Source organism: Triticum aestivum, chromosome 4A, assembly GCF_018294505.1.
Source record: "Triticum aestivum cultivar Chinese Spring chromosome 4A, IWGSC CS RefSeq v2.1, whole genome shotgun sequence".
Classification (NCBI taxonomy): domain Eukaryota; kingdom Viridiplantae; phylum Streptophyta; class Magnoliopsida; order Poales; family Poaceae; genus Triticum; species Triticum aestivum.
The window spans coordinates 30,148,199-30,218,963 of NC_057803.1; the positions used below are offsets into that span (position 1 = coordinate 30,148,199).

Sequence of the window (70,765 nt, forward strand, 5' to 3'; positions counted from 1 at the left end):
GACAGTCAAAGAAAGAGTTCTTACCTGTGTCGCAAGGTGTGAAATTGAGTAAGACTCAAAGCCCGACCACAGCAGAAGATAGAAAGAGAATGAAAGTCATTCCCTATGCCTCAGCCATAGGTTCTATAAAGTATGCCATGATGTGTACCAGATCTATTGTATACCCTACACTGTGTTAAGCAAGGGAGTACAATAGTGATCTAAGAGTAGATCACTGGACATTGGTCAAAATTATCCTTAGTGGAATAAGGAAATATTTCTCGATTATGGAGGTGACAAAAGGTTCGTCATAAAAGGTTACGTCGATGCAAGTTTGACACAGATCTGGATGACTCTAAGTCTCGATCTAGATACATATTGAAAGTGGGAGCAATTAGCTAGAGTAGCTCCGTGCAGAGCATTGTAGACATAGAATTCGCAAAATACTTACGGATCTGTATGTGACAGACCCGTTGACTAAAAAATTATCTCACAAGCAAAACATGATCACACCTTAGTACTCTTTGGGTGTTAATCACATAGCAATGTGAACTAGATTACTGACTCTAGTAAACCCTTTGGGTGTTGATCACATATCGATGTGAACTATGGGTGTTAATCACATGGTGATGTGAACTATTGCTGTTAAATCACATGGCGATGTGAACTAGATTATTGACTCTAGTGCAAGTGGGAGACTGAAGGAAATATGCCCTAGAGGCAATAATAAAGTTATTAATTATTTCCTTATATCATGATAAATGTTTATTATTCATGCTAGAATTGTATTAACCGGAAACATAATACATGTGTGAATACATAGACAAACAGAGTGTCAATAGTATGCCTCTACTTGACTAGCTCGTCAATCAAAGATGGTTATGTTTCCTAACCATGGACAAAGAGTTGTTATTTGATTAACGGGATCACATCATTAGGTGAATGATCTGATTGACATGACCCATTCCATTAGCTTAGCAACCGATCGTTTAGTATGTTGCTATTACTTTCTTCATGACTTATACATGTTCCCATGACTATGAGATTATGCAACTCCCGTTTACCGGAGGAACACTTTGGGTGCTACCAAACATCACAACGTAACTGGGTGATTATAAAGGAGCATTACAGGTGTCTCCAAAGGTACATGTTGGGTTGGCGTATTTCGAGATTAGGATTTGTCACTCCGATTGTCGGAGAGGTATCTCTGGGCCCTCTCGGTAATGCACATCACATAAGCCTTGCAAGCATTGCAACTAATATGTTAGTTGTGAGATGATGTATTACGGAACGAGAAAAGAGACTTGCCGATAACGAGATTGAACTAGGTATTGGATACCGACGATCGAATCTCGGGCAAGTAACATACCGATGACAAAGGGAACAACGTATGTTGTTATGCGGTCTGACCGATAAAGATCTTCGTAGAATATGTAGGAGCCAATATGGGCATCCAGGTCCCGCTATTGGTTATTGACCAGAGACGTGTCTCGGTCATGTCTACATTGTTCTCGAACCCGTAGGGTCCGCACGCTTAAGGTTACGATGACAGTTATATTATGAGTTTATGCATTTTGATGTACCGAAGGTTGTTCGGAGTTCCGGATGTGATCACGGACATGACGAGGAGTCTCGAAATGGTCGAGACGTAAAGATTGATATATTGGAAGTCTATGTTTGGACATCGGAAGTGTTCCGAGTGAAATCGGGATTTTACCGGGTTACCGGGAGGTTACCGGAACCCCCCGGGAGCCATATGGGCCATCATGGGCCTTAGTGGAAAGGAGAAAGGGGCAGCCCAAGGGGGCTGCGCACCTCCCCCCCTTCCCCTAGTCCTATTAGGACTAGGAGAGGTGGCCGGCCACCCCTCTCCCTCTTTCCCCCTTGGGAATCCTAGTTGGAATAGGATTGGGGGGGGAGTCCTACTCCCGGTAGGAGTAGGACTCCTCCTGCGCCTCTCCCTCTTGGCCGGTGCACCCTCCCCCCTTGGCTCCTTTATATACGGAGGCAGGGGCACCTCTAAACACACAAGTTGACACAAGTTGATCCACGTGATCGATTCTTTAGCCGTGTGCGGTGCCCCCTGCCACCATATTCCTCGATAATACTGTAGCGGAGTTTAGGCGAAGCCCTGCTGCTGTAGTTCATCAAGATCGTCACCACGCCGTCGTGCTGACGAAACTCTTCCCGACACTTTGCTGGATCGGAGTCCGGGGATCGTCATCGAGCTGAACGTGTGCTCGAACTCGGAGGTGCCGTAGTTTCGGTGCTTGATCGGTTGGATCGTGAAGACGTACGACTACTTCCTCTACGTCGTGTCATCGCTTCCGCAGTCGGTCTGCGTTGGGTACGTAGACAACACTCTCCTCTCGTTGCTATGCATCACATGATCCTGTGTGCGCGTAGGAAAATTTTTGAAATTACTACGAAACCCAACACCCGCAGCAGCAGATTTGCCTTTGGCAAAGAAGGTCCCCGAGATCAACGCCAAGAGCGCTGAGGAGCAATCTGCTCCGGCAAGCCCTAGGGTTTGTTCCGTTGAAGCAGAAACTCCCGACAAGTTTTGCTCCGGCAAGCTTGCCAGGGAACGTCAAGCTCCGGCAGAGCCGCAGATTCTCGCCGTAGAAGCGGATGTTCCCGCAGCCGCAGATTTGCCTTTAGTCCTTGTTGTCGAGCCACAAGCTCCAGCATGGGCACAGCAGATTGTCCGTTTCCTTCAGACGGGAGAACTTCCCGAAGAGCAAGAAGAAGCGGAAAGAGTAGCCCGGTAGTCAAGTATGTACCAGTTTGTCGACAAGACACTGTACAGAAGAAGACTCAACGGTGTGAAATTGAAGTGTATTCACCGGGAAGACGGACAAAAGCTGTTGGCAGAGATACATGGAGGCATATGTGGTCACCACATTGGCGCAAGAGCACTTGTCGGCAAAGCATTCTGGCAAGGTTTCTTTTGGCCGACAGCCCTCCAGGATGCAACTGCACAAGTAACCAAGTGTGAAGCATGCCAGTTCCATTCCAAGCAGATACACCAACCAGCTCAAGCTCTCCAGATGATCCCTTTATCCTGGCCATTTTTGGTCTGGGGGCTCGACATCCTCGGCCCCTTTCCCCGAGCAGTCGGGGACTTTGAGTACTTATACGTCGCAATCGACAAGTTCACAAAGTGGCCGGAAGTGGAACCAGTGAGGAAGGTGACAGCACAGTCAGCAGTCAAGTTCTTCAGGTCGATTGTTTGCCGCTTCGGGATCCCTAACAGGATAATCACCGACAACGGTACGCAATTCACGAGCCGCACCTTCATGCAGTACGTCCAAGATCTTAGCGCCAAGGTCTGCTTCACTTCTGTTGCTCACCCGAGAAGCAATGGTCAAACGGCGAGGGCAAATGCTGAAGTGCTGCGCGGGCTCAATACCAGGACTTTCGACAAGCTGCACAAGTGCGGAAGAAACTGGATCGAGGAGCTGCCGGTGGTTCTTTGGTCGATCAGAACGACGCCAAATCGAGCCACTGGCCAGACAACTTTCGCTCTAGTCTATGGAGCAGAGGCAGTTCTCCCCACGGAACTCGTATACGGGTCACCTCGAGTGCTCGCTTATGATGAGCTTGAGCAAGAGCAGCTGCGACAAGATGACGCGCTGCTCCTTGAGGAAGACCGTCTTCAGGCTGCTGTGCGAGCTGCTTGCTACCAGCAAGCTTTGCGCCGCTACCATAGCCGCAAAGTTAATGCCAGAAGTTTCGAGAAAGGCGACCTTGTTCTTCGGCGTGTTCAGTCCGCCAAGAATTCGAACAAATTGACACCAAAGTGGGAAGGCCCTTATCGGGTGAAACGAGTCACTAGGCCTGGCGTTGTCCGCCTTGAGACTGAAGATGGCATTCCGGTGAGCAACTCCTGGAACATTGAGCATCTTCGTAAGTTTTACTCGTAAGGCGCGGTTGCCGGAACCTGTTCCGGCAACCACCTTTTGTACAAGTCTTGCCGCTGTTGCATGTAATCCTTTGTACAAAGCCGGGCGCAGACCCCGTGCATAAGTAAAGCTCATGTGCTCCGCACATTTTGTCAATTTTACGCTCTCTATTTTTTGGCATATATGATCTGACACTTTGTGCAGCACCTACTCCACGGTAAGCAATAACGAGCCGTAAGGCTCCGTATCTTTATTTTCTCTTCTTTCTTTTTTCTCAAGGAAAGGAAGGTTCCCTCGCCCACAAGTTTGCCGGGGAGGAAAGGAGAAGATAATGGTATGGGCCAGGCGTCGTTCAAGAAAATTCCGCCTTACCGGGAAGCAAACAACAGAAAAGCTAAGTTGCCAAAGTTTGAGCAATCAGATTTTTTTAAATTTTAAGTTATCTCCCTTGAACGACCGCACTTTGTATGGAAAACCTGTGCGCGGAGGAACCAACTCGTAGCTAGTTGCGCTCTTACTTTGTTTCGAGTCCGCTCAACAACTTAAGTGAGCTGCAACTAGTTGCGACAAGGTTTCTTGTCGGTAGCGGCACCGCCAGCAGGCTGCTGACGTCCCGCACTCAGCGCTCGTGGCTCAGGTGCCTGCACCGGCAAGTTCCCTAAAAGCGTAGGGCAAAAACATACAAAGGGAGGAATCAAGTAAAGGGAATAACATTGCAATCATTACCCAGAATAGAGTTATATTACAAAGATAGCTTGTCGCGGCTCTAACAGATTGTTTTCATAACATGACAAACAGCGACAAGAAAAGAAGAAATGGGCGGCCTAATCTACGCGATCGCCCTCGATCCTCTTGATCCCGCTCACCTTGTCCACAATGGGTGCGACAGGGGCCTTGAGCGCCTCTAGATCGGCATCCGGCGGCAGGGTCTTGAGGACGTTGGTGAAGTTGAGGCCCGGATTGCGGAAGGCCACCTTCACCAACACTTTCTGAAGAGCTCCCATGCAGATCTTGCGCGACTCGTCGGCCAGCTGCTTTGGGATCCTCTCCCGGAGTCGCTGGAGGGCCGTCGCCACGCCCTTGAAGAACAAGACAAGCTTGGCGCTGGGTTGGAGGTTCTCGTTGGAGGGATACCCGAGATCCTCCATCCCCAGCTGCGCCAACTCCTTGTCAATGTCTGCGGCAGCACTCACGAGGCTCTCCGTCCAGTGCTCCACATTTTCCCTGAAGGCATTCTGGGTGGCGGCAACACTCTCCAGCAGCGCCTTGTCGGCCTTGATCTCTTCTTTCAAGGCCGCCTCCTGCTTCTTGGCGCAGTCCAGTGTCTTGGTCAAAGTGGTCAGCTTCAACTCAAGATCCGTGTTGGAGCCTTTGGCGGCGCTGAGCTCTTTGCCCTTCTCGGCAAGATCGGCCTTCAGCTGCACCACCTTCATCTCCAGCTCCTTCTTGGCGGCCTCGGCAACTGCAGCAGCATCCTCTGCTTGCTTAAGGGCTCCGCCGAGTTTTTCCTCGCGCGCGGCAAGCTCCTCCTCGTGAGCGTCAAGATTGACCTTCCGCTGCGCCAGCTCGCCCTCCTCCACAGATAGCTTCACAGCGGCAAGTCGCTGTTGCTCTTCGACTTCAGCCTTCTCGAGGAGGAAGGCCTTCTGCGCTTCGGCGAGCTGCTCCCGCTCCTCCGCCAGGGACCGGAGGGCTTCCCGGTGGAAACCCCCGAGCTCTTCCACGCGCTTCTCGATGTCTGCTCCCGCCTTCACGACAAGCGCCTCGCGGAATTCCAGCTTGGCTTGCCGCGCGCGGTAGAGCGACAACAACTTCCGCAGCAGCCGCTCTTCCTCGGGCTCGTTGCTGCTGCTGCTCGGCGCGTCAACCAGCGTCAGCCCAGCGGAAGCAAGCACCTCCCCGTCGAAGATCTCTCCCTCAACCGGCGCCCTGGAGCTCGATGCCCAGGGAAGGTTGATGAAGACGTCGTCGTCGGACTTCAAGTAGACGCCTAGCTGGGGCTCTTCGGAGCTTGGCGCTGCGGCAGCGGCGGATGGATCGGCGGTCGGTGTAGCGCCTGGCGCTCCTGCGGCCTCAGGGCCGTCAGTGCGATCGCCAGACCCCTCGCCAGTTGCCGCGGCGGCAGCCTTAGCGGCCTCTGCGCCGGCGGGATCGTCAGCACCGGCCGTTTCTTCGGCGGCAACCTCGGTCTCCATCGGCTCCGTAGCAGATGGGTCTGACAGCCGGGAAAGGGAGAAGAGTCAAGCAAAAACCCAAGAAGATCAAAAGAAGAAGAACCCAAGGAAAGTTTTGAAGCGAAAGGATTACCTGTGTCGGGTTCTGCAGTCGTGGTCTCCACCGTCGGGGGGCCGCTGGTGCTGTCCCTTGCCGGGGAACCCTCCCTTACCGGAGACTTCTCCCTTACCGGAAAGCCCTCCTTTGCCGGAGAGCTCTCCCTTGTCGGGGGATTCTCCCTTGGCTCTTGGTGGGGCTGCTCTGCTCCTGCACAAATCAGCAGTAAGATATCAGCAAAGACAGAGTATCCATGTGCATCTCACAGCGGAAAGCAAACCATATACTTACGCTGGGGGCTGCTCTGGAGAAAAGTTGCCAGGTCCGGCAAGGTTGTCTCGGGCGCACCCCCTGCTGTCGCAGTAGGTTCGTCCTCGATGACAATCACCAGGACTTTGGCTCTCTTTGCTGCTCTCTGGGCCAGAGTCCTAAAAAGGAACAAGTTCAGAGTCAAGCAAATGAGATACAAGACAAACAGCAAGGATTGAAGAACTACAAGTACAGCAAAAGAAGCTTACTCTTCTTCTTCTTCCTCGTCGGAGCTGAACGCGGAGAAGTCGAAGTCCGGTGCGCGCCCGGCGCAAGCAGGCGGAGGAAAAGCTTCCCTTGGCCGCTTGGCGGGAGCAGTGGCGGTGGTCTGAGACGACCCCGCTCCAGCTGCTGGCGCGGCGTGAGCAGCGGCAGGAATTGAAGCGGTGGTCCGGCTAGATCCCGCTCCAGTTGCCGTCGCAGCATGAGGCGCTCCCGCGGCAACGGTGTTTGCTGCGGTGGAGCGTGTCACGCGGCGCGGCGACTATTGACCCGCTTGCCGCTCTGCTACATCACTGGCCTTGCGGAGATGCCTTCTTGGTGGGGATGAAGGTTCTGCTTGCAGCGAGCTGCCCGAAGATGAGGAGGAAGAGGAGTTGATTTCCAGCGAGCCGCTCGTGTCCTTGGCGGGCTCGCTCGGCTCAGCGTCATGCCCGGCAAGCTCCTTCTTGCCGGCGGGCTCCCCTCGCTCGGCACGGCTTGCCGCTTCTGCTGCATCTGCCTCCTCCACGGTGAATCCAAATTCGCCCGCGGCTGCGGCTGCCGCTGCCTCTTCCAGCCTAGTGGCAATGAGCGCCATCTCTGCATCGGTGGTGTCGCGGGTGAGGCTGTCCTTCTCGTCGGAGCGGATCGGCACTTCCACCAAGTCATCGAAGAACTGTTGCACGACGTCGTCCGCATGCTCCTGCCAAGTTGGCACAATTCCATGCGAGTCGCACAGCGGCATCATTGCATGGATGCGGTCGAGCGAGGAGTTGTTGCACAGCGGAACGACACCCCCCGCAACCTGAACACCTCGGGATGTTGGGGGTCATACTTGAACAGCTCCTGCAGCATCGCGTTGAGCTCCAGGACAGTGAAGTTGAAATTGAGGCCCGGCCGCAACCTCATGATATCTGCCGCATTCTTGAACTCCCAGGCAGGTCTTCCTCGTTCCTGCAAGGGGGCGATGCGGCGGCGAAGAAAGTCTGCGCCAACTGCGCCTACAGTAAGCCCGGCAAGTCTGAGGCGTAGGATCCTGGTGACGGCAATCTTCAGCCTGTCGTCTTCCGGGGCCACATCACTCCAATCGCTGCCGCGTGCTACTGGGGTTTGGCGCCGGGTGGTGAATGGCTGCGGGTTCTCCTCGTCAATCCAGCACCAATCTGCTCTCCACTCCTCCCACTTGCCGCGGAACTCTCCCTCCAGATAGGTTTCTTTCTTGCCGGCCCTCGAGATCCAGGCGATTCCACCGGATAATGGCTCCCCTCTCTCTACTCGGGGTATGAAGAAATGGCGGAAGAGGGCTACACTGGGGTGGACTCCGACAAAGTTTTCGCAGAGATGTGCGAAAACTGCCATGGTCAGAACGGCATTGGGGGTGAAGTCAAGGAGGTGGAATCCGTAGGTATTCATGATGTCGCAGAAGAATTCAGAGAAAGGCGGGCAGAGCCCGCAGTAGAAGAACAATGCCAAGAAAGGGTATCCGTTTGGGGCCTTCTTCCAAGCGGCGGCGGGGAGTACCTTCGTGCGCGGATGCGCGCGCGTCTCCGTCGACTAGAAGAGGTAGTAGTTCTCCCTCAGCTTCTTCGCGACAAGCTTGGGGGGGAAGACGGCCCGCTCCTTCCGCAGCGCCGCAAGCCGCTGCGCCTTGGTCGACTTCACGACCTTCCCCTTGTCGGCTTTTGGAGCCATGGCGGAAGTGGTGGAGGAGGTCGACGGCGTTGGTAGTGCTGGTGGCGATGGGGGGCGGAGCGCTGCTCTCTCTCTCTCAGCTTTGGGAAGGCGAGGGAGCGGCGGAGATTTCTGAGATTGGAAGCAGCAACCGGCGAATGGGCGAACTACCCCTGTTTCCCCTGCTTATAGAGAGGGAGGGGGCGGACGCTCCGCATTTCCGAATAAAGAAACCACCCACGATCTCTCCCACGACGCCGCATTCAACGTGTGCCGTTCGGGGAGGGCGCGGTGGATACGGAGAGAGATACGGCGTAACCTAGGCCGCGCGCGCGTGCCCTTTTTTGGGCCTGGCCCAACAGCGCTCGGCACCGTGTATGGCCCAGGCCCGGGGGCTCCTGTCGGTGTACTAGAGTAGGGGTACCCTAGTATCCCGAACTTGTGCACGGGCAGTCGCAGCATCCCGCGACAAGGCTTGCCGGGTGACCGCCAAGGTCCTCCGTGGTTCCTTTGAAGCCATTCAAGAACAAAGTATCCAAACCAAGACACCACAAGACCCCGGCAAGAGGAGCTTGCCGGGAAGGCCAACCAAGGCAAGGCGCTTAAGGAGACAAGACCCCGGCAAGAGGAGCTTGCCGGGAAGGCCACCCAAGGCATCTCAAGGAACTTGCCGCGACGCGCCTCGCGTCCCGGCAAGGCCCGGTGAGCGACAAGCTCCCGGACGCGACAAGACAACGACCGCGGCAAGGCGCTTGCCGCGGCAAGCCACCACTCTGTGCCTGCGCTCCAGCACATCCACCAACGTGTCGCTCTGGGACCCTTCCGGGCGTGCGTGACGGGAGGCTGTGCAGCCAGCGGTGCGCAGTGGCAAGCGGCGCTGACAAGATTGCCATCGTGGCGAGCGGTGGTGTCCCTGACGGTCCCTTTTGCACTGTTTAGGCGACACATACGGGCATTTAATGCCCTTGTCCCCTGCCGTCAGGGTTAGGTATGATACACTGTAGCAGGTAGCTGTACCTACCGCAGCACCTTTCCATTTTACACTTTGTCTCCATTGCCACCTGTCGGTGACCCCTTGAGCCTATAAAAGGAGGCCCATGTGCAACGTAGAGGGGGGGTCGGGGAAAAAAAGAGAACACTCAGGCTCGGTCTCGTTAGCCGCTGGTGTGTACTGTAGCACTCCGCGCCCCCGAGCAAGAACTCAATACAAACCACAAAGCAGGAGTAGGGTTTTACGCATCCGTGCGGCCTGAACCTGGGTAAACTGCTCGTGTGCTTCGCCTTGATCCGCTCTTCGTGCAACCTCCGCTCCCGCCGAACCGAAAGGGACTCGGTCCGCCGGTCTCATAGGTGTTCGTGGATTAGTCCCCCGACATCCCCCTGACGTTTTAGGTATTCCATCCACGGATCATATTTAAGTCAAATAAATGCTTTTCTAAACTATCCATATCTTTTAAACTGTAACTCCGATTTAAACATGTTATATATGAAATTTGATTAGAAAAATATGTAGACTATGAATATAAGATTGTTTTAACCTGTTAGGTATTTATAAATATTATTTTAGAAGATATTGAAGTCAAACAAATGGTTTTCTAAATTATACGTATCTTTTAAATCGTAACTCCGATTTTAACATGTTATATATGAAATTTGATTAGAAAAATGTGTGAAATCTGAATATGATATTAATTTTACCTGTTAAATATTGTTTAGATATTGTTTTGGAAGCAAACTTATAACTATAGCGCACGATTCATTTTTCTTTCGTACAGGCGGCGATCCGGGTTGCAAATAAACACCCACTATAGTCATGCAGGGAAAAGAAAACATCGAGAACTACACATGCATACCTCTGGATACATCGCAGGGGAAAACAACAGATTTCTTATCGCGAGTGTGAGATAAAGCGAGAGAGATGGAGGAGAGAGAGACGTCTTAGGATTAGCCACATTCAAATATGTTTTGATTTGTGTGAACACTAAGACCATCGCCGGCGGGGGTTAGAAGAAGGATAAGCGGCAACACAAATATGATGCGTCGCTAAAATAAAGAAGATGGACCTATTGCGGTCTTGAGTGATAGTTGTTTGGTTAAGAGTGTGTGTTGTGTTTTTCTTTCGTTGCAACGCACGGGCTTTTTTACTAGTATTTTAAAAATCTAGAAATAAATAAATAAAGCACCGTTCTGGCCCGCATGCCTAGCCTCCAGGCCAAGACACGGCCCCTGGCGTGCCACATGCCGGGCTCGGCCCGTTTAGCTCGTGCCTGGGCCGTGCCATGCAGGCGTGCTAACGGGCCGGCCCAGATGGCACGGCCCATTTGGCCAGCTTTGCGTGGTACAGTACTATTTATACTATCCCGAACCCCAGCCAAACGCATCGAAGATCGAACTAGGGTTTCCTTCGGTAGAAAAGAAACAGAGCGGGCGGGCGGCTGGCGGTGAGAAGCTGAAGATGGATGCGGCGGGGAAGAGACCTGACGTACGAGGCGGGCGGGCGCAGAAGAGACCTGAGGTGCAAAGTGATGCGGGGGAGAGATCTGAGGTACAAGGGAGGGTGCGGGGGAGAGACCTGATCTACTTCTTTGGGGGTGCGGAGGAGGTATTGAGCAATCTGTTTTCTGAGAAGCTGAAGATGGATGCGGCGGGGAAGAGACCTGAGGTACGAGGCGGGCGTGCGCAGAAGAGACCTGAGGTGCAAAGTGATGCGGGGGAGAGATCTGAGGTACAAGGGAGGGTGCGGGGGAGAGACCTGATCTACTTCTTTGGGGGTGCGGAGGAGGTATTGAGCAATCTGTTTTCTGAGACGGAAATGTTAACGCCCACATGTGTGGGCATTAGCCAACTCACCCACACGTCTTCATCACCGTCCAGTAACTTCTGCACGAATCTTGGCACGAATTAGCTGATTTTGTATGCCACGTAGGACAACTCGCGTGTGTGGTGTGTGAGAGAGGTCGCCCACACATCCGTTTTACCACACGGAGGGGCCGGTGTGTGGGCGTTCAGCAGTTCGCGCCACACGCCACTTTGCACGCACACACAAGGGCTAGTGTGTGGGCATTTGCCATCTCGCCCACACACCCGTCTCCTCTCCCACACCCAAGCTGCTAGTTGCCATGTGTTTTCGCAGCGCACATGGCAACTGCCCCTAGTGTGCTTTATAAGCAGGTGGCAACTCTCTTTTTTTACCCGAGTGCCATGTGTTTTTGCAGGGTACACGGCCACTGCCTAGTGTGCACGTAAGCAGATGGCAACTCTCTTTTACCGAGTTGCCATGTGTTTTTGTATGGTACATGGCAACTGCCCCAACGTGCACGTACATGGCGACTGCCCTAATGTGCACGTAAGCAGATGGCAACTCTTCCTTTTTACATGGCAACTGCCCTACCATGCTTGTGAGCACATGGCAACTCTTTCAACTGCCTAGTGTTAGTATGTGGCAACTCCTAAAGTTATGAAATCATGGCAACTACATTAGATCAGACCATACATGGCAACTGCAGTTGAGCAACCATGGCAACTGCAGTTGTCCGACATGGCAACCGTAGTTCAGCGATATGGCAATTGCAGTTAAACGAACATGGACGAGGGTTTGGACCATGGCAACTGCGGGCGCGCGGTGGGCGTCACGCGTGGCGTGCGGGACCAGGAGGGTACGGGGCCTGACATACGGGCGTGTGGGCGTTATCAACTTCGCCCACACGCACGCGTGTGAGAGGGTTCAGGAGGAAAAAAGAGAGGTGTGTAGGCATTAGTTGTTTTGCCCATACATATGTGTGTGGGCTGGTTGCTGTCCATGCCACACGAGGCGTGTGACACAACTACCCGATACACCACACGTGTGGCAGTTATCGGGACCCTTCTGAGAAGCTGCGGGCGGATCCGGAGGAGGGACCTGAGCTACAAGGGGCGGATCCGGACGAGGGACCTCATCTATCAGCGGCGGATACGGAGGAGACATTGAGCAATCTGTTTTCTGAGAAGCTGCGGGCGGATCCGGAGGAGGGACCTGAGCTACGAGGGGCGGATCCGGACGAGGGACCTCATCTATCAGCGGCGGATGCGGAGGAGGTATTGAGCAATCTGTTTTCTGAGAAGCTGCGGATTGATCTGCAAAGGAAGGACATGCCTCTGGAGATGTTGAGAAACCTGATATCTGAGATGCTAGCTGCGACACTATTGATAGATGTTGGGGAGGAGGTACTTCAGCGGTGGCCGAGTAATCCTCTGAGGAGGTATTTTTTCCTCAGTAGTCGTATGGGTGAGAAGATGACAAGGAAACAGGTTCTCATTGAGATAGAGGCTCTCAGAATAATTGCAAGGTCCAGAGGTATGCGACTGTCAATGGATCACGTTCTCAAAGAGGCAGAGGCTACTGTGGAAATGGAGGAACAGGCTCTCAAGGAGATTCAGACTACTGCCAGCGAAACAGTAGAGGAACAAGCTCTCAAGATGATTCAGGCTGTCAGGGAAAGAGTACAGGACGAGTTGAAGAAGAGCTCTCTGAAGAAAAAAGTACAGGACGAGTTGAAGAAGAGCTCTCTGAAGAAAAAGCCGAGGAGGCGAAAGGGTAAGAACAAGCTTCCGGAGGAGGCCCTCTCTGAACCAAATGCTTACGATCTTCATCGAAATTTCTGGAATTCAATGTTTGCTGGCCCACGATATGGTTGCTACGAGACCACAAGTAAGCAGTCTTATCCTTGCATGGCTAAACTTTGATCTAATTTTATCCAAGTTAAACTTTTATTTGTATTGAACTCCCCCATATGCATTTTGTTCTTTGAGTTTTGGTTATCTCCATGTATTTTTTAGGTTTCCCAGCTATTTTGCCCCCTTTATGCCTGTCCAATAAATGGTCCTGTTCCATCAGAGCCACACCAAATTTGAGGGTGTTTGGATCACTAGAGACAAGAGACTAGAGACTAGAGACTACTAGTAGTCACCTTTAGTCCGTAAACCTTCAGACACCCCTGACTAGTGGGTGACTAAAACTAGTTTAGTCCCTAGTCACTTCACCCCCAACTTTTACTGACTAGAGACTAGTAGTAGTCACCTTTAGTCAGTAAACCTCCAAACACCCCTGACTTTTACTGACTAAAGTCCCCCTCTCTCTCCTTTAATTGGTGTTGCACAAGGAACATTTAATACTGAGACATTTAATGCTGACTAGTAGTAGTCACCTTCCAAACAGGGCCTGACTAAAAACTTCTAGTCTGACTACTACTAGTATAAACAGGCCTCTGTATAATAATTGAAATAATAAATCTCTATACATATTTTAACTTGTACCAATCAGACCCTGTAGTACCAATTGAAATAAAAAATTTCTATATGTATTTTTTATTACATTATGTAAATTGTACAGTTTTGACTTGTCATGGTAGTTATAATATTATTGCTTCAAACTTCTATTGGGTATATTTTGAATTCTACATTACTTCGTCGACGGTGGCGCTATACTATGCGTGCGCACAAAATCCTTAATCTGCGCTCTGGCCATGCTGGTTGAGCCGCTTCGTCCAAACAACAGATTTTGTTTCCACCCTTTAGTAAAAGGCATGGCAGAGGATAGTAAATGAATTAAATTGGTCGCGGGCTGGACCCTCTGGTTCTCTGCTCCACTTGATTAGTATTTTTCTTTTGCCCCTAGTAATATAGCAACCATAGTAACCTTATTACAATGTTTACCTGCTCCACCCTCTGGTCCACAGTCCTGTCTACTCGGGCCTTGTAATTTAAATTGGGCAGATGGGAGATAACCATCAGTTGGATGGTAATTTTTGGATGGTAATTGTGTTACGACTTTGGAATTAACCGATTACTATTAGCTACTATGTGGTAATTGTATTAATATATGGTCTTACATGTTAAAGTGGAAATTGTAACAAACCAATTGCTATTGGATTACTACTACTTGGTACTAGTTTTACTACACATGCTTCATTTATCGTTCACATGCATGTGGCGGCCATGCTAGTAATGCATCACTTTAATATTACTATGATTAGAGAAAATATTACCATTAATCGTGCGCTAGGCTGATCTTGGGAAAAATCCTAGCAAACATCATATAAGAAAATTAAAACGGTCACCGGCTGCCACAAACCACTCTTGGACTCTCCCTCGCGTGCTCGTAATCTGGTATTCTTGTTACGCCTGGCACACACCACTCCACCATTAATATGGTACTCTTGTTACGAGGCTGCCATGCAAAAAAAAAAACACTGAAAGACGTGTACATATTGAAAATGGTAATCTTATCACCGGCTGTCACGAATCACTCCTCTGCCCTTTAATCGTTCTGCCTATTTAGTTACCAGGATGCAACACATAAAATAATCGTTCTGCCTATTAGTAAGTAAGTAAGTATGTGTGTGTGTGTGTGTGTGTGTGTGTGTGTGTGTGTGTGTGTGTGTGTGTGTGCGCGTGTGTGTGTGTGTGTGCGTGCGTGCGTGCGTGCTCGGATCTGAGTATTTGATACGGGTAAGTAATTGAGTTCATACTATCTTATAGGTTACAGTATTTAAAAAAAATCTGAACCCAATTATGCATAGCCCATGTATCAGTATCAAGCCTACACCGACCAACGTTTTTATGTAGGCCCATCAGAGTCGATATCGTACCACTCCCTATAATTTCTTTTCCAAGTTTTTTTGTTAATATGGCATAATGTGTTAATTTTAATCTTTTATTGCTAACTACTTTGTTTATCAACGATGCAGCTTCTACCCCTCCCATGCGATTCACTGATGATGTATGTGACCTCGCTGGCCCACTTGAGACTCTTCAGATTTTTTCAGTCAAAGTCGTTGGAGTAAAGAAGGGGATATCTTGGCCACTTAGTCTCTATGGCAAGATTGCGGCACGCGACACAGTTGATCGCAATCGCAATATCATCTTTGATTGTGAGAGGGATAACTGTGAAATCCTCTACGAGGATGTACGTATATATTCTCCAAAAATACCACTTTCTCCTGTCTGCAGTTAACGTTTTCAACCATAGAGTATTCTTGAAAAGCATGCCCTACAACTAACAAAGAGATATGGATTATTATATAATTTGAACTGGAGAACTCATGGCATGTATCTTGTGGTTGGTTGAAAATCTCAATTAAAAATCTTATGGCATCTAAGCAACAATCCTGTGGTTATATCACATGCTCTTTGTAAACACTTCCCATAATGATACAATTTGCCAACATGTGCTATCTCCTACCTGTATTTTGATTAAATTTCATAATGTAAGGTCAGTAACGTGCAAGCTCTTGTAAACCTCATGCTTCGTGGACAGCAAATAGAAGCACGATAGTCAATTTTTAAAGTTTCCACCTCAGTTATTGCAGTAGAATGCATGCTTCTTTTTGAAGGTTTTGAAATGTCAGCTCTTATATAGTGTTTGCTTACCTGTGGTTTCAATAGCTGTGTTGAACACTTAAATGTCTGCCCCAGTTTAGTCCATATTTTCTACTGAACTTTGGTGCTGCGTTATGCATTTTTCAGAATGTGGCAATTAGTACTCGAAGTATGTCTGGCCCAATATGCCTTCAGATAACAGGAAGATGTGGGTTCAGTAAGATGGTTGATCGACATCAGATTGGATGCTACTGATTTCCCCTTTTATATCTGAACTAATCTTGATGTTGTGTGGCTAGCATTCAGCATAATTATTTTGGATTCTCATAATGATTATTGCCCCATTATATGCAGAGTCCGTATTTACCTCTCACCGGTCCTTCCTGTGCTGTTGTGTTGTCGGTACATCATTCATATATCGAGGTTGAGTTAAAACTCAAGCTAGATTCTGGTGATGAAGAATTCAGCTACGTATCTGATGCCTACATCGAGATTGTCCCTTTTAACTCCTTCGTCATGCAACGAGATTTGGCTGGCAGGCTTAGCACGTTGCAGCTAACTGTGGCCCACATTATTCATTCCGTGGAGGCTACAATTAGTGTCAAAGTCAAACATGGGGAATGGCCATATGGCCATGGAGGCCTATTTACTGCGTCTACTGCTAGCATCAATGACATGGAAGTTGTGCTTCTTGGATTTGAGGTTGATGAGGTCCTACCTGTTAAGGATGATGGGCATGTCAAGCTTTTTCGTCGCGTCGTTAGCGTTGAAAGCAAAGGAAAGCTCGAAGTCTTGGTGGAAGCAAACCCTGCCAATGATGAAGAGGATGTAGTTAGCGACGACATCTATTTCACACCCAAGAGATCTGGTAGGAGCCACCAAATGCTCAAGGTTGGCTCTTGTGAGATGGAGGTAACGGTGGCGTGGTCTCTCCTTTTGTCTTATGGATGAAGGGGCCATGGGGTTTGTGCTTGCTTTGCTGGAAGTAGTCACAGCTGTGTGTCGCGTGTCTGTTTGCTACTTGGGTAGCTGCTGCTTGTGAAGTAGAGGCCATGATGTTTGTGCTTGCTTTGCTGGTACTAGAGTCATCGTGTGTGTCTGTCGTGTGTCCGTTTGTTATGCAGTGCTCCAGTGGTACTTGCATAGCTGCTGCTTGTGAAGTACTCCTGTGTGTGATATGTTGAACCTGTTGAAGTAGTAGCGAAATCTCTGTTTAGTTGAACCTGTTGAACTGTCTGTCCAGTTGAATTAGGTGAAGTGTATGTTATGCTTCAATGTATGACTTATGACTAATGATACTGATCTAAATATATCCTAGTAGTGTTGCATGTCCGTACGAAACAGTTGAAGTGCGTTTGTAGCACTTCGCATGGATGGGCAAAGTTAGATTTGATTTATCATCCTTGCTCTTTTATTTTAGGGCGATTTGATTATTTGCCATCATTTACTTTGGATTTTGACATTTTGCCACTCATTACATTGAAATTGATCTGATGACACTTCTTAGTTTGCATTTTGATTTTTTGCCACTTTTCAACACAAAAATAATCTTTGTAAATGAAAGACAAATGGAGTGCACAAAGCAGAGGACAAAACTACCCTTTTACCTGTTTGACTGAAACACATAACACATCCTCCTCACCAAATCGAGATGAACCCTAACTCATAACTCAGCCGCCGCCGTATCTGCTGCTCCCGGGCGGCCCCGCCGCCGTCACCCCTGCTGCTACCTGGTGGCCCTGCAGATAACCGGTGGAGGAGTGCAGGTGGGAGCTGCTTATCAGTCGAGTCCAGCCCACATGGTCCCATCGGCGGCGTCCCTGAACCACGCATAGCCGAGCGCACCGCAGCGGCTAGGGAGCTGGAACGGCGCCCGGCGCGCGAGTGCTTCAGGCTGCCAATGACCCGTTCGCCACTGACACCCCGCCTGCCCCATGTTGCTCTTGCTTGCCCGTGTACTAGTGGTATAGCAGCTGCTGCTGGTCGCCGCTGCCGCACGTAGTGCTATTAGTGTTGCTCACGCCTCGTGCCTCCGCACTAGCCGGCCACGTAGAACACAAGCTGAACGAACGGCAGCTGATGCAATGCATAATCCCAGCGCTTGGAGCAGGAGCAATCAATATAGCAGTTCTGCGCCCGCGAGACAGGAACGAACAGACATGAAGAGCTCATCTATCGACTCGGTCAATCGAGAACATGGGCAGGTTCGGGATTTCACATGGGCAAGGGCAAATCCTCAAAGTTCCAACTAAGAAGTGGCAAAATATCAATTACAAAGTAGACAGTGGCAAATTGTCAAAGTCCAAAGTAAGTGGTGGCAAGAAATCAAAATCCCCTTTATTTTACTATATACTACGTTGCTCTATAATATAAAATGTTATTACAACCAATATATGGAGGAAGTTGAATAGAATGGTTGATTTCGAGAAAGCTTGATTTGCTTATCTTGAATGGGCACGACTTCTGAGTTGTGACATTTGGGTCATCTGCTGCACGGCAGAGTGCTCGAGCCCTTTGGGCTACTGTTTCGATCGTCACCCGCTTAGAGCATCTTCAGCCGCGCCCTTAACAGGCCCTTCCCAGACGATTTTGCCACGCCGGCGTCAAAAAAACAGTCCAGTCATGCCCCTAGAAGCCCGTTTTTCGGCGGCTCGGGGCGAAACTGGTGCCGGCGGATCCAGGCCGAACCCGGCTTCCTGAGGGGCGCCTGGAGCGCCGGCACAAGCAAAAAGGGCGCGTGGGTCCGCCCTGTTGGCGAGGCGAGCGCCTCTTCCCGCCGTTTCTTCCCACGTTTTCCCCACTTCCCCCCCCCCCCCGTACTCTTTCTTCCTCCCGCCAATCTCCCTCCCGCTCGCCTTCCTCCTCCCAGCCGGCCGCCATGCCACCGAAGAAGTACGTCGCCCCCCGCGCGGCGGCAACCGCGGCCGCCTCCGTCACCCAGCCGAAGCAGAGGAAGCCGAGGGCGCCGCCGACCAAGTCACCGGGCATGTCAAACGCCGAGTGGAGGGCGGAAGTTCAGCAGCGGGAGGCTGTCACCGCCGACCGGCGGAACAGGGCCATCGCCAAGAAGGCCCGCGACAACGCGACGCGCGCGGCTGCGGCTGCCTCGGCGGACCAAATCGAGGCCGAGGCGGCTCGCGTGGGGATGATGAATCCACCCGGAAGCCACGCCCAGTACGCGCCCTGGGGTCAGCAAGGCGTGGGCTCTCCGCAACCATGGGGATCGCCCTCGCCGGACTACGCCGACGGTGACGCGCATGGTGGGTTCAACCCAAACGTCACCTTCCCCCATGGATACCCGGTCCAGCGCACGCCCTCACCCGCCTTCGCCGGCGTGCAGTACCCTCCATATAACTACTCGCCGCCCGCCTACACTTCCTCCCCGACGCCCCTGCTACGCCGTGGCCCGCTGCCCTTCTCGCACCTGGGCGACACCGACGAGACTGAGGCCGACATGGACGACATCATCGCGACAGGTTTGGCCGCGACCGCCGCATCTCCCGGGTTCGTCACCCAGGACGAGGTGGTTGATCTCAGCGGCGGCATGGACGGCGAGCTCGGCTACGTCTACGGCGAGGACGAGCAGGAGGAGCAGGAGGAGGAGGACAACGAGGAGGGGGAGGAGGAGGAGGAGCCGACGCCTGTGACGGCGAAAGGGCGCAAGAAGAAGCGGGTGGTCAGGACAGGCGAGCCGCGCATCAAGTGGGCGTCCAAGGAGGAGAAATGCCTCGCCGAAGTATGGAAAGTCGTCTGCCTCGACCCGACGACCGACACGAACCAGAGCGTCGACACGTACTGGGACCGCCTCAAGGCCGAGTTCTTGGCGTGGTACTTGGCGGAGCGTGGCCTCATCCTGAACCAGCTTCCCTCGACAAGGCCGCCAACGCCAACGCCAACGCCGACGCCGACACCGACGCCAAGCCCGCGAGACGACGCCTCCACGACGCCCAGCACCACCGAAGCCGCGCCGACACCGCCAAGCCCGCGCACGCCAACTCCGCCAACGCCTGGAGCAGAGCCCGCCGAGTGATGCGCACGCGAACTTCTGCCGCTCTATTTTTTGTACGCCGAACTGTGGGTTGTGATCGCCCGACTTGTGGCGTCTTTTGTGAGCAGGAACGACCAAGTCAAATTTTTCGCGTCTTGGGGGCGGCGCCTGGGGGCGTGACTGGGAGTTAGGTCGCCCCAGGGGCCGAACTAGCGCCGGTTCGCCCTCAGACCGCCCCTTTTTAGCACCCTGGGGGCCGAACGGCTGGAGATGCTCTTACCTCCAATCGCCATAGGACCCGAGGTTGCTCGCCATTCCGCTCCGTTCCTTTTCATGTGTCATGACCTTGGTGCAACTTCGACGCCGATCAGCTCATGTGCGGGCGCGCATCAGCCCGCACCGAGCACTGGGTGTAGCAACACGCCACCCTTCTGGTGGACTTGGACGACTAACGGATACTATATGCGGAGTATTCAATTGTCCTAAAGCCAATTAATCGGACCTTCTTGCTTCCCTTGCCTTCCAACTTGTATCAAAACGCAGCACATATCAGCTGCCAAGATCAGCTGATCTAAATTACCAACAAAAAGGAACGAAAGCAGAGATAACTTTCTCATTTTCCGATACATAACATGATACATCTTCCCACCAACTAAGACAAGACCAAGCGTCAGATTTACATGTAACAAAAAGAATGAAAAAACACAAAAATGATGTCAAAACTATGCAGCACAACATTACAGGTTTTTCGACGAGCCTGCCCAACCACTCTGTTTACAAATGGATATATATGTGTGTGAACCTGGCCAACACAAAAGCTTTGTCTCATATTCTCTGGTTCATGCGGAGACCATCGTGTTCAGCACAAATACCATTATCTGGCTGGCTCGTTTCTCGGATACTGCCCTAAGAGCTTCCATGTCCAACATCCAATACAAATGATCAGCTGCACACTTGGACTCCCACTCACGCAGAGGTTGAGCCACAGACATAAGACATAGAGTAATGCACTACTACTTCCTACTATGACCTTCCCGCTGAAATGGCGGAAGTGCGTGTATTTTCAATGAGTGCTCTAAGGGTCAGTTTTTTTGGTCTTCTAAAATAAGCTGGGTAAGGTACCTAACGGGTACCTACTGAGCTTATTCTAGAAGCCATCAAAAGAACTGACCCTAATATATACTCCCTCCGTCCCATAATATAAGAGCGTTTTTACACTAGTATAGTGTCAAAAGCGCTCTTATATTATGGGACAGAGGGAGTACTACGCAAGATCTGTGGTGCAAAGATACATGGCGTGAATCAGCTGCAAAATACATGACATGCTTGAGAGGTTTGGTCGTCCGATCCTGCCATGGAACACTATCTTAAAATTTAATCTGATGAATCTGGTGGATTCAGACTATGACAGGTAGTAAACAGTAACAATAACAAAATGTGTTCTGAGGGCAGGCACCATGCTATATCTGGGTGATATTCTGTATGTTGTTTTTCTCATGAAAATTTTACCTCTCTCCTTTATGGTTATTTGCCATGTATCTAGTGTAATGATCCTATCTATTAATGGGAGTAGCTCAAACTTGACAGTGGTGCTTGACCGTGCAGGAACACACCATGTTAACCACAAGAATGCAATTCTTCAGCGTATTGACATATCGAGCTATGACTCGACGGAAGGGGAAAAACGGGGAGGGTGGATAGCAATACCTAGAGGAACTGCATTCTGCAACCATAAATGGGTGCAGCCTGTTGAAGTACTCATTCTATTTCCTCCATTATCACTTTATTCTGGAGAGCCACTAACAAATGAATTTAGTCTCCGAGAACCATTTCCATGTTTTCCCAAGCCAGACCTTCTCATAGGCTCATTAAGATTGTCATAACAACTATCTGGTGTGGTTGGAGCTGAGTTCAATGATACAACTGAAGAAGAACCAGATGCTTGTTGAGGAACTCGAGCACTCAGGCTAGGATATCGTAATGACAGTTCTGAAGATACAGAGATTATAAGATCACTAGCTGCACGGGGTTGCCAGCTCGTGGCTTGCTTAAAGAAAAGCTTTGATTCTGCAGAGGATAAAAGGGCTGGGAGTCAGAATTATAAACAAACACTTGTCCTCAAGCGCATGTTCTTTTTTTTTTTTCCAACAGTTCACCTGTATAATTGCAGCTATATGATATAAGTACAGCATACTGATCATTAAGAGCAGCACCGGGGTCGCTAACCCCAGGCACAGAAGCATTTGTATCAACTCCAGTCATCTTTGGGAGTGACCAAGTCAGAGATACATCACTGTTGATCATCCAATCCCTGGAAAGAAACATATTTGCAGGCTTCAGAATAATTGAGTGCTCCTTATCTCGCCTGGAAAGAAACGATTAATAATACTTCAGATGTATGGATACCGCCGGTCTTTGGCAGAAACTTCAAACCAAAGGTAAGTGCATATAAACTAATAACAAGCATGATTAGTATACAGAAAACTGCAGTAGTCGTGCAAAAGATTTACATGAATTTGCTTAAAGCGTAATAGCTGATTTCACCGAAGATGGTGAGACATAACTCTAAACTTTGCAGGAGGCTACTTACTACCGTGACGGATATAAAGGTGCATTAAGATGCAGTGAAGCAAGCGATGCAGTAAGGTACTCCTAGTAGATTTCAGACCAGTGTCCGTGCATCAAGCAGATGGTTGCGAAACTAAAATTATAGCACCAAGCTTGCAACTATTTATGCATAGTCCATAAACTTCCCAAAGTCAATCATTTCAACAAAAGATTTATTAGTGTATAATGTCACCCAGCAACTAAACAGGCAGATCATTCGAAACATACCACGATGTCTCCATTCTGCAGAGCATAGCACCTTACAGTATCCCGAGCGACTCCTCTAGACGTGCCACCATAAAAAAAAACCTTTATCAGAGATGGTATCATAAGCAGTACTCCTTGAAACTGTGTTAATTCCCTGGATATCTGAACATGATTGTTCGTCTGCCATATTAGTTGTAGCTACTCTTTTCTTGGGCCAGAGAGGTTCATCTGACTCCGCAATTCAGACAAAAAAGTTGGATTATTTAAAAAGAATTGCAGCATGTTTTCTATTTGCTGTTTGCAACCTTTAATCTGAAGGAGAGATTCGGTCTCCAAAATATCTGGTGTTGAAGGAGAAACTTTGTCATCGAGTTCGGACATCTCCATGTTCTCCTCAACACCGTGAGAACTATTTTCTCTGGTTGTGCCTCTGTTTCAAAAAAATAATTCTCTGGTTGTTCCATTTGCTCATCACCATTTTCACTGACAGGACTAGATTATTTGTACGGTGCTGCAGCGAATTTCCATTCTAAGGCATCATGGCAGCAGTTCTAAATGGAGATATGACGTGCATATCTTGCTTGGAGGCTGATAGGAACGCCAGTATATGGACCTGCTCGTCTGATAATCGAAATAATTCCGATACGAAAACCAATAACAGCTTCTGAGCAAATGTATGGGTTGACTATTAACTTCCACAAAAGTGAGGTATACCTTTTTGGGAAGCCAAAAACAAAAGTGAGATTTATCAAGAAATACTCACTTGTAGCAAAGGGGAGGTTCCCTTCAAATATCTGGGACTACCTGTTACCAATGTGAGATTAGGAAATAAATTTTGGAAAAGCATGACTGAGAAAATAGAGAAGAGATGTGCTTGCTGGCAAGGGAGGCTTTTGAATATGGCTGGGAGAGTAACCCTAGTCTAGGCCTGCCTGACAAATATGCCTATGTATATGATGTCTTTTTACCCCTTGCCAGTAGGAGTTAGGAAAAAAGCTGGCTTCTTTAGAGCCAGACTAGTCTGGCAGGAGAATGAGGATAAAAGGAAATATCATTTGGTCAACTGGAAAACATGTTGTTTGCCAAAGGACCTGGGTGGTTTAGGGATATTGAATCTTGACTATATGCATAAAGCCTTGCTAGCAAAATGGCTCTGGAAGCTAGAGACAGAAGATGGGATGTGGGTCAGAATCCTTTTGAATAAGTATGCAAAAGGAAAATGTATATCTGAAATTAAAAAGAAACCTGGGGACTCTCAGTTTTGGGGGGCCCTGATGCAGATCAAAGACATTTACTATAATAATGTGAAAAAGAAATTGGGAGATGGACAAAACGCTAGATTCTGGGAAGACTGGTGGGTAGGGTCCAAACCATTAAAAGAGGCCTACCCAAGCCTATACTTCATCAGCTTAACTCGTGACATTTCGGTGGCCCAGGCCATTGATATGGGATGGGAGGGTTTTAAGTTTAGAAGAAATTTGCCTGGAGACAAAAGAGCTTTATGAGAGGGTTTGAAAAACAGATGTGGAGGGGTGAGAAGTATGTGGGCAAAGTTCATCCAATGTGGATGTTGACAGCCAACAGACAATTCTCTGTTCGATCGTTATATCAACAGTTAGTTAAAACAGATGTGGGATTCCCACACAAATTTCTTTGGAAAGTGAAAATTCCAGCGAATTAAGATGTTTTTATGGATGTTTGCCAAAAAAAAGTATACTAACCAGAGATAATCTTGCAAGAAGGGGGTGGAAAGGGGATCAAAGATGTGTATTCTGTGGTCAAAATGAAAACATGGATCATCTTTTTCTCTCTTGCTCTACTGCAAGGCTGCTTTGGAATATGATAAAATGCTCATTCAATATAAAAACAACCCCGGTTGGGGTAACAACCCCGGTTGGGGTTGATGATTGCCTGGGCGCCTGGATTAGGAAATTCAAAAGAGGAAAAAAAAACTTGTGCTAGTTGGAACGTCTGCAATTCTTTGGACTATTTGGAAATGTCGAAATGATATAATTTTTCGAGATAAATTGATCAATGACCCCATGAAGTTGGTGAAATTAACTTGCAATTGGATTGTGGATTGGGATGTTTTGCAGGAAAAAAAAAACAGGACAAAACCTTCTGATGCTGGGGGCAAGGCTAATCGAGCAAGTAGCAAGTGAGGTATACAAAGCTTCGCAGGGATGGAGAGCTGGAGTTCCCCGTCTGACGAACTGAAGACTTCGTTTCATGGAGATGGCTCGATTTTCCTTTCTTGTGTTTAATTTGCTGGAGGCTGCGCCCTCTTTATCCAAATGGGTCGCCTGTGACCCCTCCTAAAACTTAAATTTAGACGCCTGTGACCCCTCCTAAAACTTAATTAGACTTGATGCCTTCGTTAATGAAATCGGAGCCCCCCCTCCACACACACACACACACACACCCGCGCTCTTTTGCTCAAAAAAAGTATGCACCAAGATGCACCCAAGTAAATGCAGGAGGGAAAATGCATTTACCAGCAAAGAGGAAGGGGAGGTCCAAAGGTTGGAAATGCATCATGTCTGAATCCTCACTCCCATTCTCTGGAAGCCCCTCTGCAAAAGCAAATTGTAAATTACTCCCTCCATTCCAAAAACTGGAAATGCAGCGTTCGGTCATGTTCGTTTTGACTCCCTATTTATCTGTCCACTCAGTCATGTCCCTCACTTTTTTTCTTATATGTCCAGTCAAATGCATGTGATGAATAAAGGAGAGAGAAGAAAAAAAAATAGTAAAGAAAGAAAAAAGATGCTTTATGATGGGTTCAATCCTATGTGGCGGACGCATGACCACTAACTAGACATGCCCGGTCACTCCTCATACTCATCACATATACGAGATAAATAAGAGGAGTGGAGGAGTGGCGAACAGTCCCAACATTTAAGAAGACTTTGAGGGGTTTGGTTGGATCAATTTTTTGCTTCTGCATTTAAGGAGACTTTAAGGGATTTGGTTGGGTATCAGTAGTTAATTTAAGAAGTCCGGCTGTATATGTTGTTACGTAGTATCGGGGCCTGGGGGCGTGACATACAGTGTCAGAAATACAGGCACGCCGGGCATGATCAGTCGATTACTTGCATTGCTACCGGTCCGTATGGATACAGTAGTACCGACTCTCACCGTTCACATAGACATAGGATCCAAAATTAAGTGCCATGCGTGCTGGCTTGTCCAACATCGAACTAGATGCTAAGCCTAGCTCTCAATGCTAACCCATGGTCCACAACACACAAGTAGAGATGCTAAACACTCCTGCTACTGGAACTATTACTACATGCTCTGTCAGAAGCAGAGATTAATCTAGATAGCTAAGCCGAGGCGCCGGCCTATTTCTGGTGCTGCGGCTGCCTCTTCCTGCCCGGGATGCACCTTCCCCTCATCATCCCCTCCTCCCCTCCGATGCGCCCATCCGCCGTCCCCTCGCCGATCACCCCCGCGCCAAGCCTCGAGCCCCTGAATAATTCAAACACAAAACCATTCTCAGCAGCGATCATATGCATGTGTTGGACGTGATTAGGAGCACAGTGATGACAGCTACTGCAGTAGGCTAGGCTAGCAGCATGTCTGCACGTATGTGAAGGCACTTTTGCCTGGCGATCGATCCAGCGAGCAGAGTGGGCGGTGGCCCGCGCATGCACTGCACAGTGCACGGAACACTGCAGCAGCGCGACGACGCAGCTAGGCTAGCCGCCGTGCCATGTGACGCGCCTGAACGTGCAGTGCACCACACCGCCAACGAGGATCCATGGAGCAGTACATGGTCGGCACGTACGTACTTGCAATGGTAGTAGCGCGTCCTAGCTAGAACCGTGAACCAACCAATGGATCCTGCAATGTGTTGGCGCTTTGGCTGCCCGCGACGACATGCATGCATGCATGAAAGCTTTTTCCTACTGTGTCGTTTTTCCAGGACCAAGGACGTGCATGTTCATCTTTTGACCTCCGTGCCCTGCCACGGCTAAAGACCGAACCTCGTGGGCTACGTTCACATGACATGACCCTAATTGTAATGAGTGACCGATGTGACAAGCCGAGTGAGATTATGGGAACTCATATGCGCCCGACAGTGTCGTTCAAAACTACTGCAGCTCACTACGTACGTACTTCAAACTGAGAATATGTATAGCGCTACACGTGACGAACGAAGGAGGATTAATGGTTGCAAGCAAGCAAAGCTGATTACCTCTCCTCGGTGTACGAGTTGGAGCGTTTGAGCGAGGAAGCAGGCAGCGGGGTGCCCCTGCCGCCGCTGTCCACGATGATGCTGCCGCTGAAGTACTCCTTCTCCTCCGCCCCCATGCGGCCGAACCGCCGGCTCAGCTCGCCGCCCGCCGCCTCCTCCTCGTCGTCGTCCTCCGCGCCGGCGCGGGACGACAGCCGGCTCACCAGGCCGCAGCTCCGCCTCGGATCGGCCCGGCCGCCGCACTTGGCCGGACCGGCGGTGACCGCCCCGCACGCGATGAGCTGCAGGAGCATCGACCCGGTCCTGTTCGGCTCGGCCTCGTCGCAGCGGCCCGCCTGCTGCGGCGGCGGCGGCTTGTCGGAGGACGTCGAGGACGGCGGCGAGGTCTCCTCGACGGGCAGCTCCACGGGGTGGCCACGGTTGGTGCGGGCCGAGACGGGCTTGTTCGGCCCGCCCAGCCTAGCCGCGGCGGCACGCCGGTGGTACGGGTACCCGAGCTCGTCGTCCTCGGGGTCCTCGCCGGCGTCGTCCCGGTAGGCGTCCACGTATTGCTTGTGGCTGTGCGGGAGGGCCAGCGGGGGCTTGGTCGGCGACCTGTCCGTCACGCGGAGGTGCTGGAACCGCTCCCCTGCAACGGCTGGCGATCAGGGAAACGAAAATTAGTTGGACAGTGACCGCGGTGCTGTACTTCTGCTGCACATAAATTCAGGTTTTACTTCGGACACTGCATTGCATGCCATGGTAGACTTCTGGCGCCACCGTGCATGCATGCATTAACGCCATGGAGAAAAAAGGAGCAGGAATTCTAGCGTTCGAGCCGTTGGGTGATAAATTCCTCGCGACTTTCGACGCGGGTGCAGAAAGGGAACGTGCAAGGTGTAAGAAGCTGCTGTGGGTACTTCGTTTTTTACCAGCTCCTCTCTCTTGGACCATTCGTTTGAAAGCGAGTCGACAATGGGGACAGAGAGAGGCGAAAAGATGGAAAAGACGGCTTGTTTTTTGCACGAGAAGAAGGAACAAAAAAGTAATGAAGTTATCACAGTATCGCTCATGGTCATGCTAGGAAGAAGAAGAAGTTGTTTCTTTTACATGCGTCGTGGTTAAGCGATGGAGAGTGATGATTTTCATTACCGGAAGAACAGCCGGGGAAGATCTCGGAGCCCTTGAGGACGTACTCCACGCCGTCGGACGGATATATCACGTCGCTCTCCGAGAGGTCGTTCCACACGTAGCCGTTCTTGTAGTTCCTTCAATCAAAGAGTAACACAATTGCAAGACCATGAGCACATTACTACCACACGAGAAATACGTACGGAGCGTGTCCAATAAACGATCCGGCGCCTACCTCTTGCAAGACCATGAGAAGAGAGCGGGCATGCCTTTCCCCCTCAGCAGCGTCAGCTTGTCCATCACATCTTCGCGGCGACAAAAATGGAGCATCGATCATCAGCCATGGCTAGAAACAGATGACCAGGGACGCAGATGAAGGTGCAGATGGAAGAAGTGCATGCCTACCTTTGAGGCGGAGCGGCTGGTGGGGAAACTGCGCGAGCTCCATGAAGTGCGGGTGCTCGAGCTGGCCGCTGCGGCAGAGGTAGTAGATGATCTGCACCCGCCTCATGGGCCTCGCCGGCGCGGACCTCGCCGTCACCGCCGACGCGTACGCCGGCCTGCCGCGCTCCGGGCTCGCCTCCATCTGCGCCCTGCCGCCGCCGGCGTGGTGATGGAGCTTCCTCCCCTCTCCCGCCGCCTCCATTTCCTTCGCCTCACCACTCACTCGCTCTCTCCCTAGCTGCAAGCCTGCGACCGCAATGCAACTACGGCCCCGCTAGAACGGAAGTCAAGCCGTTTATATTAGAAGAAGAGCGGGTGCTCTGCTCAGCTCTGCGCTGCTGGGTGGTGGGCGTTGGGCTGGCGCCGGGCCCCGCGGGTTTTACTAGGGAAGACTGTGCGACGGTGAGGGCTTGAGGTCGTCATCATGCTACTATGATCGGTGGGGCGATGCGTGTGGAGCTGGGCTGGGCTGGAACATCCTGGTACCCCGCGCCCATGCTCCACTGCTCTCACTCCTCTTTACACACAGGTCGTCACTGCTACGTGTCGTAGTATGTCACGTCGCGCGCTTTGCGGTGCTCAAAAGAGCCCAACCGCCTGTCCATCGGTGCCACCCGCCCGTGTATCTCGCCACGCCAGCCCAACTTTCAGTTTTCACCGTGTCGCCTCGATCGCCAGGTTGAGTAGTAATTACCGTTGCTTTATTTACTCGATCGATTCGGTCGACCGACCCGTTTTCAGCAGCAGCAGCGGCGCACGCTCGATGGCATGGGGAGTGAAAATTAGCCTCGTATAGACTTTGGGCAGCGCGGCGCAGGGCGTCATCAGGCAAGCATGCACCGCCACTGTCGCGAAATAAGTGCGCCTGCCTCGGCGAGCAGTGGTGCCGCTGGCCCGCTGTGCGCGCGCGCGCCGGGTCCGGGGTCCGGACCCGGCCTGGCCGCCTCTGCCGCTCGAGCTTGTGCCGGGGCGCCGGGAAAAAAAGCTTGGGACGGGGGCCCTCTCTGGTTGGGTTTGGGTGGGTCAAGCGCTGATCGCGATCGGCTTAAATTTGACAATTGAGCGGATGATGAGAGGGGATCGCAGCTTTTGGAACTAGCCGGCGCGCGGGCGCGGGTGCCTCGTTGGATCTGGTATGATTTGAGTGGGTGGGAGGCTTTGGACGATTGCTGTTTCCACTGACGACCGGCTTTAGCTTCAGCGGATCGGATCCAATGCATGCACGAGATTTAAAGAATTGGACGGACGATGGAATGAGCCTGCAAGAATCCAAGCGCGCCATCCACGGTCTCGGGCTTGCACTGCACCTCATTGGCTTTTGTTCGTTTGCGGTCGGTATTGGCACAGTGCCGTCTGCCGTGCACCGGCGGATCGAGCGTTCGAGCGGGGTGTATCGGTGTCCATGAAAGAAAGGAAAAATGGCTCGACAAAATAGGGTAGTACGTAGAGGAGTAAAATTAGAAATGGCCGCCACCGCCATGCCTGCACTCACGGAGATATTCTCACCAATGAGACGGGCATGATGAATTGATGATCAGCAGTGTGTGGCAAATTTTCGTATTTTGACCATTTTCTAAAACCTATTCGAGATTTGACCCTAGTTTGAAAAAAAATCGAGATCTGACCCTTTTACTACTGCCAGAGTCCATGGCGGTAGGGTCTAACAGCCTACGGCAGGGACTTTGGCGGTAGGAAATATCGCTACCGCCAACCGGGCTGACGATAGCCTGCACAACTCTACCGCCAAGGCACGAGCACGCGTTGTGGTCAATACTTAGGGCCTCTTTGATTCACATGATTGCAAAAACACTGGAATAGAAAGAATACAGGAAATCTATAGGGTTGCAGTTGTAAAACAGAGGATTGAAAACAGTGAAAAGTATAGGAATATGAAACAAATGGAATGTTTGAAATGCAGGAACTGAAATCAAAGGAATGCATTATTTAGTAGAGAAACCATGCGCTGGTATGCAACTTTGTTCCTCTTGCCTCGGTCTTTGTGTAAAAAAAAGGTCTGACTCAATGTTTCACTTCATGTGAAATCACAGGAAACAAACAGTGTTTCTCTGGATTGCAATAGTATTCCTCCATACTGATTCCTGCAAATCAAACATCGCTACAGTAGCAAATCCTATGGAATGAGAATTTCTACATTTTTCCTATGAAAAATCCTTCAAATCAAAGGAGGCCGAAATGTAGTACAAAAGATTCCATAGGAAATTTTTTTATGGGATCCAATCCTATGAATCAAAGGACCAATATAGGAAAAAATCCTAAGGATTTCAATCCTCCAGAAATCCTATAAAATTCCTTTGAATCAAAGAAGCCTTTAAAAGGTTTTTGACGGTAGGGCATGCAACCCTACCGCCAGGGACCTTAACGGTAGGCTGTTAGAGCATTACTAGTAGAGCCCTCAAACCCTCAAACCCTTTAAAATAACTGCTTTTTTACAGTTTTCGTCGAAAAAAAGCCGTAGACTAGAACCCCTTAACCATCAAACCCTCAAATTTTTTTAAAGGTCCAACCCTCAAACCCTCTCTCAATCCTTAAAAGTAAGGGTTGGGGAGCAAAATCTACCCCAACCCTCATTTGGCGGTTATACTCGTGCGGGAGGGAAAAATCCTCCCAACTCCCACGCTCACGCCCGCGACCGCCGCTGCTAGTCGCCCCCGTCGCCGGCGGCCGCCCCGTCGATCTCCCGCGCGCAACGACAACGTCGTGGGGAATATTCTTGTTATAAGGGTTGGGTTTGAGGGTTCTAATTTTTGCCTCTGTTTTTCAACCCGTAAAAGTGCACACAAAAAATCATTTTTGGACCCTTAAAACGCTAGTGAGGGTTCGAGGGTTTGAGGGTTCTACTAGTAATGCTCTTATACTCTACCGTCGTGGTCCCTGATGGTAGCAAAATGATAAGATCTCAAAAAAAAATTAAAACTAGGGTCAAATCTGAAATAGGTTTCAGGAAAGGGTCAAAAAACGAAATTTAACCGCAGTGTGTGCCGTCAAGACCAAGCAGCGCATGGTTGCACTGCATGCATGGACGCTGCGAGCGGCAGGACGACAACAAAGCGGTACGTACGTACGTAACTGTGCGCGAAAGCGCGCAATTGCAACCTCATGGACATCGACCGAGCATGTTGAAGCCTACACAGTAGCCCAATTCATTTCGAATGTCTGGTAGGCGTTCTGACCATCATCTCGTGCCCACGTCTTTGGCAAGACTTATTAGGCACGCACCAAATTTATTTCGATGCCCTACAACGGCGCCGACGCACGCGTACAGGGTTGACGTCATGCATGCCAGGTGTGCGTCGAAGAAACAAACCGGGGCCTTGCGATGTGTACTACATACACATTGCCACAGCAGGCCTGTTCACGAGAGTAATTGTGGCACTGTGCGCATCGCATGATCAGTAAGTAGCTCTGACCGGCACGTCGAGATGTCTTACGTGCACCCTCTGTAAGCAACTTAACTGCATGCCTTCCCTGAGGGAAGAAAGAAAGAAAGAAAATTCGGGGAATGCTGACACCGATCCTGCTGTTCTACTACGTGTATCATCAATTGACATAACAGAGTGGAAGGCCGGGAAAGTGCAATTACGGTCGATCGATCGCTCTCGACATAAAAGTTCGATGGAGACGAGCGTCGCCGGAGCTTTCCATGGTTCACGTCATGTGGAATTTCTGGAAACGAAGACGTAAATAGTAGCCCGCCGCAGAAGCAAAATTAAGGCCGGTTGAAGGATCGATATGTCTCGATGCATAGTACATAGCGCCATAGCCAGGGGGCTCGGGGCTTGGCCAGAACATGGACGAAGGTGAGGAGAAGGAAGTGAATGCGGAGCACGTACACCAATGTCCAATAATTCTTGCTACGTGCGTGCGCGTCTACAGTGCACGAGCAAGAAACAGCTACTCGTACGTACTAGATGTAGTAGGGGGCGAGCGAACAGATTGCCCTGTGTATGCATGCAGGCGCGGCTCTTGTTTCTATTGATTGCATTGCCATTCTCTGACCCTGGTGGCGGTGGTGCCTCAGGCTCGTCATAATGGGGAGGAACTTAGGAGTAACATCACACACTCCAATACAATTTTGCTTATGTGGCACATATTTAATGAAGAAAGAGATGCTTGTGGTAACTAGCTAAGTTACCGAAACATCACACACTCCAAGAAACAATGAGTCTATAACCTAATAAATTCATTGTTGCATGACACTACATAAATGTTCCTACCCACCATAGAGGTAGTAACATAGTCTAGGGAAGTGTGTAAGTTACTAGCTTATGTTCTTGCCCATTATGACCAGCCTGATGGTGACATGGTGCCCACTTGTGTCTGTCCCTCTGAGCTCGCCAAATTAGCTAGCATCCTGTTTGTGCTTTGCACTGCCAACCCAAGTCTAGGGTGTTCTCACCCAACACAGTGAGATCAATCAATTATTCCACCTATGGATGTGGATTTTGAACTGCCAAGGCGGCATGCTATGCTACTACTCTTGATGAAGAGTTTCATGTCTGGTAAGGTCATAAGGCAGCTGCAGGAATTTAACCACGAAAATGATAAAGCAGCTCAAGGCCTTGTAGTATATCAGGCTAGACGCAGCTGCATGGCCATGGCTTGACGCCGAAGCATCTCTTGGAATGAAGCTTTCGGACTGCATGCCATGAAACGAATTAAAAAGATGACGCAGTAGAAGAAAGCCAGAAACATGAGCTGGCGGGAGAAATGGGGGCTACTTTAATCTGCGCCATGCACGCACTGAGCTCAGAACAGAAACGTCTTATCTACTGCGCCCATCTCATGCTGCTGCACTGCCGCACTTACATTTAGACTGTTGCTACGGTGCAGCGGGAAGCCTGACGCGGGCCGCAGGGCCAGAAGAAGAAACCAACCAAGCCAGAACGGACGGCAGCGGCAATAGTATCATTAGCGTACTCCGGCCAGAGGCGCGCCAAGCCGAGGCCACCGATTTTTATTAAAAACGAAACGAGTTGCAGTGTGAGTAACTGCGTGTCTGCGAGTCTGCTGCGTTTGCATTGCATGCACAGCTCTCGTGTCAGGCCAGGCAAAAGACAAGGGGAAGCCTTCACGCTCTTCACTTACTGCATCTCTTTCTCTGTCTAGAGCGGCCTAGCCTTGCGATGTGTTGGCATCGTCGGCCATGGACGATACGATCGACCGGTCGATCCATCCGCCATCTGTTCTTTGGATCCTGAGCTTCTGTGTGCATGTGGTGTGGTAAGTTTGGCAGCGCCATGCAGCAAATGTTGGGGCTCACGGGCGGTGACGGAGTGAGCAGAGGCAGCTGCAGAATGGCTGGCTATTGCTACGTGCGTGCGTAGCCGTAGCTGCTGACTTGCTGGTGGCCTGGATGAACGTGGAACAGCGTTAGGTGGTCAACCCTCGACCGGGCGGTGTGCTACACGTAGCCGAGCCTCTAGGGGGGGCACGGGCTCGTCCATGGCGAGGAAGCTGATTCAGTGCCTGCTGCGTGGGCTCCCAGTGTCCCAAGAGGGCGCTACCATGGGCTGGAGTCTGGAGGTGCTGGGCTGATAGGACTAGGAGTTTTGGGCCGAAATTACATAACTATACCTAAAAACAAGTGCCTGTTCGCTGTAGAAGCCCACCCTAGGCCCGTCTGTTTTAAAGCCGTCCCCAAGATATGAGAGCAACTAGTGAACGAGCTCCCCTGCGGGAGCCTCACAACGATCAGCGCCAGTTGATGCGCTCTCAGCCATTCGTCACGTGTCGCGCTCTGGGCGTTTTCTCCGGATTTTGTTTTCTTATTTTTCCGCACGCGTTTTCGGCTTTTTAAACGTTTTTTTGGTTTTTTTGATGTTTTGGTTTTCCATCGGTCTTCCTTAGCTTTTCAATAAAAAAAATTGAAAAAAAAATATTTTTGCGCGAAAATGTGCGTTTTCTTTTTTCCCCTTTCGCGAGAATCACAATTTTGCGTCTGCAAGAGTCACGGTTTTGCTTTCGCGAGAGTCACGACCGCCGTGCCTCTCGAAAATGAAAAAAAAACACGTTTTTTGTTTTTTTGCTTTCGCGAGAGTCACGATTTTGTTTCCGCGAGAGTCATGGTTTTGCATTCGCGAGAGTCATGGCCGCCGTGCCTCTCGAAAACGACAAAAACACGTTTTTTTTGCTTTCGCGAGAGCCACGGTTTTGCTTTCGCGAGAGGCACGGGTGGGCTTTCGCGAGAGTCACGGCCGTGCCTCTCGGAAAGGAAAAAAACATGTTTTCTGTTTTTTTTTCTTTCGCGAGAGTCACGGCTTTGCTTCCGCGAGAGGCACGGTTGTGCTTTCGCGAGAGTCACGGCCGTGCCTCTCGGGAAGGAAAAAAATGCGTTTTCTGTTTTTTCCTTTCGTGAGAGTCACGGTTTTGCTTCGGCAAGAGGCACGGTTGTGCTTTCACAAGAGTCACGACCGTGCCTCCTCGGAAACAAAAAAACCGCATTTTTTTTCTTCCGCGAGAGTCACGGTTTTGACTCCGCGAGAGGCACGGTTGTGATTTGTGAGAGGCACGGACGTGCCTCTTTCGGAAAGGGAAAAACCCACGCTCCTGGTTCAGTTTTTTCGTCTGGTTTTTTTCGTGAAAAAATGTTTGTCAAAACCTATCAACATGACATCTAGTTTTGAAGATCTCGACGCGAGGAACCCAACGGTGAAAGCGGTTCGAGATTTGGACGCACGGTTTGAGAGATAAAACATTTTGAATAAACGGATCTACGAAAAAAGGGAAAACTCCCAGGTTACAACAAGTGGCGCGCTGCATGTGCGCCACTTGTCGCAACCAGGAGAATTGGATTGATCTTTGCAACGAGTACTCCTTAATTAATGATTTCGCCAAGATATGTCTTAAGAGCATCTCCAGCAGTTGTGCCCCCAGTAGGCGTTTTTCTGGCCTCCTGGCGAGGCCCGGGCGAAATTTTTACATTGAGGATGAAGATTCTTCCAGCCGCCCCCCACCCCAGCACTTCTGTCTCTTCTTTCCCCGTGCGCCACCTCATCTCCCTCACACCACCGCACCGCCACCACCACGCCGGCCTGCTTGCCGCGGCCGTTGCCAGGTCGCCCACCGCGGTCCTCTGCTTCAGCTGTGTCGACCCCGCCGGCCTGCTCACCGCGCCCGCACGCCCCTGCAGCTCGTCCCGCCGCGTTGGCCTGCTCACCGCGGCCCCCTGTAGCTCGGGGCAGTGGCCCCGCCTCCGTCGACGCGGACATCAGCAACGTGCAGAAGCTTGCTCGCCGCGTAGTGGCAGAGCACCGCGAAGCCGGCCAGGATGCGCCACCTGTTGGGCGCGATGCCGAAGTGCGCGAGCGCGTCGCTGAAGAAGGGCTGCAGCGGCAGGCGCATGCCCGCGATGTGTTGGATTAATTATGCATCTATGAGATGCCATTAGCAGAATCTAATTGCACCTAGATCACCTCACAACATGAACAGAGAAGGGTTTAGGGTTTCTTTACATGTCACGGGAGTGGACATGATCGCCTGCTCGGTGCAGGCGTGATGCAGGGGTGATGTAGTCGAAGTAGATGTTCTCCTCGACGTCCTGATTCCTTCAGGACGCCACCGGCACTGCCCAGGGACAGCGGCGGCGGCTGGCTTAGGTCTTCCTGTCGCTGTAGCACTCCCCCTGATCGGATGGGGTGAGAGAATATCGGGAGGAGAGTAAACCTTACGTGAATTGTGATCTCGCAGGTGCCCAGCTCTCTCCCGTATCCCTTTTAATATGGCGCTGGCGACAGGGGACCCAAAACCTGAGTTGGTTTTTGGGCGCCCCCGATCAGGGCGCGTTAGTTCTGATCGAGGCTCACGTACGTTGGTACGTGGACCCCTTCACTTATCGTTATCCCTTTATCCTTTTTTCTTCTTCTGTTAGACTAATAGATCTAACTGGCCTGTTTAAGCCGTCAGATCAAAACCAACATTCTCCCCCTTGATCGTTAGGCTTAACTTCATTCGCCCATTCTACATAGGAATGATGTACCAAAGTGAGGTGTTACAACAGCTCGAAACGCCACAGAACCTCAACACTTATAGTACACCCGCCTATTTCGAAATGGAAAACATTTTGCTAATTGGGGAGTGGTTCATTTTAATGGTCCTCTTATTCCAGAATCATAAGGCTTCCAGTAGTCCCATGCCGGCAACATGCTCACGAAAAATACTGGGTGGTAAGCCTTTTGTTAGCGGATCCGCAAGCATATGCTTCGTTCTTATGTGTTTAACATCAACTGTTTGATCCTGGATTCTATCTTTCACAACACGATACTTTATGTCAATGTGTCTGGCAGCATTACTTGACCTGTTGTTACTCGTATAGAAAACTGTGGGTTCATTATCGCGGTATAATAAAATTGGTTTAGATATGCTGTCAACCACTTTAAGTCCGGGTATAAAATTCTTTAGCCATACAGCCTGCCCGGTGGCCTCATAACATGCTACAAATTCTGCTTGCATCGTAGATCCAGCAGTTAACGTTTGTTTGGAGCTTTTCCACGATATAGCTCCTCCCGCGAGTGTGAATATATAACCTGACGTGGATCTCATACTATCCACACACCCGGCAAAATCAGAGTCTGAATAACCAACAATTTCTAGGTTATCAGTTCTTTTATATGTAAGCATGAAATCCTTAGTTCCTTGCATATAACGCAAGACTTTCTTTGCGGCCTTCCAGTGGTCCGGTCCTGGATTTGATTGGTATCTGCCAAGCACCCCGGTTACAAAACATAAGTCTGGGCGTGTACACACTTGAGCATACATGATGCTTCCAACAGCTGAAGCATAAGGAACCGACTTCATCTGATCAGTTTCACATTGGTTCCTCGGACATTGAAATGTCCCAAACTTATCGCCCTTAACTATAGGAGCAGGTGAGGGTGAGCACTTATGCATATTGAATTTTTTCAGTACTCTCTCAAAGTATGCCTTTTGAGATAGTCCTAACGTTCCTCTGGACCTATCTCGATGAATCTCGATGCCGAGGACATACGAGGCTTCACCAAGATCTTTCATATCAAAACTGGATGACAGAAAATTCTTGGTCTCATGCAGCATATCCTTATCGCTACATGCCAACAATATGTCATCAACGTATAGGACTAAAAATGTGAACCTACTGCCTTTAAACTTAACGTATATGCAGTTGTCCACAACATTTTCGGTGAAACCAAAAGTTTTGATAATTTTATCAAACTTGAGGTACCACTCTCTTGAAGCTTGCTTCAAGCCATAAATTGATTTCTTTAGACGACATGCTAAATGTTCCTTTCCTTCCACAACAAAGCCTTCTGGCTGAGCCATGTAAACATCTTCTTTTAAGTCACCATTTAGAAATGCCGTTTTAACATCCATTTGGTGTAGTTCTAGGTCGTAATGAGCTACTAATGCCATTATGATTCTGAAAGAATCCTTGGTTGACACAGGAGAGAAGGTTTGCTTATAATCAATGCCTTCTCTCTGTGTATACCCTTTTGCCACTAGCCTTGCCTTGAACCGTTCGACATTCCCTTTGGAATCATACTTGGTTTTGTAGACCCACTTGCAGCCTACTTTCTTAGCTCCATCGGGAACTTCTACTAAGTCCCATACATCGTTTGAGCCCATAGATTTCAACTCGTCTTCCATGGCAACCAACCATTTGGACGAATTTTCGCTTTTAATGGCTTCCTTATATGAGGTTGGATCCTCCACCTTTCCCATATCATTCATGTCCTCCATCAAAAAAGTGATATAATCATCTGATATGGCTTTCTTCCTCTCACGCCGTGGTCTACCCATGGGCGGAGGTGGTGGTGGAACATCATCATTTTCATTATTTTCTCGGAGATCCTCATTTGTGTTTGGATTCTCATTATTAGTTTCTGGATCACCATTCGACTGAGAGACTGAACCGTGAGATTCAGGATCATCATATGTCACATTTCTTCGTATTGGAAAAACAATCTCTTGGATAGTCGGGGATGGTACACAAACCCGCTTCTCCTCAAGATTGATCTCCCTTAAATTTGTGACCTCATTATCCTCAAAAAATACCGCTTGTCTAGTCTCCACAAACTTGGTGGTGTGTCTTGGACAATAAAAACGATATCCCTTTCCCCTATGAGGGTATCCAACGAAGAAACAACTAACTGTTTTTGGATCCAGTTTCTTAAGTTGTGGATTGAAAACTTTAGCTTCAGCAGGGCAACCCCACACCCGTAAGTAATTCAAGCTCGGTTTCTTTCCCGCCCACATCTCGTAAGGTGTGTTAGGTGCTGACTTAGTTGGAGCAAGATTTAGTATGTGTGCAGCTGTCTTTAATGCCTCTATCCAAAGGCTTACTGGTAAACTCGAGTGACTAAGCATGCTTCGCACCATATCCATAAGGGTGCGGTTGCGGCGCTCGGCCACACCATTTTGTTGTGGTTCACCAGGCATTGAGTACTGAGCAATGATTCCATTTTCAGATAAGAACTTGGCAAAAGGTCCAGGAATCTGCCCATAAGGAGCATGCCTACCATAATACTCTCCCCCGCGATCAGACCGTACAACTTTGATTTTTGCGTTCAGTTGATTTTCAACCTCCGCTTTATAGACTTTGAATTTCTCCAAAGCTTCCGATCGGTCACGTATGGGATAAATATATCCATAGCGGGAAAAGTCGTCTGTGAATGTAATGAATGAATCAAAACCATCTACAGACTTAACATTAAGGGGTCCACATATGTCGGTGTGAATTAATTCTAAAACCCCTGTGGCTCTTACTGCTCCTTTCTTAATTGTTTTTGCGAATTTTCCTTTAATGCAGTCGACACATTTGTCTGCATCTGAGAAGTCTAATGGGAGGAGTATTTCATTTTTAACTAAGCGTTCCATTCTCCCCCTCGAAATGTGGCCCAAACGACAATGCCACAATTTCGAAGAATTACTAACTCCTTTCCATTTCTTCTCAACATTAATTTCATCACTCACATGCATAACTGAATCATTATTAAGAGATAACATGTATAGTTGGCCTCGTCTAACACCGATGCCTACATTCTTATTACATTTGATCAAAGCAAATTGTTTCTTGCCAAAATGGCACTCATACATATCATCATCTAAACGAGAAACTGAAATCAAATTCCTACTTAAGGTAGGCACATAAATAACATTATTCAATCTAAGAGTGTGGCCAGTGTGTAGCTCCAACGTGAGAGATCCCACAGCTTCAACATCGGCCTCAACTCCGTTCGCAACCTTAAGCTTTCTTGTTCCTCCTCTTATGGTTTGGATCGTATCGAATCCCTGCATAGAGTTAGCAACGTGAGTGGTTGCCCCTGAATCAATCCACCATGACTTTATTGAAAAATCAACATAAAGTGATTCATCTACAAAAGTAATTTCATCAATACCTCTTTTGTTCATCCATTTTAGAAAGCCTGGGCAGTCCCTTTGATAGTGTCCCTCTTCTTTGCAGAAGTTACAAGCATTTTCTCCAGCAGTGGAGCTGCTAGGAGCAGAAGAAGAACCACCGGCTTCTTTACCCTTGAATGCCTTAGGGTTGAATGGCTTAGTGCCTTCTTTCTTGACTTGCCTTTTCTGAGGCTTAGGGAAACCTTGTCCGTCATGCTTTCTCTTGTTAGAGCCAACATGAAAGACATGGTCTTTCTTCTGCCTCATGATCCTTTCTTCCTCCTGGACGATCCTTGCGGTCATCTCAGAGAGTGGCCATTTTTCCTTTAGAGAGTTATAGTTGACCTTAAATTGTTCAAACTCTTCAGGAAGAGACTCAAGAATAATTATGACAAGAAGGGCTTCACTTAAAGAACACTCCAAAGCCTTAAGCTTGGTGAAAGCATTTACCACCCTCAATATGTGCTGCCTAACATTTCCGTCAATAGTGTATTTCTGAAGAAGTTTAGCAAAAAGCTCATGAGCATACACTTTGTCGGAGCCTTTAAATTGCTCCTCCATTTCAGTGAGGAAATCTTTAGCAGTATCTTTCTTAGGGAGTGCTTCAGAAATGTCCGGCGATATTGTCGCTTTCATGATGAGAAGCGCAATATGGTTGGACTTATTCCACTTTTCCATCTTAACATCATACTCCTTCTTGAGTTCTGCATACCCTGTGACACCTGCCACAGGTGCCACAGGTTTTTCTTCCCTCAAGGCATAGTCAAATTCATTACAACCCAAACATAATTCGACTTGGGACTTCCAACGAGGGAAGTTACTCCCCGTAAGTGGTTCGATCGTGTCGGACCGGAATGGAGCGGAAGCTGAAATCATCATAAAAGTTCATAAGTAAACTTGCATGATTATAAATTTACGTTGGTAAATAAACAAACATGCCAAGTATTTAATTTCAACTCCATGTCAAAACACCGTTGGGCAGAAAAAAACATGGAATTAAATATATCATAGGGGATGACTCATAATAATAAAACAACGTTGGTCCGAATTAAAATTAGAGTCATTTCATTCTCAATTTAAACATCAACATAAAAAAATATTATCATTATTTGATGTCTAAAAAAAAAGTTCATCATCCAAAAACACATAATAAATCCTGAATAAAATATCTCGTTGGTTCAATTTTACCCAGAATAATAATGTGTTCATTATATTTTTATGCATTTTCTGTTTTGAACATTGCAAAAACATAATAACTATTAACTTTAATGCACCGGAAAAACAGAAATGGCGACACTGATTTTAGCCCAAGAACCCCACGGCTGTCCGAAATGCAGCTCAGTCCAGTAGCGCTTTTTTTGCTGGACTGAAACAACCTGGGCTGAAGCCCGCGGCCGGATATGGCCCGTTAAAGCCCCGATGGCCCGGCTGGGAGCCGCGCATCGCTTACAGCCATTCGATTGAATCGGACGGTCCGTATCGCTCCCGATCGGAACAAAACAGCCGCCCAATCCAGAACCCTAGCTCAGTTCCCCCGACCCCCCCGCATCTCAAGCTCGCGAAGAGAGCGGCGGCACTACGGCGGCTCGAGGCACGCCGGCCATGGCGGCGCGGCGGCTGCGCTCGCTAGAGGAGCGTGCAGCAGGATGAATCCCGCGCGCTCCCCCGTCGAACGTTGCCCCGGCGTCCGTGCAGATGGCACATCAAGGAGGGAGGAGGGACGCCGGCCACCGCGGCATGAGGAGCAACGACGACTTGCTCGGCGTCGGCCAAGACAAGGGCACGTCCATTCGGGCGGAGGCGGCGGCGGCTCAACTGCGTTCCGCGCGTCGTCCCGAGGACGGCGGCGTCGCGGCGTCTTCGCCCTCGCGCAACGGTGGGCGCTGCGCGGGCCCCGAAGGGAACAGGCGAGTACGCGGCACATTAGGTGAGGATTCTCCTCATTCTCCTCCAATTCGTGTGCATTAGTACTTGATTTGGGGGGAAAGTAGTCCTAATTGCAGAATTAGGGTTCTTGCAAATTGGGGATAAATTCTAGGGTTCTTAAACATGAGGGGTTGCTACTGTTGACTTGGGTGTATCCCTCTGCCCAATATTTTGCTAATGCATATGGAAACAGTACTTAAGCATGATCAATTTTAATCAACTTAACATGAAGGTGAGCATAAGATCTTAACTTAGATTAATTAAAATTGATGAACATAGGTGCAGTACTGATCCGTAGCAAATTAGTTTAAAACATGATGATCTACAGAGGGCAACAAGGCAGTAGCATGCATATTTGGGCTAACCAAGGGCTAAAACTTTCAATCTAGATCATGAACCCTAGACCTGACATTGATCTAAACATGATAGTGATCTACTGATCAACAATAAAGGGATCTATTGCAATCAAGATTGGCGACTGAGACCATTGTTGGATTAATTATGCATCTATGATATGCCATTAGCAGAATCTAATTGCACCTAGATCACCTCACAACATGAACAGAGAAGGGTTTAGGGTTTCTTTACATGTCACGGGAGTGGACATGATCGCCTGCTCGGTGCAGGCGTGATGCAGGGGTGATGTAGTCGAAGTAGATGTTCTCCTCGACATCCTGATTCCTTCAGGACGCCACCGGCACTGCCCAGGGACAGCGGCGGCGGCTGGCTTAGGTCTTCCCGTCGCTGCAGCACTCCTCCTGATCGGATGGGGTGAGAGAATATCGGGAGGAGAGTAAACCTTACGTGAATTGTGATCTCGCAGGTGCCCAGCTCTCTCCCGTATCCCTTTTAATATGGCGCTGGCGACAGGGGACCCAAAACCTGAGTTGGTTTTTGGGCGCCCCCGATCAGGGCGCGTTAGTTCTGATCGAGGCTCACGTACGTTGGTACGTGGACCCCTTCACTTATCGTTATCCCTTTATCCTTTTTTTTCTTCTTCTGTTAGACTAATAGATCTAACTGGCCTGTTTAAGCCGTCAGATCAAAACCAACACGATGAACGCCTGCGTGTGCATGCAGATCGGCACACGCACAGCCTCTTCGGTGCCCGGCCATGCGTGCTCCTCCTCCGCCCCGCGCGCAGCTTCTTCGGTGACCGGCCATGCGCGCTCCTCCTCCGCCCCGGCCACGCGCGGGCGGCGTCGGCCTCGGCCTCGACATGTTGCCACCGGAGAAGTACAGGAGCAGGCACCTACCGCGCGCGTCTGTGCCGCTGCGCCCCACCGCCGACGGGAGCGCCTCCATGACCTCCGACATGGACGAGTCCTCCTGACGTCGAGGAGGTCGAGGTCTGCAGCGGCGGCAGGTACTCAGTCGACGGCTACTCGGATCTTAGCTCGTCGAGGGACACGGCACTGCCGAGGGGGAAGCCATAGCCGGTGCGGGGGCCAGAGGCGTGCGCTGTTGCGTACGTCGAGGAGGATAAGTACTCGGACTCCGCGGGCAGCTCCAAGTTTTCGCGTGCGGTGATCAGAGGGCGGCGGTGAGGAGGCAGAGGTCGGCCGGCGCGCGGCGAGGAGGTGGCCGCGACCAGCAATGGGAGTGCCTGCGGGATCTGGCCGGAGACGCAGCGAGCTCGGTGGCTCGGTGGAGGCTGGCGGGGAGGGGGCTGGAGAGGCGGCAAGCTCGGTGGCGTGTTGGAGCGAGGAGTTCTGATTGCGGAGAGAGAGAGGAGCCAGATTCCTTTTGAATGCAGGAAAAGGGGGGAGAGAGGCTGGCTGGTGGGGTTTCACCATGCATAAAGTAGCGTCGGGCGTCCCAAGTGCCCCTTGGGGGGCTGGGTTTTTCCTGTGGTCGTCGGCGCTGTTTTTGCTAAAATCCGGCGTAAAACGAGGTCATGGGGGCGTGATGCTCTAAGGGAACTACTAGTTTGCAACATGTCTCTCCGAAGTCTGCCGGAATGTGCCGTCTGTATCACATTTCTTTTTGCAGATGTCTCCTCAATTTTAATGAAGACTAAAATCAGCAATGCAAGAACATTGAAGAAGGTGCTGGAAACTTACTGTCAGAGCTCTGGACAAATGGTTAGTAATGCCAAGTCCAGTATTTATTTTAGCCCAAACACTAATGTCTCTGTGAGAGAGGATATTTGCTAGGAATTAAATATCTTAACTGAAGCTCTCTCCGATACATATTTGGGTCTCCCAACTATGGTTGGGGTGGACAGAAGTGACTGCTTCCAACACCTAATTGACCGAGTGTGCCAACGTCTGAAAGGTTGGAAGGAGAAAGTTTTGTCTTTGCAGGGAAAGGAAATCTTACTGAAATTTGTGGCGCAAGCAATACCTTCATATGCTATGTCAGTTTTCCAATTACCCAAAGGTATTTGCAAGGCCATAACCGATGAGATATCGGGATTCTGATGGGGAGATGAGGAGGACAGAAAGAAAATGTACTAGTTCGCGTGGTGGAAGATGTGTACTCCGAAGAAGGAAGAGGTATGGCGGTTACTGGGTTTGGACTTTGTTATTGATAAACCATGCGCTTTGGATCATGGGGGAGAAGCTGTGCTAGAATATTTATGGTTGGAACCAGCTGAAGAATGTGTGACCCATGGTCTGGGAAATTCAATGGAAGCAATTGTTGTTGGTTCCTGGTACTTATGGTGGAAGAGGAGAAAGTTAGTGCATAATGAAAAGATCCAGGAACCTAAGTTCATAGCAACGGAAGTTAGAGCTTTGGTTGCTAATTATACTATGGCGAGTGATGCAAAGGCGACAATCAAGCGACATGGCTGGGAAAGACCAAGGAGCAAGTATGTGAAGCTGAACGTGGATGGGGCTTTTGAACCAGACTTACTCAAGGGCTCGTATGGCGCTGTGATCAGAGACTCGAATGGCAGATTCGTCGCGGCAAGAAACAGGGAAATTGATTGTTACGGAGATGCGCTTATGGCCGAGGCATTGGCCATACGGTTTGTTCTCAATTTGGCAACTACAGTCGGGTGTAATCGCATAGAGGTGAAATCCGACAACATCAAGGTGATAGAGACAATGAAGAATGGAGGTCGCTCTTACGGTCTATTGGCGACAGTTTCTTATATATATATATATATATATATATATATATATATATATATATATATATATATATATATATAGGAAAAATCCATCCTATCACCCGGTGGTAGTTACCCCACATGTCTCATATACTACCATATGGTACAATATATATTATTTTATTATTTTAAATATGTTCATATACTATATCTAAGCTATTTCAAAACAAGTTACATGAAAAAATTGCATATGAGCCTATAGTTTTTGTTATATTTGTGAAATACGTACATATTTATATGTAAAAAAGAGCATACTCAAAAAATGGTACATATTACCTAAAAATTTGTATATATACTATCTAATCATTGTTATATACTACATACTACACGTACATACTCTCGGTTTCAATAGATACTACATACAATATACAAAACGCAACTGGTGGTAACTACCACTGCTTGTAGGAAACATTTGTCATATATATATATATATATATATATATATATATATATATATATATATATATATATATATATATATATATATATATATATATATATATATCACCCTGCGTGTGATTTTCCGCATATCATTTTTGAGTATGCTTCTAGAGAGACTAATTGTGTTGCCCATGATTTATCCAAACTAGTGACAAGTAAGGTGAGTGCAGGGTGGATGGAAGATCCACCCGTAGAGATTGTTCATACTCTTGTAAAAGATACTATGGTTATCACCTTGCAATAAAGAGCACTTTGATGTAAAAAACAGGAGAGGAATTGAGACAATAATAAAGAAAGCAGTCCATGCTAGAGGAAAGGATTTGAGAAGCAAATTTAGACATGATAATAAGGAAGGAAATTTAGACATGATAATAGGGAATAAGGAAGCTAATTTGGAAAGGAATTGAGACAAGTATCCATGCCTGATAATTTAGTTCATTTTGATACGCAAATAAGGGAGTTAATAATTTGGAAAGGAATTTGTGACTTCATTCTGATAGAATAATAAGGAAGATGCATGCATGTTGAGCATAATATTGGGAGAGCGCCCGCCCTTAGGGACGCGCGTTGCCCACTAAACATTGTGATTTTGCGAGAGCACCTGCCCAAGGGACTGCATATTGATCATAATATTAGGAGAGCTTTAACTAGGTCAACAAAACACCCTAATCAATATTGCATTTTGATCAACTCTCTCTCTCTCTCTCTATTGTACGCCGTTTTTCTGGTATTTTTTCACAAAAAAACATTATGATGCTTACTCATTAGCAAAGCATGAACCGCAAGTTGAACAATCCATACACCCCACCCCCCAAATGCATAATTAGGTTAGACTTTTTGTATATATGGTCGGCTTGAAAGAACAATTATTCCTCATGTTAGGGACATTTGATTATTCTTTTTTTGGAAAACATAATAATTGGATTAGGACTATGGAAGTCCGATGAATTTGCATCATGTTGTATTTTTTAATACTTCTAATGTTCTTAATATTGCCATGATATTTGATAAATAGATCAAAAGTTTTTCATAAAAAAATGTCGTTAATCAGATCAATTTACTCCGAATCATACCCCATGTCCTAAGCACAATGTCCTGATCCTCAAATGATCCGTCTTTTTGTCATTGGCGACCATTATCCCGTGACATAGTTCCTCGACCCGGCAAATCGTGGTTCATAAGAACTAGTATTTTTCCTGTTGGAACGCACAGGCGTTTGTGCTAGTATAAATATAATATGTGTACCTAGATTTTCATGTAATGCATGTTTTTATATATGCACACACAAAAAAAGCATGCGTTTCAAAAATGTGAGTTGTTTGCTAGTATTATAAATCCGTGAATTTTCCTTTTTGGGCAGCTCACATAGACAAGTGTTTTTTTGAATGACACATATATGTACAACAAATCTACATAATAATGTAGCTTTTTAATATTTTTTATACTTTTCCATATGAATTTCGATCACTCAAAAAAAGGATCACTAGAACCCGGGCTCCAAAATGACTCACTGAGAGGAGAGTTCATTTATGACGGACCTTCTACATAGTAGACTCCTCTTAACCAATCTAATTTCGTCCGTATGAGCCATCCCTATATTATGGGATGTATTTATTTTGTATCCGCATTTTTTCGGCATTGGATACCAATTTCCAACTAATATTATTCCTATAGGTTTCCACAAAATTCATTTAAAAAAAATATTTCATCTTCATGAAAGTTTCAAAAGAGGGGTTTCACATTATTTTGGCAATTTTACTCAAAATTGTTGAATTGTTTCAGGAACATTTCGTAAGGCCATTTTCATTTAAAAAATAAATTATTTTAGTGGTTGATTCTTGTTCAATTTTCTAAGAATATAATTCAAAACTTTAAAAAAATATTCCATTCATATATCAATCAATTTTAAACTCCACATGTAGTTCGCAAAAAATTCAATTCTGGTAGTGTTTGTAAAATGTGTTATCAGAACACATGTGGTGCGGTGAATATGGCTCCTTTTGAATCATAGGAATTTCATATGATATTTGGATATAATTGCATTGCACTCTATTACAATGGACAGAGAATAGAAAAGAAAACTTTAGCTTTCTTGGTTGTGCCATTGCCTTTGCAACTAGTAGAATCTTTCTACCCTTCTCATCCCATCATTCGCCAGAGTGAGATGCAGAAAAAGCAAAAGTACATATTCAATGTTTTTGTTGCTGCTCAAAATAAACATACATGCATGAGAAGATTAATATAAATCTAAAATAAAAAACAAAGAGCCTACTCAAAAATATCATACATGGACAAGGACAAGTTAGGCAAATCTTCAATTTGAAATTGTCCCTGTCCACTGTCCTCGTCGACTTTTTTCATACAATGGTACAAAGTTGAGTACCCTGACCACCATGAAATTTTAATCGCACTATTCAGAACACCTTTTGGAAAAAAGTGTAATGTGCCGTGCACCAAATCGTCACAGTATCGATGAGGTGGAATGGGTTCTCTCGTTTACACATAAATGTGTAACATATTGAGTCATGTGCCACACTACAACAGAATTATAACATCTTTGGTCTTATGTTCTTACATTATATATCCAATTAGCATGAATAAGAAGACTACATAAAAAACCCACCCAAGGGGTTATTTAAGGAGATACCAAGGGGGCTTTGGCCAGACCAAAGGGGCGGGGGTCGAATCGAACCTTAGTTTGTCTGTTACGGTATATGTGGATTGCACTAGCCCTTTCCATAAGCTCGGACTTTTGGTTGCGTTGGCTAGTGCATGAAGCTTAACATGGTATCAGAACTAAGGTCTTGAGTTCAAGTCTTGGCTTTCGCAGTTTATTAAAAAATGTCGGTAGCCCCCCCCTTTGTGTCCACGCAGAGACCTCTTGAGTCATACGTGAGTTTCACGCATCATCGCGCTCTTCCGGTTACACGTGTTAAATTGTCTTCCCCGTCACACGTGAGAGGGGGTGTTATAGCATATGTGAATTGCACTAGCCCTTTCCATCAGTTCGAACTTTTGGTTGCGTTGGCTAGTGCATGAAGCTTAACAGTCTCCTCTCTTAAAACAAACTCTGAAAACTGCATGTGGTCTTTTATTCTGAAAATAGATGGGCCTGACCCCCAATTGAGGTGACACAACACTTATAGATGACCATGAATGAAATTATAAAGTGCCATCTTATATATTTCTTCCATGACTCTCACGTGTAACCATGATGGATTCAAAGTCCCAAGTTCATCAATTGAAGCTATGTCCTCACTTCTTGTGTGCTTGTTGTTATCTCTATGCTTAATCTTACTCAAGTGAGTGCCCCTCTCGTCTATGCTAGGTCCTTCATTTCTGAGTAATATAAATACATTGATTTAGGAAACATTACATTATTATGAACAATAGTGTAAGTTCCTAGAAATGAAAGTACTTGCTAATTAAGTTGTCATGTCTGAGCTCTAGCCGTTGGTCCTTGTATCTCTAGAACTTGAGCTGGTGTAGCAATGGTGGTTGTGAGTGTAACAATAGTTGAGATGTCCTCATTAGCTAAGTGGTAATCAAGCACCACACTTCTGATACGTCTCCAACGTATCTATAATTTTTGATTGCTCCATGCTATTATATTCTCTACTTTGGATGTTAATGGGCTTTATTTTACACTTTTATATAATTTTTGGGACTAACCTACTAACCGGAGGCCCAACCCAAATTGCTGTTTTTTTGCCTATTTTAGGGTTTCGAAGAAAAGGAATATCAAATGGAGTCCAAACGGAATGAAACCTTCGGGAACGTGATTTTCTCAACAAACGTGATCCAGGAGACTTGGAGTGGGCGTCAAGAAACGACCGAGGAGGGCACGAGGCAGGGGGCGCCCTACCCCCTGGGCGCGCCCTCCACCCTCGTGGGCCCCTCGATGCTCCACCGACGTACTTCTTCCTCCTATATATATCCACGTACCCCCAAAACATCCAGGAGTACCACGAAAACCTAATTCCACAGCCGCAACCTGATGTACTCGAGAGATCCCATCTTGGGGCCTTTGCCGGAGCTCCGCTGGATGGGGCATTGATCACGGAGGGCCTCTACATCAACTCCTTGGCCTCTCCGATGATGTGTGAGTAGTTTACTTCATACCTACGGGTCCATAGTTATTAACTAGATGACTTCTTCTCTCTCTTTGGATCTCAATACAAAGTTCTCCTCGCTTCTCTTGGAGATCTATTCGATGTAATCTTCTTTTGCGGTGTGTTTGTCGAGATCCAATGAATTGTGGGTTTATGGTCAAGTTTATCTATGAACAATATTTGAATCTCCTCTGAATTCTTTTATGTATGATTGGTTGATCTTTGCAAGTCTCTTCGAATTATCAGCTTGGTTTGGCCTACTAGATTGATCTTTCTTGTAATGGGAGAAGTGCTTAGCTTTGGGTTCAATCTTGCGGTGCTCGATCCCAGTGACAGAAAGGGAACCGACACATATTGTATTGTTGCCATCGAGGATAAAAAGATAGGGTTTATATCATACTGCATGAGTTAATCCCTCTACATCATGTCATCTTACTTAAAGCATTACTCTGTTCTTATGAACTTAATACTCTAGATGCATGCTGGATAGCGGTCGATGTGTGGAGTAATAGTAGTAGATGCAGAATCGTTTCGGTCTACTTCTCGCGGACGTGATGCCTATATACATGATCATACCTAGATATTCTCATAACTATGCTCAATTCTATCAATTGCTCGACAGTAATTCGTTTACCCACCATAATACTTATGCTCTTGAGAGAAGCCACTAGTGAAACCTATGGCCCCGGGGTCTATCTTCCATCATATTAATCTTCCAACACTTAGTTATTTCTATTGCCGTTTATTTTACTTTGCATCTTAATTTCTCTTTATCATAAAAATACCAAAAATATTATATTATCATATCTATCAGATCTCACTCTCGTAAGTGACCGTGAAGGGATTGACAGCCCCTTTATCGCGTTGGTTGCGAGGTTCTTATTTGTTTGTGTAGGTGCGTGAGACTCGAGCGTAATCTCCTACTAGATTGATACCTTGGTTCTCAAAAACTGAGGGAAATACTTATGCTACTTTGCTGCATCACCTTTCCTCTTCAAGGGAAAACCAACGCAGTGCTCAAGAGGTAGCAAGAAGGATTTCTGGCGCTGTTGCCGGGGAGATTCGTGCCAAGTCAAATCAAGATCTGACTCCTAACAACGAGCCATTGTTGGCACCGTTGCCGGAGTCTACACACAAGTTAAGACATACCAAGTACCCATCACAAACCCTTATCCCTCGCATTACATTATTTGCCATTTGCCTCTCGTTTTCCTCTCCCCCACTTCACCCTTGCCGTTTTATTCGCCCTCTCTTCCTCTCTCCCTCTCTTTCCGTTCTCCTCTTTTTCGCTTGCTTCTTGTTTGATCGTGTGTTGGATTGCTTGCTTGTCACAATGCCTCAAGATAATACTAGATTGTGTGACTTTACCAATACCAACAACAATGATTTTCTTAGCACTCCGGTTTCTCCTCTTACTGATACCGAATCTTGTGAAATTAATGTTGGTTTGTTGAATCTTGTCATGAAAGATCAATTCGCCGGCCTTCCTAGTGAAGATGCTGCTACCCATCTAAACAACTTTGTTGATTTGTGTGATATGCAAAAGAAGAAAGATGTGGATAATGATATTGTTAAACTTAAGCTATTTCCATTTTCGCTTAGAGATCGTGCTAAAGATTGGTTTTCGTCTTTGCCTAAAAATAGTATTGATTCATGGAATAAGTCCAAAGATGCTTTTATCTCTAAGTATTTTCCTCCCGCTAACATCATCTCTCTTAGAAACGATATTATGAATTTTAAACAACTTGATCATGAACATGTTGCACAATCTTGGAAGAGGATGAAATTAATGATACGTAATTGCCCTACACATGGTTTGAATTGATGGATGATTATACAAAAATTTTATGCCGGATTGAATTTTTGCTTCTAGAAATCTTTTAGATTCGGCCGCGGGAGGCACTTCTATGGAAATCACTTTAGGAGAAGCTACTAAACTCCTAGATAATATTATGGTTATTCTCAATGGCACACCGAAAGATCTACTAATAAAAAAGTGCATGCGATAGAAGAAATTAATGTTTTGAGTGGAAAGATGGATGAACTTATGAAATTGTTTGCTAATAAGAGTGCTCCTACTGATCCTAATGATATGCCTTTGTCTAATTTGATTGAGAATAATAATGAATCTATGGATGTGAATTTTGTTGGTAGGAACAATTTTGGTAATAACGCGTATAGAGGTAATTTTAATTCTAGGCCATTTCCTAGTAATCTTCTAATAATTATGGTAATTCCTGCAACAATTCTTATGGAAATTTTAATAAGATTCCCTCTGATTTTGAATCTATTATTAAAGAATTTATTAGTTCTCAAAAGAGTTTCAATGCTTTGATTGAAGAAAAATTGCTTAAGATTGAGGAGTTGGCTAGGAACGTTGATAGAATTTCTCTTGATGTTGATTCTTTGAAATTAGATCTATTCCACCTAAGCATGATATCAATGAGTCTCTCAAAGCCATGAGAATTTCCATTGATGAGTGCAAAGAAAGAACCGCTAGGATGCGTGCTAAGAAAGATTGCTTTGTGAAGGCGTGTTCTTCTAGTTTTCATGATAATAAGGATGAAGATCTAAAAGTGATTGATGTGTCCCCTATTAATCTTTGTTTTTCAATATGAATCTTGATAATGATGGGACTGAAGATGAGCCACCTTTACCTAGATGGCGTTCCAAAAAATTCGGAGTTTTTAGATCTTGATGCTAAAATTGATAAAAGTTGGATTTAGGAGGTCAAAACTTTAAATAGCAATGAACCCACTATCTTGGATTTCAAGGAATTTAATTATATAATTTCTCTTTGATATATTGTATTTCCTTGTTGCAATCCGTGCTAAATTTTCCTCATGCTTATAGTCAAAATAAAGCTTTTACTAAACATATCGTTGATGCTTTGATGCAATCTTATGAAGAAAAACTTGAGTTGGAAGTTTCTATCCCTAGAAAACTTTATGATGAGTGGGAACCTACAATAAAAATTAAAATTAAAGATCATGAGTGTTATCTTTGTGTGATTTGGGTGCTAGTGTTTCCACGATTCCAAAAACTTTGTGTGATTTGCTAGGTTTCCGTGATTTTGATGATTGTTCTTTAAACTTGCACCTTGCGGATTCCACTATTAAGAAACCTATGGGAAGAATTAATGATGTTCTTATTGTTGCAAATAGGAATTATGTGCCCTTAGATTTCATTTTTCTTGATATAGATTGCAATCCTTCATGTCCTATTATTCTTGGTAGACCTTTCCTTAGAACGATTGGTGCAATTATTGATATGAAGGAAGGGAATATCAAATTCCAATTTCTATTAAAGAAAGGCATGAAACACTTTCCTAAAAAGAAAATTAAATTACCATATGAATCTATTATGAGAGTCACTTATGGATTGCCTACCAAAGATGGCAATACCTAGATCTATCTTCGCTTTTATGCCTAGCTAGGGACGTTAAACGATAGCGATTGTTGGGAGGCAACCCAATTTTATTTTTATTCTTTGCTTTTTGCTCCTGTTTAGTAATAAATAATTTATATATCCTCTGTTTTGTTTGTGTTTGTTGTGTTTAATTAGTTTTTGTGCCAAGTAGAACCGTTGGGAAGACTTGGGGAAAGTCTTTTTGATCTTGCTGTAAAAAACAGAAACTTTAGCGCTCACGAGAATTGCTGCCATTTTTATTTGGAAAGTGCTATTTAGTTAATTATTTTTTAAGATGATGAATAGATAAATTCGTCATGTCCAGAAATTTATTTTAGAATTTTTGGGGTTCCAGAATTTGCGTTAGCTATAGATTACTATAGACTGTTCTGTTTCTGACAGATTCTGTTTTTCGTGTGTTGTTTGCTTATTTTGATGAATCTATGGCTAGTAAAAGAGTTTATAAACCATAGAGAAGTTGGAATACAGTAGGTTTAACACCAATATAAATAAGGAATGAGTTCATTACAGTACCATGAAGTGGTGTTTTGTTTTCTTTCGCTAACGGAGCTCACGAGATTTTCTATTTTGAGTTTTGTGTTGTGAAGTTTTCAAGTTTTGGGTAAAGATTTGATGGATTATGGAATAAAGAGTGGAAAGAGCCTAACCTTGGGGATGCCCGTGGCACCCCAAGGTAAAATTCAAGGACACCAAAAACCCTAAGCTTGGGGATGCCCCGGAAGGCATCCCCTCTTTCGTCTTCATCTATCGGTAACTTTACTTGGAGCTATATTTTTATTCACCACATGATATGTGTTTTGCTTGGAGCGTCTTGTATGATTTGAGTCTTTTCTCTTTAGTTTACCACAATCATCCTTTCTGTACACACCTTCTGAGAGAGACTCACATGATTTGAAATTTATTAGAATACTCTATGTGCTCCACTTATATCTTTTGAGCTATATAGTTTTTGCTCTAGTGCTTCACTTATATCTTTTAGAGCACGGTGGTGGTTTTATTTTATAGAAATAATTGTTCTCTCATGCTTCACTTATATTGTTTTGAGAGTCCTTTAGAACAACATGGAAATTTTCTATAATATAAAAACTTCAATAGAAGTGCATTGAATACTATGAGAAGTTTGATACTTGATAATTGTTTTGAGATATTGAGATGGTGATATGAGAGTCATGCTAGTTGAGTAGTTGTGAATTTGTTAAATACTTGTGTTGAAGTTTGTGATTCCCGTAGCATGCACATATGGTGAACCATTATGTGACGAAGTCGGAGCATGATTTATTTATTGATTGTCTTCCTTATGAGTGGCGGTCGGGGACGAGCGATGGTCTTTTCCTACCAATCTATACCCCTAGGAGCATGAGCGTAATACTTTGTTTCGATAACTAATAGATTTTTGCAATAAGTATGTGAGTTCTTTATGACTAATGTCGAGTCCATGGATTATACACACTCTCACCCTTCCACCATTTCCAGCCTCTCTAGTATCACGCAACTTCCACCGGTACCTTAAACCCACCATATACCTTCCTCAAAATAGCCACCATACCTACCTATTATGAAATTTCCATAGCCATTCCGAGATATATTTCCATGCAACTTTTCACTGTTTCGTTATTATGACACGCTTCATCATTGTCATATTGCTTGCATGATCATGTAGTTGACATCATATTTGTGGCAAAGCCACCGTTCATAATTCTTTATACATGTCACTCATGCATCATTGCACATCCCGGTACACCGCCGGAGGCATTCACATAGAGTCATATTTTGTTCTAAGTATTGAGTTGCAATTCTTGAGTTGTAAGTAAATAAAGTGTGATGATCATCATTATTAGAGCATTGTCCCAAGTGAGGAAAGGATGATGGAGACTATGATTCCCCCACAAGTCGGGATGAGACTCCGAACGGAAAAAAAGAAAAGAGGCCAAAAAAAGAGAAGGCTCAAATAAAAAAATGAGAGAAAAAGAGAGAAGGGACAATGGTACTATCCTTTTTCCACACTTGTGCTTCAAAGTAGCACCATGATCTTCATGATAGAGAGTCTCCTATGATACCACTTTCATATACTAGTGGGATTTTTTCATTATAGAACTTGGCTTGTATATTCCAATGATCGCTTCCTCAAAATGCCCTAGGTCTTCATGAGAAAGCAAGTTGGATGCACACCCACTTAGTTACTTTCGTTGAGCTTTCATATACTTATGGCTCTAGTGCATCCGTTGCATGGCAATCCCTACTTACTCACATTGATATCTATTGATGGGCATCTCCATAGCCCGTTGATACGCCTAGTTGATGTGAGACTACCTTCTCCTTTTTTGTCTTCTCCACAACCACCATTCTATTCCACATATAGTGCTATATCCATGGCTCATGCTCATATATTGCGTGAAGATTGAAAAAGTTTGAGAACATCAAAAGTATGAAACAATTGTTTGGCTTGTCATCGGGGTTGTCCATGATTTAAATATTTTGTGTGGTGAAGATAGAGCATAGCCAGACTATATGATTTTGCAGGGATAACTTTCTTTGGCCATGTTATTTTGAGAAGACATAATTGTTTAGTTAGTATGCTTTAAGTATAATTATTTCTATGTCAATATTAAACTTTTATCTTGAATCTTTCGGATCTGAACATTCATGCCACAATAAAGAAAAATTACATTGAGAAATATGTTAGAAAGCATTCCACATCAAAAATTCTTCTTTTATCATTTACCTACTCGAGGACGAGCAGGAATTAAGCTTGGGGATGCTTGATACGTCTCCAACTTATCTATAATTTCTGATTGCTCCATGCTATTATATTATCTACTTTGGATGTTAATGGGCTTTATTTTACACTTTTATATCATTTTTGGGACTAACCTACTAACCGGAGGCCCAACCCAAATTGATGTTTTTTTGCCTATTTTAGGGTTTCGAAGAAAAGGAATATCAAATGGAGTCCAAACGGAATGAAACCTTCGGGAACGTGATTTTCTCAACAAACATGATCCAGGAGACTTGGAGTGGACATCAAGAAACAATCGAGGAGGGCACGAGGCAGGGGGTGCGCCTACCCCCCTAGGCGCGCCCTCCACCCTCGTGGACCCCTCGATGATCCACCGACGTACTTCTTCCTCCTATATATATATATCCACGTACCCCCCAAACATCCAGGAGCACCACGAAAACATAATTCCACCGTTGCAACCTACTGTACCCGAGAGATCCCATCTCGGAGCCTTTTCTGGAGCTCCGCCAAAGGGGGCATTGATCACGGAGGGCCTCTACATCAACTCCTTGGCCTCTCCGATGATGTGTGAGTAGTTTACTTCAGACCTACGGGTCCATAGTTATTAGCTAGATGGCTTCTTCTCTCTCTTTGGATCTCAATACAAAGTTCTCCTCGATTCTCTTGGAGATCTATTCGATATAATCTTCTTTTGCGGTGTGTTTGTCGAGATCCGATGAATTGTGGGTTTATGATCAAGTTTATCTATGAACAATATTTGAATCTCCTATGAATTCTTTTATGTACGATTAGTTTATCTTTGCAAGTCTCTTCAAATTATCAGTTTGGTTTGGCCTACTAGATTGATCTTTCTTGCAGTGGGAGAAGTGCTTAGCTTTGGGTTCAATCTTGCGGTGCGATCCCAGTAACAGAAAGGGAACCGACACATATTGTATTGTTGCCATCGAGGATAAAAAGATGAGGTTTATATCATATTGCATGAGTTTATCCCTCTACATCATGTCATCTTACTTAAAGCATTACTCTGTTCTTATGAACTTAATACTCTAGATGTATGCTGGATAGCGGTTGATGTGTGGAGTAATAGTAGTAGATGCAGAATCGTTTTGGTCTACTTGTCGCGGACGTGATGCCTATATACATGATCATACCTAGATATTCTCATAACTATGCTCAATTCTATCAATTGCTCGACAGTAATTCGTTTACCCACCATAATACTTATGCTCTTGAGAGAAGCCACTAGTGAAACCTATGCCCCCCGGGTCTATCTTCCATCATATTAATCTTCCAACACTTAGTTATTTCTATTGCCGTTTATCTTACTTTGCATCTTTATTTCTCTTTATCATAAAAATACCAAAAATATTATCTTACCATATCTATCAGATCTCACTCTCGTAAGTGACCTTGAAGGGATTGACAACCCCTTTATCGCGTCGGTTGCGAGGTTCTTATTTGTTTGTGTAGGTGCGTGGGACTCAAGCATGATCTCGTACTGGATTGATACCTTGGTTAACAAAAACTAAGGGAAATACTTACGCTACTTTGCTGCATCACCCTTTCCTCTTAAAGGGAAAACCAACGCAGTGCTCAAGAGGTAGCAACTGCGTGAAGGTGTTTCTCCTTGATCACAACCAAACCAAATATAAATAACTGGTCACACTTTTAAAATGGGCAAGAAGAAAGTAACTATATTATGACTCGGAAAGTTCTACTCGTCAGCGGATATATGGTGTCTACTACACAACCTTCTTTTTGTAGATGTTGTTGGGCCTCCAAGTGCAGAGGTTTGTAGGACAGTAGCAAATTTCCCTCAAGTGGATGACCTAAGGTTATCAATCCGTAGGAGGCATAGGATGAAGATGGTCTCTCTCAAGCAACCCTGCAACCAAATAACAAAGATTCTCTTGTGTCCCCAACACACCCAATACAATGGTAAATTGTATAGGTGCACTAGTTCGGCGAAGAGATGGTGATACAAGTGCAATATGGATGGTAGATAGATGTTTTTGTAATCTGAAAATATAAAAACAGCAAGGTAACTAATGATAAAAGTGAGCACAAACGGTATTGCAATGCGTTGAAACAAGGCCTAGGTTTCATACTTTCACTAGTGCAAGTACTCTCAACAATAATAACATAATTGGATCATATAACTATCCCTCAACATGCAACAAAGAGTCACTCCAAAGTCACTAATAGCGGAGAACAAACGAAGAGATTATGGTAGGGTACGAAATCACCTCAAAGTTATTCTTTCCAATCAATCTGTTGGGCTATTCCTATAAGTGTCACAAACAGCCCTAGAGTTTGTACTAGAATAACACCTTAAGACACAAATCAACCAAAACCCTAATGTCACCTAGATACTCCAATGTCACCTCAAGTATCCGTGGGTATGATTATACGATATGCATCACACAATCTCAGATTCATCTATTCAACCAACACATAGGACCTCAAAGAGTGCCCCAAAGTTTCTACCGGAGAGTCAAGACGAAAACGTGTGCCAACCCCTATGCATAGGTTCATGGGCGGAACCCGCAAGTTGATCACCAAAACATACATCAAGTGGATCAATAGAATACCCCATTGTCACCACGGGTATCCCACGCAAGACATACATCAAGTGTTCTCAAATCCTTAAAGACTCAATCCGATAAGATAACTTCAAAGGGAAAACTCAATCCATTACAAGAGAGTAGAGGGGGAGAAACATCATAAGATCCAACTATAATAGCAAAGCTCGCGATACATCAAGATCGTACCACCTCAAGAACACGAGAGAGAGAGAGAGAGAGAGAGAGAGAGAGAGAGAGAGAGAGAGAGAGAGAGAGAGATCAAACACATAGCTACTGGTACATACCCTCAGCCCCGAGGGTGAACTACTCCCTCCTCGTCATGGAGAGCGTCGGGATGATGAAGATGGCCACCGGAGAGGGATTTCCCCCTCCGGCAGGGTGCCAGAATGGGTCTAGATTGGTTTTTGGTGGCTACGGAGGCTTCTGGCGGCGGAACTCCTGATCTATTGTGTTCCCTGAAGTTTTTAGGGTATATGGGTATATATGGGAGGAAGAAGTACGTCGGTGGATCTCCGGGCTGTCCACGAGGCAGGGGGCGCGCCCAGGGGGGTGGGCGCGCCCCCCACCCTCGTGGGCAGCCCGGGACTCTCCTGGTCCAACTTCGATACTCCGTGGGCTTCTTCTGGTCCAAATATAAGTTCCATGAAGTTTCAGCTCAATTGGACTCCGTTTGATTTTCCTTTTCTGGGATACTCTAAAACAAGGAAAAAACAGAAACTGACACTGGGATGTAGGTTAATAGGTTAGTCCCAAAAATAATATAAAAGTGTATAATAAATCCCATTAACATCCAAAACAGATAATATAATAGCATGGAACAATCAAAAATTATTGTACGTTGGAGACGTATCAATATACATAAATAAAAAGTCGCGCATAATTTTATAGGGTGGAATTACAAAAGATCGGAACCTTTCCTGTATGTTCTGCATACCACCGAGAGTGGGAACATCAACATGGGCAACGAGGGTACATAATAGATGGTCAAGGCATGGTCAACTTGAATTCGATCTGGAAAGAAGTCTAGAAGCTAAGAATTCTAGGGAAGGTTAAAATATTTGCATGGAAAGTGTTGCATGGGGTTTTACCATGTTATGGGGTCCTTTCAGGAAGGCACATACATACCCCTATTCAATGCCCGATCTGCTCCTTGGGACCTGTGGACATACAACACTACCTATTCAAGTGCGTCAGAGTAAAAGATGTATGGAAGGACTTGGGACTTTATGATGATTTGCAAAAAGAGGTTCTGCAAGATAGATCAGGATATGTTACACTTGAAATTTGAGCTAAAATGCAATCAGTCACTGGAGGCTTGCCATCTGCTGAACTGGCGCTAGTTGTTGCATGGTTTCTTTGGTGGCAACGACGACAGTTGGTGAGGGGAGAATCTGTGCAAACTGCAGAGCGATCTGCCCTCTCCATCAAAGTTTTGTTGACAAATTTTATATGAGCTGCTAATTCAAAGTCACCAAAAGCGTAAACTGGATCAGATGTGGAACAAGCCATCCAAAGGATTCGTGAAATAAATGTTGAAGCTTCATTCATCGCTGAAACATTGTTAGGAGCTTCTGGCACAGTGGCCTGAGATGAGAATGGCAATTTTATTGCAGCTGCCTCATGGCTCACGTTCCTAATGTAGACTCGGCGGAAATGACTGTGATCAAAAATGGATTCTATTTGGCGGCGAGCATTGGCTGTAGCAAGCTGATAATCGATTCTGATACCTCTTTTGCCGTTGATGCTATGAAAGGTGAGAGCAATTATGCAGGACCTTCTGTTCCAGTGATGACGGAGAGTAAACAGCTGATGAAGGAATTTGGCCAAGTTGATTTCTTACATTGTTTTAGAGAGGCCAATGAGGTGGCGAATACTATAGCAAAATATGCTTTTAGCTCTAGTACCTCTTATGTTTGGGATGCTATCCCTGACTTTATTTCATCTTCCCATGTAAACGATCTTTCCATTATTTGATGAATGAAGTCTTTTGATATCAAAAAAAGTTTGCAACATGTCTCGTTTCAAAAAAAAAGTTTATACATGTCTTGAGAAAAAACCATTTGCAACATGTGTTTTTTTGCGCATAATTTGCAACATGTGTTTTAGGGGCGTAATGATGACACGAACCAATCGAGATGTTCAGATTGCTTTATGATGACTTTCCATCAAAAATATAAAGGTAAATTTCTGTGTGAGACCAGTGGCACATACCGCAAATTGACTTTGGATCCATGGCTCCGGTGAGTCTATTGTTTTCTTCAAAAATGGCACATTTGAAGTGTCAAAAAACTTAGAAAATTTACATGTACATCTATACCTAATATACTATTAAAGTGATGATCCTTTCTTACTCCCGAATATTCGTCTGTCTGGCCCGTTTCTTCGTCTGTCACTGGATTTTCTTTGTGCATCGTAGATAGGCTGCTTTCTGGTCAAGTGTAACGCCCTCGATGCGGCTATATCTCCCACGTGTCGAAGCACGACTTAGAGGCATAACCGCATTGAAAGCAATGTCGCAAGTGAGGTAATCTTCGCAAACAACCCATGTAATACAATAAAGGAAAAGAGATACATAGTTGGCTTACAATCGCCACTTCACACAATACATGAATAAAGCATTACATCATCCAGTTACACACAAGGTCCGACTACGGAACCAAAATAAAAGAAGACTACCCCAAATGCTACACAGATCCCCGATCGTCCCGACTGGGCTCCACTACTGATCAACTAGAACGAAACAACACGAAGGACAAGATCTTCATCGAGCTCCTCCTTGAGCTCGGTTGCGTCATCTGCACGGACTCATCGGCACCTGCAAGCTGGTTTTGGAAGTATCTGTGAGCCACGGGGACTCGGCAATCTCGCACCCTCGCAATCAAGACTGTTTAAGCTTATGGGAAAGGTAAAGGTATGAGGTGGAGCTGCAGCAAGCGACTAGCATATATGGTGGCTAGACATACGCAAATGAGAGCGAGAAGAGAAGGCAAAGCACGATCGATAAACTATGATCAAGAAGTGATCCTAGAACAACCTACGTCAATCATAACTCCAACACCGTGTTCACTTCTCGGACTCCGCCGGAAAGAGACCATCACGGTTACACACGCAGTTGATGCATTTTAATTAAGGTCAACTTCAGGTTTTCTACAATCGGACATTAACAAATTCCCATCTGCCCATAACCGCGGGCACGACTTTCGAAAGTTCAAATCCGTGTAGGGGTGTCCCAACTTAGCCCATCACAAGCTCTCACGGTCAACGAAGGATATTCCTTCTCCCGGGAAGACCCGATCAGTCTCGGAATCCCGGTTACAAGACATTTCGACAATGCTAAAACAAGACCAGCAAGACCGCCCGATGCGCCGACATCCTGATAGGAGCTGCACATATCTCGTTCTCAGGGCAACACCGGATGAACACTACATACAGCTAAAACCAGCCCTCAAGTTTCCCCGAGGTGGCGCCGCAAGTGGCTCTATTTCGGACCAACACTTAGACAAGCACTGGCCCGGGGGGGGGGGGTTAAAATAAAGATGACCCTTGGGCTGGCCTAACCCAAGGGAAAAAGAGGCTAGGTGGCGAATGGTAAAACCAAGGTTGGGCCTTGCTGGAGGAGTTTTATTCAAAGCGAACTGTCAAGGGGTTCCCATTATAACCCAACCGCGTAAGGAACGCAAAATCCGGGAACATAACACCGATAATGACGGAAACTAGGGCGGCAAGAGTGGAACAAAACACCAGGCATAAGGCCGAGCCTTCCACCCTTTACCAAGTATATAGATGCATTAATTAAATAAGATATATTGTGATATCCCAAAAAGTAACATGTTCCAACAATAACAACATCTCCATGTTCCAACAAGGAACAAACTTCAACCTTCACCTGCAACTAACAACGCTATAAGAGGGGTTAAGCAAAGCGGTAACATAGCCAAACAACGGTTTGCTGGGACAAGGTGGGTTAGAGGCTTGGTTCAACAATATGGGAGGCATGATAAGCAAGTGGTAGGTATCGTAGCATAGGCATAGCAAAAGAGTGAGCATCTAGCACGCAAAGATAGAAGTGATTTCGAGGGTATGGTCATCTTGCCTGAAATCCCGCAAGGAAGAAGAGCGAGTCCATGAAGAAGACAAACGGACGTAGTCGAACGAATCCTCACAACTCCGGAACGAAACTGAAGCTAAACGCGAGAAGCAACCCGGAAAGAAGCAAACAACAAAGTAAACAGCCATCACATAAGCATGGCATGATGCACAACTAGGTATGATGCATGTCCGGTTTAAATGAGGCATGGCATGGCAAAATGCACAAACAATCCTACAAATTAAATGGAGCTCAATATGCAACGAGTTGCATATTGACGAAACACCACATGACTTATTTAGTTCTCTCTCGTTTAGGTACTCAACAATATTAAATGTTGTTAGCATGGCAAGAGGTGAAGCATAATGAAACTATCTATCTAGGCAAGTTTAAATGAGGCCGGAACAACAAAACGACAAGTCCGGAAAATCCCCATATGCATTTAGCAATCTAAAGCAAACAACAATTTTAAACATTTTAGTTGTTGTTATCATGATGCGGATAACATGAGCAAGTTTTATGCAATATTTATGAAAATGTTGGCATGATAAGATACGAGGCATTTGTCATCGTGGCGGAAACGAAAGGGGTGCCACGGCAACGAATCCGAAAGTGATGCCACGGCAACATATCGGTTCCGGTAGCTCATAGAGATACCGGTGCAAAAGGAAGTGGCGGGAGCGAGCAAAAGAAGGTGGGGCGCTCCCGGATACCGGGTGTCCCATGTGTCGGCGGCATGGCAACCAAGGGTCGTGCACGTAACAAACAGGCACGCTGCAAACACGGGGTTCATCTCGTATCACATAACATGCATTCGGTCCACGGACGGTCGTGTCGATGGTCATACCTTTCGAAGTGTGCCTTATCGGAACGGATCAAGTTCGTAGAGGAAAGTAGGCGTTCTCGCGACGGCGGTAGTGGAAGTAGCTGTTCACGCGATGGTAGTCGGACTTGACGATTCCGTTACACGGGTCCTCGGCAACGGTAGTGGTACCCATTTTGTAGTCGTGCACATTCCATAGATGTTTGAGGTCACGGCGAGGATCTTGACGTTCACGGAGTCTTCGAGGGTCGACGGTAGTGGTACTCGGGTCGTCGGCAACGGTAGTCGTTCTATGCATCGGGCGTCAAGGTACTTGCCGAGGGACTTGCCGTTCTTAGCAGTTCCGAAAACGGCGGTAGATGAACAAGATGCGTCGTCATGGTACTCGGCAAAAATCTCAAAGAAAATGCCTGACGGTCCCCGTACGGGTCTTGGCGACATTCTTGCCCATCCAAAACAAAACAAGACCCCTCTGGTGGGCAGCGGGCGAGCAGCGGCAGAAGATGTCGAGCCATAGCTGCTCATGCCCAACAATGAAACAACCAAATCGGCCATGACTTGGTGCTGGTGCAGAGCATCAGGAGGCAGGGCGTTGCAGGAGAACGGGGCCGGAGATGGGGGGCGGTAGCAGCGGAGCAAAGCAGAAATGACAGAGCTCAGGGTTCGTGGTGCAAGGGAGCATGAGAGGCACCATGGACGCAGAGGAGACAAGGTGCACGACGGCAAGGCGAAACAGGCCCGAGGTCGAGGTCGCCAAGGGAGGGAGGCAGCAGGGGTGCGGCGATGCTGATGGCCTCGCGGGCCATGGCGGGCGACAGGCGCAGTCTAGAAGGAGTAGGGCCGACCGAAGCTGGGAGTTGCAGCAGCGAACATGCGGTCGGGCGTGACCGAGAGAGCCGAGGGCTTCGCGTGCCAGGAGGACGTGGCAGATGGCAGCACGGCGACCGGAGGGGTCGCGGGCGAGGAGCTACTCTCCTGCGTGTGTAGTGCGTGGAGCGCACAGGGAGAGGAGATCGAGCAGGAGGTGGCGGACGACATCCATGGCCATGGCGGTTGTGGGCGATGAAGCAGCAGAAGCGCGGGCACCGGGCCATGGCGACGGGGAGACGAGGCTTGGGACGACGCAGAGGCACGGGGGTTGAGGGGATCGGGCGCAGACGTGATGATCTTCCCCTCTCTGCGTGTGGCGGCGCAGAGGAGGACGAAGAGGAGAGGGTGGAGATGGGGATCGAGAGAGATGAAAGGGAGGAGGGGATCGGGCCTAGGTGGCTCGGGCGCCTAGGGTTGGAGGAGTTAGATGGGCCGGCTGGGCCTAGCAGGCCGGCCTAGGCTGGGCTTTTCTCTCTCTCTCTTCTCTTATATCCGTTAGCAGAAAAGAAAATCGAGAGAGGGAAAAGAAGGAGAGGGTTACAGAAGGATTTTGCGCATAGGGATAATTTCCCCAGACTTGCAAAAATGAGCTTGATCCCGCAAAATAGAAGTGGGCACACGCTTGAAGTTGAATTCAAACTCATTTGAAATTAATTCAAATGATTTGAATAGGAAGTGAGGTTTGGGAAGGTCAAAAAATGTTGAGACTTTTGGAGGAGCCTCAAAAAAAGAAGAAAGAATTTTCGGCAAGGTTTGGAGATCAACTCGAAGCAGAAAGGTATGGGATTATCTGCACGTGTGTTATGGGTGATTCCAAATTATTGGAATATAATTTATATAGCTCCCTAAAATATTGGGAGAATAAGTTTTAAAGAGTAATCATCATAGTGAATATCCCTCAATTTAAATGGACCGAAGATCCAATGAATTTACTTAGTTGAGTTAAGAAAAGAAATGACATGATGGCATGATGACATGATGCAATACACGTGATGCAAAGATGAAATGTAACGGACCAAACAAACTCACATGACGAAAAACCCAGAAACCCTGAAAGGCATCTGAAGCTCCGGTCTTGGGGCGTTACATCAAGTGCGTTTGATTTTTCCTTACATCGCTCGACTGGGCCTATGGCTGGACCTTTGTGCATTCGTATGTCTAGCTGGGAGCCCACATATCGGGTAAAAGGCGGTCATGTAAATATTGTGCTACCAACCAAGCTAGTTGAATGTTTTGTCTAAAACATAATGTTGTTTAATCTATGAAATAGTCCCACCTCGCCTTCTTACATCCAATCCTCCAAACTTATATAGGTCTTTGAATTTTCTGGATATCAAGGAGTCATCTCAAAAACCAATAAGGGAAGGGCAAAAACTGAGTTTCGGCTCTCTAGATAGGATTTTGACCGACGTTTCAACGTGCATCAAAATTGGGATTTCGTGAAGAGTGGGTTAAACTGCTTATGCAATGTGTATTATAATGGAATGCCGTGTACATTTTAACTCAGAAGAAACATAAATTTTAAACCGTCAACAGGCTTGAGACAAGGCTATCCGTTCTTGCCTTATTTGTTTCTTTTTGTACTAACGGATTGATTGCTTTGCTTAATAAATTAAACTGAGGAAGAATGGAAACTTGAGGGAGTAAAGGTGTGTAGGGAAGCACCGTCCATCACTAATATATTGTTTGTAGATGATTAATTAATCCTGATGAAGGCCAATACCGAGAATGTTGAGTGTCTGAAAGAAATCCTTGCATCATATTGTGTCACTTTGGGACAGAAGGTCAGTGTGGACAAGTCAAGTGTGTTTTTAGCCCTAATACTAGAGTTGAGATGAAGGAACAAATTTGCAGTAGTTTAAATATAATGACCAAGGCACTATCTGATACTTATCTAGGCTTACCATCCACCATGGGTCTAGATAGAACAGACTGTTTCCAATTTTTGGTGGGTCGAGTTATGGAAAAAATTATGGGATTGAAGGATAGACAACTTTGAACCAGAGGAAAAGAAGTGCTACTCAAATCAATTGTTCAGGCTATATCATCTTATGCAATGTCGATTTCAAAAATTCCAAAACAGATTTTAAAGGAAGTACAGATGCAATTTCACATTATTGGTGGGGGGGGGGGGCGGTGACAATCAGATGAGAATGCACTGGTTTACGTGGTGAAAGTTGTGTGTGCCAAAGAAAGAAGGTGGAATGATATTTTGAGATATTCATCATTTTAACTTATCCCTGCTTGCGAAATAGGCTTGGAGATTAATTGATAATCCAGATTCCCTTTGTGCCCGTGTTCTCAAAGCTAAATATTATCCAGATTGTGATATTTTGAGTGCAACTCTGAAAAATAGAGCCTCATTCACATTGCAAAGTATTATGTTGGGGGTGCATACACTAAAAAGAGGTCATATATGTAGGGTTGTTGATGGTAGTCGGATCAATGTCGTTTGGGATGATGAATGGATCCCTAACTCACCTACCAGGAAAGTGATCACGACTCATGGAGGCAATTTACTAGCAAAAGCAAGCAATTTCATTAACCCCATTACGGGTCGTTGGGATGAAGAGTTGGTTTCTCAAACATTCTGGCAAGTTGATGAGGTACGGATCCTTGCGATTCAGTTGCCTGAATTTGATATGTTGGACTTCGCAACATGGAGCTTGTGCAAAAAACGGTAGATTCTTAGTGAGATCGACGTACTTTGCGGAGTGGCACAACCAATATGGACATAAAATAACAACAGAAAACACAATCGGACCCTCACGGAATTCACCAATATGGGGGACGGTCTGGAGCTTAAGTTGTCCCGCCAAGGTTAAAATTTTCCTCTAGAAAACTTTCTTAGGCTCGCTACCATGTCGGGAGACCTTGACTGATAGACATACAAAGTCAGTGAGCAATGTCCTACATAAGATATAGGAGCCGAGGATACCAATCAATTGTTATTAACTTGTGCAAAAGCTAAAGAGGTATGACGGTTACTAGGTTTGGACTTTGCTATTGATAAAACATGCGCATTGGATCATGGGGGAGAATCTATGCTAGAATATATATGGTTGGAACCATCTGAAGAATGTGTGACCCTCGGTCTAGGAAATTCAATGGAAGCAATTGTTGTTGGTTCCTGGTACTTATGGTGGAAGAGGAGAAAGTTAGTGCATAATGAAAAGATCCAGGAACCTAAGTTCTTAGCAATGGAAATTACAGCTTTGGTTGCTAATTATACTATGGCGAGTGATGCAAAGGCGACGATCAAGCGACATGGCTGGGAAAGACCAAGGAGCAACTATGTGAAGCTGAACGTGGATGGGGCTTTTGAACCAGACTTACTCAAGGGCTCGTATGGCGCTGTGATCAGAGACTCGAATGGCAGATTCGTTGCGGCAAAAAACAGGGAAATTGATTGTTACGGAGATGCACTTATGGCTGAGGCATTGGCCTTACAGTTTGTTCTCAATTTGGCAACTATAGTCGGGTGTAATCGCATAGAAGTGAAATCCGACAACATGGAGGTGATAGAGACAATGAAGAATGGAGGTTGCTCTTACGGTCTATTGGCGATAGATTCTGATGATATATATCACCCTGCGTGTGATTTTCCACATATCATTTTTTAGTATGCTTCTAGAGAGACTAATTGTGTTGCCCATGATTTATCCAAACTAGTGACAAGTAAGGTGAGTGCGGGGTGGATGGAAGATCCACCCGTAGAGATTGTTCATACTCTTGTAAAAGATACTATGGTGATCACCTTGCAATAAAGAGCACTTTGATGTAAAAAACAGGAGAGGAATTGAGACAATAATAAAGAAAGCTGTCCATGCTAGAGGAAAGGATTTGAGAAGCAAATTTAGACATGATAATAAGGAAGGAAATTTAGACATGATAATAGGGAATAAGGAAGCTAATTTGGAAAGGAATTGAGACGAGTATCCATGCCTGATAATTTAGTTCATTTTGATAGGCAAATGAGGGAGTTAATAATTTGGAAAGGAATTTGAGACTTCATTCTGATAGAATAATAAGGAAGATGCATGCATGTTGAGCATAATATTGGGAGAGCGCCCGCCCTTAGGGACGCACGTTGCCCACTAAACATTGTGATTTTGCGAGAGCGCCTGCCCTAGGGACTGGATATTGATCATAATATTAGGAGAGATTTAACTAGATCAACAAAATACCCTAATCAATATTGCATTTTGATCAACTCTCTCTCTCTATTGTAAGCCATTTTCTGGTCTTTTTTCACAAAAAAACATTATGGTGCTTACTCATTAGCAAAGCATAAACCGCAAGTTGAACAATCCGTACACCCCCACCCCCCAAATGCAAAATTCGGTTAGACTTTTTGTATATATGGTCGGCTTGAAAGAACAATTATTCCTCATGTTAGGGACATTTGATTATTCTTTTTTTGGAAAACATAATAATTAGATTAGGACTGTGGAAGTCCGATGAATTTACATCATGCTGTATTTTTCAATGTTTTTGATGTTCTTAATATTGCCATGATATTTGATAAATAGATCAAAAGTTTTTCATAGAAAAATGTTGTTAATCAGATCAATTTACTCCGAATCATACCCCATGTCCTAAGCACCATGTCATGATCCTCAAATTATCCGTCTTTTTTGTCATCGGCGACCATTATCCCGTGACATAATTCCTCGACTCGACAAATCGTGGTTCATAAGAACTGGTATTTTTCCTGTTGGAACACACAAGCGTTTGTGCTAGTATAAATATAATATGTGTACCTAGATTTTCATGTAATGCATGTTTTTATATATGCACGCACAAAAAAAGCATGTGTTTAAAAAATGTGAGTTGTTTGCTAGTATTATAAATCCGTGAATTTTCCTCTTTGGGCATCTCACATAGACAAGTGTTTTTTTGAATGACACATATATGTGCAACAAATCTACATAATAATGTAGCTTTTTAATATTTTTTTGTACTTTTCCATATGAATTTGATCATTAAAAAAAGGCTCACTAGAACCCGGGCTCCAAAATGACTCACTGAGAGGAGAGTTCATTTATGACGGACCTTCTACATAGTAGACTCCTCTTAACCAATCTAATTTCGTTAGTATGAGCCATGCCTATATTATGGGATGTATTTCTTTTCTATCCGCATTTTTTCGGCATTAGATACCAATTTCCAACTAACATTATTCCTATAGGTTTGCACAAATTTCATTTTTAAAAAATATTTCATCTTCATGAAAGTTTCAAAAGAGGGGTTTCACATTATTTTGGCATTTTTATTCAAAATTGTTGAATTGTTTCAGGAACATTTCGAGAGGCCATTTTCATTAAAAAATCAATTATTTTAGTGGTTGATTCTTGTTCATCTTTCTAAGAATATAATTCAAAACTTTTAAAAAATATTTCATTCGTATATCAATCAATTTTAAACTCCACATGTAGTTCGCAAAAAATTCAATTGTGGTAGTGTTTTTTTTACCTTGAAGACTGCAGGGTTTACACCCAACAACAATTTATTAAAACTAAAAACAGAAAGTACAGCAAAGAGTTCCTCAAGAAAAGATGTGTCATCAGAACACATGTGGTGCAGTGAATATGGCTCCTTTTGAATCATCGGAATTTCATATGATATTTGGATATAATTGCATTGCACTCTATTACAATGGACAGAGAATAGAAAAGAAACCCTTAGCTTTCTTGGTTGTGCCATTGCCTTTGCAACTAGTAGAATCTTTCTACCCTTCTCATCCCATCATTCACCAGAGTGAGATGCAGAAAAAGCAAAAGTACATATTCAATGTTTTTGTTGCTGCTCAAAATAAACATACATGCATGAGAAGATTAATATAAATCTAAAAGAAAAAAACAAAGAGCCTACTCAAAAATATCATACATGGACAAGGACAAGTTAGGCAAATCTTCAATTTGAAATTATCCCTGTCCACTGTCCTCGTCGACTTTTTTCATACAATGGTCCAAAGTAGAGTACCCTAACCACCATGAAATTTCAATCGCACTATTCAGAACACCTTTTAGAAAAAAGTGTAATGTGCCGTGCACCAAATCGTCACAGTACCGATGAGGTGGAATGGGTTCTCTCGTTTACACATAAATGTGTAACATATTGAGTCATGTGCTACACTACAACAGAAGTATATCATCTTTGGTCTTATGTTCTTACATTATATATCCAATTAGCATGAATAAGAAGACTACATAAAAAACTCACCCAAGGGGTTATTTAAGGAGAGACCAAGGGTGCTTTGGCCAGACCAAAGGGGCGGGGGTCGAATCTAACCTCAGTTTGTCTCTATTACGGTATATGTGAATTGCACTAGCCCTTTCCATAAGCTCGGACTTTTGGTTGCGTTGGCTAGTGCATGAAGCTTAACATGGTATCAGAATTAAGGTCTTGAGTTCAAGTCTTGGCTTTCGTAGTTTATTAAAAAATGCCGGTAGCCCCCCTTTGTGTCCACGCAGAGACCTCTTGAATCATACGTGAGTTTCACGCATCGTCGCGCTCTTCCGGTTACACGTGTTGACTTGTCTTCCCCGTCACACGTGAGATGGGGTGTTATATCATATGTGAATTGCACTAGCCCTTTCCATCAGTTCGAACTTTTGGTTGCGTTGGCTAGTGCATGAAGCTTAACAGTCTCTTGTCTTAAAACAAACTCTGGAAACTGCATGTGGTCTTTTATTCTGAAAATACATGGGCCTGACCCCCAATTGAGGTGACACAACACTTATAGATGACCATGAATGAAATTATAAAGTGCCATCTTGTATATTTCTTCCATGACTCTCACGTGTAATCATGATGGATTCAAAGTCCTAAGTTCATCAATTGAAGCTATGTCCTCACTTCTTGTGTGCTTGCTGTTATCTCCATGCTTAATCTTACTCTAGTTAGTGTCCCTCTCGTCTATGCTAGGTCCTTCATTTCTGAGTAATATAAATACATTGATTTAGGAAACATTACATTATTATGAACAATA

General features: G+C 46.1%; 4 protein-coding genes across 8 annotated transcripts; 1 reads left to right on the plus strand and 3 right to left on the minus strand.

The window, feature by feature from the left end:
* Positions 1-12,126: 12,126 nt before the first annotated feature.
* On the plus strand, positions 12,127-17,020 carry LOC123084921 (uncharacterized). Of its 3 annotated transcripts, XM_044506461.1 has the most exons (4): positions 12,129-13,023; positions 15,062-15,279; positions 15,840-15,900; positions 16,047-17,020. In XM_044506461.1, coding segments are annotated over exons 1-4 (840 nt in total). In that variant the 5' UTR covers positions 12,129-12,464; the 3' UTR covers positions 16,049-17,020. The 3 variants fall into 3 exon arrangements, with proteins under 3 accessions (XP_044362394.1, XP_044362396.1, XP_044362395.1); XM_044506459.1 differs by lacking the exon at positions 15,840-15,900 and having other exon boundaries at positions 12,127-13,023; XM_044506460.1 differs by having other exon boundaries at positions 15,840-17,020.
* A 3,902-nt stretch (positions 17,021-20,922) lies between these two features.
* LOC123084923 (uncharacterized) lies at positions 20,923-25,037 on the minus strand. 2 transcript variants are annotated; one of them, XM_044506465.1, is made up of 4 exons: positions 24,990-25,037; positions 22,516-22,570; positions 21,837-21,991; positions 20,923-21,747 (listed from the first exon to the last, which is right to left on the minus strand). In XM_044506465.1, exons 2-4 carry the CDS (start codon positions 22,539-22,541, stop codon positions 21,464-21,466), a joined length of 465 nt encoding a protein of 154 aa, XP_044362400.1. In that variant the 5' UTR covers positions 22,542-22,570; positions 24,990-25,037; the 3' UTR covers positions 20,923-21,463. The 2 variants fall into 2 exon arrangements, with proteins under 2 accessions (XP_044362400.1, XP_044362399.1); XM_044506464.1 differs by lacking the exon at positions 24,990-25,037 and having other exon boundaries at positions 21,837-22,045; positions 22,516-22,563.
* On the minus strand, positions 25,028-28,620 carry LOC123084922 (protein SOSEKI 2). Of its 2 annotated transcripts, none has more exons than XM_044506463.1 (5): positions 28,211-28,620; positions 28,041-28,110; positions 27,827-27,942; positions 26,696-27,332; positions 25,028-25,067 (listed from the first exon to the last, which is right to left on the minus strand). In XM_044506463.1, exons 1-5 carry the CDS (start codon positions 28,449-28,451, stop codon positions 25,043-25,045), a joined length of 1,089 nt encoding a protein of 362 aa, XP_044362398.1. In that variant the 5' UTR covers positions 28,452-28,620; the 3' UTR covers positions 25,028-25,042. The 2 variants fall into 2 exon arrangements, with proteins under 2 accessions (XP_044362398.1, XP_044362397.1); XM_044506462.1 differs by lacking the exon at positions 25,028-25,067 and adding an exon at positions 25,574-25,965 and having other exon boundaries at positions 28,211-28,617.
* Positions 28,621-39,282: 10,662 nt separating this feature from the next.
* LOC123081665 (uncharacterized) lies at positions 39,283-42,229 on the minus strand. Its single transcript, XM_044504214.1, has 3 exons — positions 42,155-42,229; positions 39,640-40,506; positions 39,283-39,532 (listed from the first exon to the last, which is right to left on the minus strand). Exons 1-3 carry the CDS (start codon positions 42,171-42,173, stop codon positions 39,486-39,488), a joined length of 933 nt encoding a protein of 310 aa, XP_044360149.1. The 5' UTR covers positions 42,174-42,229; the 3' UTR covers positions 39,283-39,485.
* Between the last annotated feature and the right edge of the window lie 28,536 nt (positions 42,230-70,765).

What these genes read in the sequence shown, in the direction of transcription:
- LOC123084922 (XM_044506462.1), bottom strand. Translation starts at nt 28,451, where the DNA reads ATGGAGGCGGCGGGAGAGGGGAGGAAGCTCCATCACCACGCCGGCGGC. An exon ending in CCAGCCGCTCCGCCTCAAAG is followed by an intron (nt 28,111 to 28,210) that starts GTAGGCATGCAC and finishes GTCGCCGCGAAG; the next exon opens with ATGTGATGGACAAGCTGACG. An exon ending in AACTCGTACACCGAGGAGAG is followed by an intron (nt 25,966 to 26,695) that starts GTAATCAGCTTT and finishes TGAATTATTCAG; the next exon opens with GGGCTCGAGGCTTGGCGCGG.
- LOC123084923 (XM_044506464.1), bottom strand. Translation starts at nt 22,541, where the DNA reads ATGCTCTGCAGAATGGAGACATCGTG. An exon ending in TGCAGAATGGAGACATCGTG is followed by an intron (nt 22,046 to 22,515) that starts GTATGTTTCGAA and finishes GTTTCTTTCCAG; the next exon opens with GCGAGATAAGGAGCACTCAA. An exon ending in ATATAGCTGCAATTATACAG is followed by an intron (nt 21,748 to 21,836) that starts GTGAACTGTTGG and finishes TATCCTCTGCAG; the next exon opens with AATCAAAGCTTTTCTTTAAG.
- LOC123081665 (XM_044504214.1), bottom strand. An exon ending in AAAATGGATGAACAAAAGAG is followed by an intron (nt 39,533 to 39,639) that starts GTATTGATGAAA and finishes AACTCTATGCAG; the next exon opens with GGATTCGATACGATCCAAAC.
- LOC123084921 (XM_044506459.1), top strand. Translation starts at nt 12,465, where the DNA reads ATGCCTCTGGAGATGTTGAGAAACCTGATATCTGAGATGCTAGCTGCG. An exon ending in TGGTTGCTACGAGACCACAA is followed by an intron (nt 13,024 to 15,061) that starts GTAAGCAGTCTT and finishes TCAACGATGCAG; the next exon opens with CTTCTACCCCTCCCATGCGA. An exon ending in GTGAAATCCTCTACGAGGAT is followed by an intron (nt 15,280 to 16,046) that starts GTACGTATATAT and finishes CATTATATGCAG; the next exon opens with AGTCCGTATTTACCTCTCAC.